The sequence below is a fragment of the Oncorhynchus kisutch genome, linkage group LG4 (genome assembly GCF_002021735.2).
Source record: "Oncorhynchus kisutch isolate 150728-3 linkage group LG4, Okis_V2, whole genome shotgun sequence".
Taxonomy (NCBI): Eukaryota; Metazoa; Chordata; class Actinopteri; order Salmoniformes; family Salmonidae; genus Oncorhynchus; species Oncorhynchus kisutch.
Genome location: NC_034177.2, coordinates 11,649,232 through 11,721,320, shown reverse-complemented (window position 1 = coordinate 11,721,320; position 72,089 = coordinate 11,649,232). Strand labels below are relative to the sequence as shown.

Below are 72,089 nucleotides of genomic sequence, written 5' to 3'. Positions count from 1 at the left end.
CTGGCATTTGAAAATACCATGCATTTTGTTTTACCCAAATTCAGAAACAGCTTCAAATCATACAGATTCTGTAGTATGGTGTTAAATGCTCTTTGGGCATTTTCAAAAGCTAAAGATAAACTACTACCACTTGAATAAAGAACATCCTCATCTGAATAAAAATGAACATCCGCTGTTTCAATATGATCCCCAATGTTGTTGATATACACAATGAACAACAGTGGGCCCAAAATAGAACCTTGTGGAACACCTGAGCACAACTCTATTGATAGGTAATCTAATTCCACAACATTTTAACCTTTGCACTAACACAGCATGGTCCACAGTGTCAAATGCCTTTGACAAATCAATAAAGACAGACAACACAATGTAACTTCTTGTCAAGAGCACAGTGGATGTCATTAAAAACCTTCAATGTTGCTGAAACAGTGCTGTGGCCAGACCTAAAACCTGATTGCATTCCATTTAATATGTTGTTTTCTTGGAGGTAGGCCTTCAGCTGCCTACTAACTAAGGACTCCAGTACCTTAGATAGTACAGACAGTGTTGATATGGGTGGATAGTTGTCAAGTAGGAAAGGATCTCCAACTTCCAGGAGAGGCTGTACAAAAGCAGATTTCCATAACTTGGGGATTTCCTTAATGTCAAGAGTGAGGTTAAAAATACATGATAAGGGGGGGCAATGATGTCAGCAGCTAGGTGTAGGAGGCGGGGAACTAGTTCATCAGGGCCAGGGGATTTTCTCCAGCAATTTGTTTCAGGGATTTACACACTTCTGAAACAGAGAAGAATGAGAAGGAGAACCTGGTGAAGGAGTGCACAGGGGTGTCAGGTAAATTCATAGGGGGCTCAATTAAACCTTTGACCTTTTCAAATAAACTGCCTGCATCTCGACAATGCTGATTTAAAGCTTTCAGAATACAGGTTCTCTAAGTTACAATCTGTGTGTCTACCAATTGCCATCCAATCATCCACCGAACCAGACCCTCTTGCTTTAGCCCACATAGCATTTCGCTCCCCTATGATTTTAGTAAGTTAATCAGTAAACCAAGGATTCTCTCTGCCCTTAATCCTGGCTTTTTTTTAAAATGGGCATGCCTATTGCATACATCCTGGAAAGTGTTGTGTAAGTAGAAATGGCTAGTTCAATATCAGGGATTAATTCAATTCTATTCCATGCAATGCCAGATAAATCATGTAAAAAAAAACTTGAATATCAAACTACTTCCAGTTTCTTTTTGTAATGACACGTGGAGATCGCTTAGGAATTTTACCATCTCTCACAAAGACAATAGCACTGTGATCACTAATATAATTTGCTAAAAATACCAGAAGCATTAAAACGATGAAGAGTATTAGTTAAGATCAAATCAATCAAATAGGATTTCAGAGGATACTTCATATTCAACCTAATGACATTGTTGACAATCTGAGTGAGATTATAGGTATTGCATAGAATTTTGAGTTGATCAGAGCTAGATGTTAACCAATCCTGATTCAGATCACCCATCAAGACAAACTCAGAGTTGACATGCTGTGATAACAATTCAAAAATACAATCTAGAGAGCCAACAGCAGCAGATGGAGGTATAGAACAACAAGATATAAACAATATTTAAAGAGGAGCTGAGGTTAATGTTCAAAGACAGATATTCAAAATGCTTATGTTTAGTAACAGAAGTCAGAACGACTGCTGAGAACTTGTCTTTTACGTAAACAGCAACACCACCACCCTTAGATTTACCATCTGCACTAAAAACATTATTAACATTTATGCCAATATTTTTGTCTGTAATAGATTTCTTGAGCCAGGTTTCAGAGAGCATAAATACACCAGGGTCGGCAGTTTTTATCCATATATTCACAAAATCTTCTTACATGAATATGCAGAAACTTCAGGACACTGACTACTTAATTTGGCAGGGGTAAACATGTAAGGACCTGGGTTAGATTGCACATTTCCAGACAGTAGACGGAGCAAGATAATGGCAGTTCTAGATCGGGGGTTATAACATTTGGATTTACAGACAGTACTTGAAGGACAATCCATAGTCACCAGAGTCTTTAACGCCACATATTACAGTAGATGTGTGAAGTCCAGATACATGGTTAAGTACCAAGAGAACAGTCCTGACAAGTAAGAGCAAGAGTCCGATTTCTCCCATGTTGTTTGGGAGAAATGTGCATAGTTCTCACGTGCATTTACGGAGCAAGCGTGTGGTTTCTCCCAATATACAGAGCAACGGGCTCTAAAAGTATTGCCAACATTGTAAAAGCCAAGGGTAGACAACAGCAAAATTAGCAACAACAGCATGTTTGTTTATTTCCCTATCAATTTCCATGAGAGAAAACACAGCACTAAGCACACAAAGTTAACAGAACAATCTAAGATATGTAGCCAACGCAACGCTAAACCCTCATGAAATGAGCTACAACTTCAAATGAAAAACATTCCTAAATAATAATACAAAACACAGCAAGAATCACTAATCAAATAGTCCAACAGCAGATCAGTAAACAAGTCTGTGATGTGGGCGTATGATGTAGTCAAGTAAAGCTCTGGGGAATAGAGAGAGCGAGAGACAGAGAGAGAGAGAGAGGCGGTACCTGTATCACACAGGGAGAGAGAGAGGGGTGGGTCACCTGTACCAGACTGGGAGAGAGAGAGGGGCGGGGCACCTGTACCACACAGGGAGAGAGAGAGGGGCGGGGCACCTGTACCACACTGGGAGAGAGAGAGAGGCGAAGGCACCTGTACCACACTGGGAGAGAGAGAGAGGAGAAGGCACCTGTACCACACTGGGAGAGAGAGAGAGGCGAAGGCACCTGTACCACACTGGGAGAGAGAGAGAGAGAGGCGAAGGCACCTGTACCACACTGGGTGAGAGAGAGAGGAGAAGGCACCTGTACCACACTGGTAGAGAGAGAGAGGCGAAGGCACCTGTACCACACTGGGAGAGAGAGAGAGGAGAAGGCACCTGTACCACACTGGGAGAGACAGACCAGGGTAGGCGGGGTCAACTGTACCAGATTGGGAGAGACAGACCAGGGCAAGTGGGGAGCAGTGCAGCAAGTAACAGGATGAGTCTGAAGAGAGGCCCTGAACTAGGCAGACATCAAGGGCTGAAGAGAGGCCCTCAACTAGGCAGACATCCAGGGCGACGATAGATGACAAAATAACCGTCCCATTGAAGGTCCCAAAGAACACATTGAGCTCCATTATTCTTAAATGGAAGAAGTTTCGCACCACCAAGACTCTTCATAGAGCTGGCCGCCCGGCCAAACTGAGCAATCTGGGGAGAAGTGCAGTGGGCAGGGAGGTGACCAAGAACAAGATAGTCACTCTCACAGAGCTCCAGAGTTCCTCTGTGGAGATGGGAGAACCTTCCAGAAGTACAACCATTTCTGCAGCACTTCACCAATCTGGCCTTTATGGTAGGCACCTAAAGGACTCTCAGACATTGAGAAACAATATTCTCTCGTCTGATGAAACCAAGACTGAACTATTTGGCCTGAATGCCAAGAATCATGTCTGTAGGAAACATCATCATGCTATGGGGATGTCTTTTGAACACAAACAGGGCTCTAACTCCTCTAGCTCCGCAATGAGATGCTATTAGCCACCCTGCCAGCTTAGTGGAGTCTGCCACTGGCATAGTCAGTATAGTCAGATGAGCTATCCCCATTGTCTGTGCCTCGATCTAGGTTGGGCAAAGCTAAACATGGCGGTGTTCGCCATAGCAATCTCACTGGAACCTCCTCCATTCCTGTCATTATTGAAAGAGATTGTGATATCTCACATCTCAAAATAGGGCTGCTTAATGTTAGATCCCTCACTTCCAAGGCAGTTATAGTCAATGAACTAATCACTGATCATAATATTGATGTGATTGGCCTGACTGAAACATGGCTTACGCCTGATGAATTTACTGTGTTAAATGAGGCCTCTCCTCCTGGTTACACTAGTAACCATATCCCCCACGCATTCTGCAAAGGCATAAGTGTTGCTAACATTTATGATAGCAAATTTCAATTTACAAAAAAAAGACTGCGTTTTCGTCTTTTGAGCTTCTAGTCATGAAATCTATGCAGCCTACTCAATGACTTTTTATAGCTACTGTTTACAGGCCTCCTGGACCATATATAGCATTCCTCACTGAGTTCCTATCCGACCTTGTAGTCATGGCAGATAATATTAACATTTTTGGTGACTTTAATATTCACATGGAAAAGTCCACAGACCCACTCCAAAAGGCTTTTGGACCCATCATCAACTCAGGGGATTTTGTCCAACATGTCTCCGGACCTATTCACTGCCACAGTCATTCTCTGGACCTAGTTTTGTCCCGTGGAATAAATATTGTGGATTTTTATGTTTTTCCTCATAATCCTGGACTATCGGACCACCATTTTATTACATTTGCAATTGCAACAAATAATCTGCTCAGACCCCAACCAAGGATCATCAAAAGCTGTGCTATAAATTCTTGGACAACCCAAAGATTCCTAGATGCCCTTCCAGACTCCCTCCACCTACCCAAGGACGTCAGAGTACAAAAATAGGTTAACAACCTAACTGATGAACTAAATTTAACCTTGTGTAATACCCTAAATGCAGTCGCACCGCTAAAAACTAAGAAACTAGCTCCCTGGTATACAGAAAATACCCAAACTCTGAAGCAAGCTTCCAGAAAATTGGAACGGAAATGGGGCTACACTGAACTGGAAGTCTTCCGATTAGCTTGGAAAGCAGTATCGAAGAGCCCTCACTGCTGCTCGATCATCCTATTTTTCCAACTTAATTGAGGAAAATAAGAACAATCCTACATTTATTTTTTATACTGTCGCAAAGCTAACTAAAAAGCAACATTCCCCAAGAGAGGATGGCTTTCACTTCAGCACTGATAAATTCATGAACTTCTTTGACGAAAAGATCATGATCATTAGAAAGCAAATTATGGAGTCCTCTTTAAATCTGCGTATTTCTCCAAAGCGCAGTTTTATTTATTTATTTATTTATTTTATTTTACCTGTATTTAACCAGGTAGGCAAGTTGAGAACAAGTTCTCATTTACAATTGCGACCTGGCCAAGATAAAGCAAAGCAGTTCGACAGATACAACGACACAGAGTTACACATGGAGTAAAACAAACATACAGTCAATAATACAGTATAAACAAGTCTATATACAATGTGAGCAAATGAGGTGAGATAAGGGAGGTAAAGGCAAAAAAGGCCATGGTGGCAAAGTAAATACAATATAGCAAGTAAAACACTGGAATGGTAGTTTTGCAATGGAAGAATGTGCAAAGTAGAAATAAAAATAATGGGGTGCAAAAGGAGCTAAATAAATAAATAAATAAAAATTAAATACAGTTGGGAAAGAGGTAGTTGTTTGGGCTAAATTATAGGTGGGCTATGTACAGGTGCAGTAATCTGTGAGCTGCTCTGACAGTTGGTGCTTAAAGCTAGTGAGGGAGATAAGTGTTTCCAGTTTCAGAGATTTTTGTAGTTCGTTCCAGTCATTGGCAGCAGAGAACTGGAAGGAGAGGCGGCCAAAGAAAGAATTGGTTCTGGGGGTGACTAGAGAGATATACCTGCTGGAGCGTGTGCTACAGGTGGGAGATGCTATGGTGACCAGCGAGCTGAGATAAGGGGGGACTTTACCTAGCAGGGTCTTGTAGATGACATGGAGCCCGTGGGTTTGGCGACGAGTATGAAGCGAGGGCCAGCCAACGAGAGCGTACAGGTCGCAATGGTGGGTAGTATATGGGGCTTTGGTGACATAGACTGCATCCAATTTGTTGAGTAGGGTATTGGAGGCTATTTTGTAAATGACATCGCCAAAGTCGAGGATTGGTAGAATGGTCAGTTTTACAAGGGTATGTTTGGCAGCATGAGTGAAGGATGCTTTGTTGCGAAATAGGAAGCCAATTCTAGATTTAACTTTGGATTGGAGATGTTTGATATGGGTCTGGAAGGAGAGTTTACAGTCTAACCAGACACCTAAGTATTTGTAGTTGTCCACGTATTCTAAGTCAGAGCCGTCCAGAGTAGTGATGTTGGACAGGCGGGTAGGTGCAGGTAGCGATCGGTTGAAGAGCATGCATTTAGTTTTACTTGTATTTAAGAGCAATTGGAGGCCACGGAAGGAGAGTTGTATGGCATTGAAGCTTGCCTGGAGGGTTGTTAACACAGTGTCCAAAGAAGGGCCGGAAGTATACAGAATGGTGTCGTCTGCGTAGAGGTGGATCAGAGACTCACCAGCAGCAAGAGCGACTTCATTGATGCATTGATGTATACAGAGAAGAGAGTCGGTCCAAGAATTGAACCCTGTGGCACCCCCATAGAGACTGCCAGAGGTCCGGACAGCAGACCCTCCGATTTGACACACTGAAATCTATCAGAGAAGTAGTTGGTGAACCAGGCGAGGCAATCATTTGAGAAACCAAGGCTGTCGAGTCTGCCGATGAGGATGTGGTGATTGACAGAGTCGAAAGCCTTGGCCAGATCAATAAATACGGCTGCACAGTAATGTTTCTTATCGATGGCGGTTAAGATATCGTTTAGGACCTTGAGCGTGGCTGAGGTGCACCCATGACCAGCTCTGAAACCAGATTGCATAGCAGAGAAGGTATGGTGAGATTCTAAATGGTCGGTAATCTGTTTGTTGACTTGGCTTTCGAAGACCTTAGAAAGGCATGGTAGGATAGATATAGCTCGGTAGCAGTTTGGGTCAAGAGTGTCCCCCCCTTTGAAGAGGGGGATGACCGCAGCTGCTTTCCAATCTTTGGGAATCTCAGACGACACGAAAGAGAGGTTGAACAGGCTAGTAATAGGGGTGGCAACAATTTCTGCAGATAATTTTAGAAAGAAAGGGTCCAGATTGTCTAGCCCGGCTGATTTGTAGGGGTCCAGATTTTGCAGCTCTTTCAGAACATCAGCTGAATGGATTTGGGAGAAGGAGAAATGGGGAAGGCTTGGGCGAGTTGCTGTTGGGGGTGCAGTGCTGTTGACCGGGGTAGGAGTAGCCAGGTGGAAAGCATGGCCAGCCGTAGAAAAATGCTTATTGAAATTCTCAATTATGGTGGATTTATCAGTGGTGACAGTGTTTCCTATCTTCAGTTGATCATTTGTGTGAGATTGTGTGAGATTGAGGGCATCAAGTTTAGATTGTAGGATGGCTGGGGTGTTAAGCATGTTCCAGTTTAGGTCGCCTAGCATCACGAGCTCTGAAGATAGATGGGGGGCAATCAGTTCACATATGGTGTCCAGAGCACAGCTGGGGGCAGAGGGTGGTCTATAGCAGGTGGCAACGGTGAGAGACTTGTTTTTAGAGAGGTGGATTTTTAAAAGTAGAAGTTCAAATTGTTTGGGTACAGACCTGGATAGTAGGACAGAACTCTGCAGGCTATCTTTGCAGTAGATTGCAACACCGCCCCCTTTGGCAGTTCTATCTTGTCTGAAAATGTTGTAGTTTGGAATTCAAATTTCTGCATTTTTGGTGGTCGTCCTAAGCCAGGATTCAGACACAGCCAGAACATCCGGGTTGGCAGAGTGTGCTAAAGCAGTGAATAGAACAAACTTAGGGAGGAGGCTTCTAATGTTAACATGCATGAAACCAAGGCTATTACGGTTACAGAAGACGTCAAAAGAGAGCGCCTGGGGAATAGGAGTGGAGCTAGGCACTGCAGGGCCTGGATTCACCTCTACATCGCCAGAGGAACATAGGAGGAGTAGAATAAGGGTACGGCTAAAAGCTATGAGAATTGGTCGTCTAGAACGTCTGGAACAGAGAGTAAAAGGAGGTTTCTGGGGGCGATAAAATAGCATCAAGGTATAATGTACAGACAAAGGTATAGTAGGATGTGAATACAGTGGAGGTAAACCTAGGTATTGAGTGATGAAGAGAGAGATATTGTCTCTAGAAACATCATTGAAACCAGGAGATGTCATTGCATGTGTGGGTGGTGGAACTAATAGGTTGGATAAGGTATAGTGAGCAGGACTAGAGGCTCTACAGTGAAATAAGCCAATAAACACTAACCAGAACAGCAATGGACAAAACATATTGACATTAAGGAGAGGCATGCTTAGTCGAGTGATCAAAAGGGTCCAGTGAGTGGAGAGGTTGGTTGGGGGTCACGGCGATTTAGACAGCTAGCCAGGCCATCGGTAGCAAGCTAGCATAGGATGGAGGTCTGTTGTTAGCCACCTCTTGCGTTCCGTCAGTAGATTAGCAGTTGTCCTGAATCTGTACAACACTGCCAGTACCTAGGATCAAGGATCAAAGCCTCTCTTGAAAAAGCCTAACCTTGACCCAGATTTTTTTTTTTTTACTATCGGCATATATCGAAACTCCCATTCCTCTCGTAACAAAATTCAAAAGCTGTTGCGCAACAACTCACTGCCTTCCTGAAGACAAACAATGTATACGAAACGCTTCTGGTTTTAGACCCCATCATAGCACTGAGACTACACTCGTGAAGGTGGTAAATAACCTTTTAATGGCGTCAGAACAAGGCTCTGCATCTGTCCTCATGCTCCTAGACCTTAGGACTGCTTTTGATACCATCGATCACCACATTCTTTTGGAGAAATTGGAAACCCAAATTGGTCTACACGGACAAGTTCTGGCCTGGTTTAGATCATATCTGTCGGAAGTATATCAGTTTGTCTCTGTGGATGGTTTGTCCTCTGACAAATCATCTGTAAATTTCGGTGTTCCTCAAGGTTCTGTTTTAGGACCACTATTGTTTTCACTATATATTTTACCTCTTGGGGATGTCATTCGAAAACATAATGTTAACTTTCACTGTTATGCGGACGATGCACAGCTGTACATTTCGATGAAACATGGTAAAGCCCCAAAATTGCCCACCCTGGAAGCCTGTGTTTCAGACATAAGGAAGTGGATGGTGGCAAATGTTTTCATTTTACTTAACCCTGATTTCAAGGTTTTACTGCTAATCTAAAAAGCATTACATGGGCTTGCTCCTACCTATCTTTCTGATTTGGTCCATCCGTACATACCTATACGTACGCTACAGTTACAACACGCAGGCCTCCTTACTGTCCCTAGAATTTCTAAGCAAACAGCTGAAGGCAGGGCTTTCTCCTATCGAGCTCCATTTTTATGGAATGGTCTGCCTATCCATTTGAAAGACGCAGACTCGGTCTCAATCTTTAAGTCTTTATTAAAAACTCATCTATTCAGTAGGTCCTATGATTGAGTGTAGTCTGGCCCATGGGTGTGAAGGTGAACGGAAAGGCACTGGAGCGACGAACCGCCCTTGCTGTCTCTGCCTGGCCGATTCCCTTCTCCACTGGGATTCACTGCATCTAACCCTATTACGGGGGCTGAGTCACTGGCTTACTGGTGCTCTTCCATGCCGTCCCTAGGAGAGATGAGTCACTTGAGTGGGTTGAGTCACTGACGTGATCTTCCTGTCCGGGTTGGTGCCCTCCTCGGGTTCGTGCCGTGGGGAAGGTCTTCATGGGCTATACTCAGTCTTGTCTCGGGGTAGTAGGTTGGTGTTTGAAGATATCCTTCTAGTAGTGTGGGGGCTGTGCCATGGCAAAGTGGGTGGGGTTATATTCTGCCTGTTTGGCCCTTTCCGGCAGTATCGTCGGACAGGTCCACAGTGTCTCCCAACCCCTCCCGTCTCAGCCTCCAGTATTTATGCTGCAACAGTTTATGTGTCGGGGGGCTAGGGTCAGTCTGTTATATCTGGAGTATTTCTCATGTCTTATCCAATGTCCTGTGTGAATTTAAGTATGTTCCCTCTAATTCTCTCTCTCTCCTTTTTGCTCTTTCTTTTTCTCTCTCTCTTCTCCCGGAGGACCTGAGCCCTTGGACCATGCTTCAGGACTACCTGGCCGGATGACTCCTTGCTGTCTCCAGTCCACCTGGTCATGCTGCTGCTCCAGTTTCAACTGTTCTGCCTGTGGCTATGGAACCCTGAACTGTTCACCGGACGTGCTACCTTGTCCCGGACCTGCTGTTTTCGACTCTCTCTCTACCGCACCTGCTGTCTCTAACTCTGAATGATCGGCTATGAAAAGCCAACTGACATTTACTCCTGAGGTGCTGACCTGTTGCACCTTCTACAACCACTGTAATTAGTATTATCTGACCCTGCTGGTCATCTATGAACGTTTGAACATCTTGGCCATGCTCTGTTATAATCTCCACCCGGCAAAGCCAGAAGAGGACTGGCCACCCCTCAGAGCCTGGCTCCTCTCTAGGTTTCTTCCTAGGGTCTGGCCTTTCTAGGGAGTTTTTCCTAGCCACCGTGCTTCTACATCTGCATTGCTTCCTGTTTGGGGTTTTAGGCTGGGTTTCTGTACAGCATTTTGTTAAATCGGCTGATGTAAAAAGGGCTTTATAATACATTTGATTGATTGATTTCAACGGCTGGGACTGGGAGACTAGTCAGGATCGAGGAAAAGATGAAAGGAGCAAATACAGAGAGATCCTGGATGACAACCTTCTCCAGAGCGCTCAGGACCTCAGACTGGGGCGAAGGTTCACCTTCCAACAAGACAACAACCCAAAGCACACCGCCAAGACAATGCAGGAGTGGCTTCGGTTCAAGTCGATGAATGTCCTTGAGTGACCCAGCCAGAGCCCGGACTTGAACCCGATCGAACCTCTCTGGAGAGACCTGAAAATAGCTGTGCAGCAACGCTCCCCATCCAACCTGAGAGAGCTTGAGAGGATGTGCTGAGAAGAATGGGAGAAACTCCCCAAATACAGGTGTGCCAAGCCTGTAGCGTCATACCCAAAAATACTTGAGTCCGTAATCGCTGCCAAATGTGCTTCAACAAAGTACTGAGTAAAGGGTCTGAATACTTATGGAAATGTGATATTTCACTTTTTTTTATTTGATACATTTGCAAAAAAAATCTAAAAACCTGTTTTTACTTTGTCATTATGGGGTAATGTGTGTAGATGGATGATGGGGAAAAAACGATGTAATCCATTTTAGAATAAGGCTGTAACGTAACTAAACGTGGAAAAAGTCAAAAGGACTGAAAACATTCCAAATGCACTCAATAAGAAAGGAATACAAATCCTTAAACAATTCAAATCCACTAGAGAACAACTGTCCGGTCCGACCAGCTGTTGTGTGTAGTCTACATCTCCATGTTTTATGATCAAATAATATTCGCCAAGTTGACAACTATAGCAGAACATTCACATTACAGCTCTTCCTCAAGTCCTTTGTAACAGTTGTTTCACAACAGTTTTTGTGAATAAAATGTTCAATATATTTCCTTTAATAACATTCTGTGTTGTGTGTGTATTCTTTAACCATGCATATGTTATAGGGGCCATTTTGAGACCTTTAGGTTTATAAGATTAAATAAAATCTAATTTTATTTGTCACATTCTCCAAGTGTGACAGGTGACCTTACTGTGAAATGCTTACTCACAAGTCCTTAACCAACAATTCAGTTTTAAGAAAATGCCTAAAAATGCAAATAGTCTGGGTAGCCATTTGATTAGCTGTCCTGGAGTCTTATGGCTTGGAGGTAGAAGCTGTTAAGAAGCCTCTTGGACCTAGACTTGGTGCTCTGGGACCGCTCGCCATGCGGTAGCAGAAAGAACAGTCTATGACTAGGGTGGCTGGAGTCGTCAACAATTGTTAGAGCCTTCCTATGACACCGCCTGGTATAGAGGTCCTGGATGGCTGGAAGTTTGGCCCCGGTGATGTACTGCACCGTATGCACTACCCTCTGTAGTGCCTTGCGGTCGGAGGCCGAGCAGTTGCCATACCAGGCAGTGATGCAACCTGTCAGGATGCTCTCAATGCTGCAGCTTTAGAACCTTTTGAGGATCTGAGGATCCATGACAAGTATCTTTTCAGCCTCCTGAGGGGGAATAGGTTTTGTCATGCTCTCTTCACAACTGTCTTGGTGTGCTTGGACCATGTAAGTTTGTTGGTGATGTGGACGCCAAGGAGCTTGAAGCTCTCAACCTTCTATAATCCCGTCGATGAGAATGGGGGCGTGCTTGGTCCTCCTTTTCCTGTAGTCCACAATCATCTCCTTTGTCTTGATCATGTTGAGGGAGAGGTTGTTGTCCTTGCACCACACAGTAAGGTCTCTGACCTCCTCCCTATAGGCTGTCTCATCGTTGAACCTATATTAGTAATGATTAATACATTATGAATAAACTATTTACTAATCCCATTATAAATGCTTTATTACGGCGAGTTATAATAAAGTGCTACCCAAATGTTAATTTACTGTGTGAAAATGCATTTAAAGGGATTTGGGAAAAGCAACCATGTAGGCTAAGGTGAAAGTATTGTTTACAAAAATGCCCAAAATACCAAGTCATCACTCTCACATTGGCAATTCAATAACACTATGACTATGACCCTAAGTTAAGGATAAATCGAATCTAGCCAAAACAATGAAATAAAATGTTTGGCCTCGGCTAGAGGCTCATGCTCAAATAGTATGTAACGTTATCATGAGTGGGTGGAGATGTTTCTGCAATCACTCAAGCTTCAAATACATAGCAACAGATGGCCAGTGGTAAACTGATTGGGGAAGCTGCGATTTACTTCCATTCAATCAGATTGGAATAAAACTGGGCTCAACCTTTGTGCATTGTTCTTGCGAAATGGAGAAAGAAATACAACATACATAAATATTGTTGTATTTGGTTGTGGTGCCACTATTTGCTCCTTTTCTTGACAAACTACATACAGTGCATTCGGAAAGTATTCAGACCCCTTTACTTTTTCTACATTTTGTTACATTAGAGTCTTATTCTAAAATGTATTAAATAGTTTATTTCCCCTCATCAATCTACACACATGACAAATGACAAAGCAAAAACAGGTAAAGATTTTTTGCAAATGTCTTTTAAAAATGTAACTGAAATATTACATTTACATGACAGCCCGATGTATTCATATATTCAGTACTTGTTGAAGCACCTTTGGCAGCGATTACAGCCTTGAGTCTTCTTCTGTAAGACGCTACAAGCTTGGGGGAGTTTCTCCCATTCTTCTCTGCAGATCCTCTCAAGCTCTGTTCATCATTCCCTCAATCCTGACTCCAAGTCCCTGCTGCTGAAAAACTTCCCAACAGCATGATGCCACCATGCTTCACAATAGGGATGGTGCCAGGTTTCCTCCAGATGTGACAGTTGGCATTCAGGCCAAGGAGTTCAATCTTGGTTTCATCAGACCAGAGAATCTTGTTTTTCATGGTCTGTGTCTTTCAGTTGCCTTGTGGCCAACTCCAACCGGGCTGTCATGTGCCTTTTACTGAGGAGTGGCTTCGGCCTGACCACTCTACCATAAAGGCCTGATTGGTGGAGTGTGCAGAGATGGTTGAAGGTTCTCCCATCTCCACAGAGGAACTCTGGAGCTCTGTCAGAGTCACCATCAGGTTATTGGTCACCTCCCTGACCAAGGCCCTTCTCCCCTGATTGCTCAGTTTGGCTGGCTGGAAAGCTCTAGGAAGAGTCTTTTCCATTTGTATTGTGTGTAGATTGATGAGCAACATTCTTTATTTAATCCATTTTAGAATAAGGTTGTAACGTAACAAATGTGTAAAAAAGGAAGGGGTCTGAATACTTTCCTGAAGGCAGTGTCGATGCACTACAGGTGTTACACAATCTCCTGACTTGACATTTACTTCATGTAAAAAAACACTGGAATGAATATGCTGGTGGGAAAAAAAACTTCATAAAAAACACTTGAATGAATATGCTGGTGGGAAAAAAAACTTCATAAAAAACACTGGAATGAATATGCTGGTGGGAAAAAAAACTTCATAAAAAACACTGGAATGAATATGCTGGTGGGAAAAAAAACTTCATAAAAAACATTCATGTCTATACATCCCACGCGCACACACACACTCCAAAATTGCTCATCCTAATATTTCTTAATTCCATTATTTTATTTTTAGATTTGTGTGTATATTGTTAGATTATTACTGCATTGTTGGAGCTAGGAACACGAGCATTTTTCTCTACCCGCAATAACATCTGCTAAATTTGTGCATGCGACCAATACAATTTTATTTGATTTTGATTTGGCAAACTTTAACATTTCATATATCTTCTCTTCTGTCATGGAAACCAAGAGTGAGCAATGTTGACAACATTCAGGATCCATATACAACTCAACAGTGGCAGCAAGAGGACAATCAAGGCATTGCATGTGTCCAAGTGCAGTCATTCACAGAAGACAAAAGGCAAGATACAGGTGATCCACAACTTTTAAATTAATAAAACTAATTATTTTACAACTCTGACCATTCAAATAAAACATCTACAGTCAAAAATGTTTTATAGTAAAAAAATACACATCAAATGGTTAGATATGTAGTATATACGGCATGTAATAGAATAATGTTTGAAATATAATAATACCTTATGGATATTGTCATACATTAAAAGGTAGAGTGAGCTAAATGACATTGCCACAAGCCGCACAGATGATATTGTGATGAGCGAGATGCAAGATGCTCTTAGCTGTTGAAGAAATAACCGCTGACTATACCTTTAAGACTGATGGTCATGAAAGCTGCATGTCATAGGCTACAACAAATCCAAGGCACTCCTCTTTATATTGGGCATGTCCATGTAAAAAATGATGAGGTAAAGACTTGTTTTAAGACGTATGAATCAACATTTCCTGCACCACTTATAAGAACATCTTCAGGCATTCAAAATTAAATTATGCTCCCTAGGGGCAGCGACTAGCCTAGTGGTTAAGTGCCAGTAACCGAAAAGTCGCTGGTTCAAATCCCCGAGCGGACTAGGTAAAAAACCTGTCAATGTGACCTTGAGCAAGGCACTTAATCCTACTTGATCCTGTAAGCCACTCTGGATAAGAGCATCTGCTAAATTATTCAAATGTAAATTACATGTACAAAATGGCCGCCATGATCGTGTCAACACATGTGGTTGTTGATGAAATACAATAATATTTATACAAATAATATATTTTATACCATGGGTCTCCAACCCTGTTCCTGGAGAGCGACCCCATTTCGCTCTAACCTGATTCAGGTGTGCTAGATTAGGGTTGGAGAGAAAAATCGACAGGATTGAAGCTCTCCAGGAACAGGGTTGGAGAACCCTGTTTTATACAATACAAATACACTGACTGTCCAAAACAGTAAAGTGCCAATATGTAACTTACTTTAAAAGTGGCAAAATGTAACTTTTTGTGCGACCTGACCAAATTCACATGAAATGTGGGTTATAAATCTATCATTCAACTTGAAAACAAGTCTATGCTTCTATGCTTTCCATTCTTAACTTTTATTTTTGCATTGTTTACTTCTGGTTTTGTACACCAGCTTCAAAACACCTGAAAATAAAATATTTGGGGTTCTGGAAAATATATTTCACAGTTTAGACGGTACAATGATTCTCTACACTGTACCATCTTATTTTGTCACATAGATTAATATTAGAGTAACTATTAGAATTTCATCAAACAGGAAATGGCGGAGCGATTTCTGCATAGTGCAACTTTCACTATACCTTCCTAATATTGAATTGCCAGAAAAAAAACAGAATTGTTGCATCTCGTTATGTTGTTGTCTTCCGGTGGCTAGCTAGCTAGTTGGCTAATTTAGGAAAGGGACCAATTTAGCTATGGATGGAGATAGGGATTTGGATTTGTGGTTTTATTTAAAGATGCACTATGCAGAAATCGCTCTGCCATTTCTTGGTTGTTTCAAGTCTAATAGTTCACCTAATTTCAGTTTATGTGACAAAACAAGCAAGAATAGTGTAGAGAATCATTGTACGATCTAAACCGCAGTGAAATATATTTTCCATAACCAAAAATATTTGAAGCTATTTGAAGCTGGTGTACAAAACCGAAAGTAAGAGACACAAAAACCAAACTTAAGACCGGGAAGCATGAAAAATGTGCGCATAGAACAGATCTACCACTTCTTAAGACTTGATTTCAATGAGAATGATAGATCTATAACACAATGCACAATGCAGCTTTAATTCTCCGTACGGGCCAATGATTATAATGGTGATAATGATCCAAACATTAATTCATACATTGTGCCCCTGGCCTGAGAGGATGGAAGTTCAATATGTAGCTAGACATAGTAGTCTAATGTTAACTAGCTGGCCTGGAGCATTGTTGCCCATGAAAGTAAGTTAAGCTAGCTAGCAAGCATTTTAGCCAGGTAGCCTAGGACAGCAAAAACTAAAAGCGTGTACTGAATGACAGAGTCATAGACCATTTCATCGACATGAAAGGAGATGATGGCATTGGCGTTTCTCTACAAGTAGGGTGAGTCAACATGTTAATTCTACTTGCACGAATGCACGCACGCACACACAGAGAGACAAAGCAGAACCATGGACAGCCACATCACATTTAGCTTACGTTGATTGGACCAAATCGTTTTTGGTATCTTTTAGTTGTCACTGTATTAGACCAAACATAGGGGATTTGACTTGATGATGTTGAAATGTTGAAGTAGAAATGGTGCCTGGAATAGTGGAGGCAGCTCCTTATGTTAACTCTCTGTGGTTCTAAATCAATAGTTGTTTAGTAAAAAGCCAGAAACATTAACTTGCTTGATTATGCTGTAGGTCATATAACTGTTTGCTACATGCAATATGATTTGTGGACTCCACCGGACAGAGGTTTCTCTCCGGTTTTATGACTAAACAAAGGTGTGGTTGAATTTATTCTGCCACTATGTCTTCTTACTGTCTCGGCCTTAGGCCTATATATCACAGTGGCAAGGCATATGAACTAACAGGTTCTAGAGCAAACAACGCAATTATCACAACACACACAGTAAGTTGTAATATGGCTTTTGGGGGGGGGGGCTTGGCTTCCCCAGTGATTTTACCCATGCACAGCTACTGTAAGTAAATCTATTTAATCTGTAATACATGCATGACTATAAGTCGCTTTGGATAAAAGTGTTTGCTAAATGGCATATTTTGCAATAAGAAAGCAGTATATTTTGTGTCTTCAGCCATGGGGTAGGCCCAGTCTCATCTACAGTCATCACCTACTATCCACTAGCCAGTCAAAGTATGGGCTCGGTGTCATTCCAATTGACAATGGCATCTTTCCATCTAGGAAAACAAAACACAATAAACAGTCAAAGAGTGGACTATGGTAAATGCATGCAAATGTTGATATAATTTTAAGTCGCTCTGGATAAGACTGTCTGCTAAATGACTAAAATGTACATACGGTACCATAAAAACATTGTACTACAAATGTTGTTCAAAGTATCACTTGCAATATAAATAGGCAGCATTATACACTGAGTGCACAAAACATTATGAACACCTGCTCTTTCCATGAAATGAATCCAAGTGAAAGCTATGATCCATTACTGATGTCACTTGTTAAATCCACTTCAATACGTGTAGATGAAGGGGAGGAGACAGGTTAAAGAAGGATTTTTAAGCCTTGAGACAATTGAGACATGGATTGTGTATGTGTGCCATTCAGAAGGTGAATGGGCCGGACAAAAGACTTAAAGTGCCTTTGAAAGGGGTATGGTAGTAGGTGTCCGGCGCACCGGTTTGTGTCAAGAACTGCAGCGCTGCTGGGTTTTCCACGCTCAACAGTTTCCCGTGTGTATCAAGAACAGTCCACCACCCAAAGGACATCTAGCCAACGTGACAACTGTGGGAAGCATTGGAGTCAACATGGGGTGCAACTCAATATTAGGAAGGTGTTCCTAATGTTTGGTATACTCAGTATAGATCCTACAATGATAACAGTTTTATTTGTCAGGGGCATTTCAAGATACCCAAGGACACTTTACATAAAAGTACATACAAATGTAATCCTAGTGCAATTACAATCAATCAAGCGAAGTGGTTCAAGCTAACATGTGGAAAGGTTTTAAGATGGTCATATCATGGATGATTTAGCTATTTTGGTATATAAAAAAAAAAGATAAATAAAAACATTTGAAAACATATTGAATTTGGTCTTTACTACTATAGCCCACAGAAACGCATTGAATAACACATTCATAAACTGCAAAAATGACAGTCCAGAGTAGGCACAAAACTAAGCTCCATACTTCCATTCATCTCTTTAATCCAGTACTGGTTACCTTCAGACAAGTCACTAGCATAAACTGATGGATTTTGATGGGAATGATTTGATTTATATTTAAGCACCGGTGCATCAATAGACTCTAGGGGGTTTTAATGCATGTTTGAACAAGAAAAATGAACTGACTCACTTGGTCCGTATACAGTGTTCAAGAGGAGGAATGAGATCGGTGTCCACACCTTGGCAGCCAGCAGATATTCCTGAGGTACCTACAACTGGACATAAATACAAGAATACAAACTCTTCATGAGGAACATTAACTTGATATTAACTTATGATTAGCGTTGTAAGTCATTAATTTTTCAAGTGAAATACATACGAGTGATACGTGAGATGAATGAATAGAGACTTATCATTTCACATCAATAACAGTTACCCAAATAGCTACAGTACATTGGAAAGGGATGTATCTGTGTTGAGTTCTCTATCAGATCAAACCAACCCAGATTATCATCATCGGTGATCCATACGTACAGACAGTTAGGCAGATTTCCTCCTGCTGATTGGCTAGGCCGTCGTAGTAGTACAGGTCAAACTCCCCGATCACACACTGGTCACTCAGCAGCTCCTGCACACCAAAGAGCACGCTGAAATGGCTCTCACTGCACACCACCCAGATAGGGAACTTAGGAGTCTTCAGGTTGGAGCCAACCTTCAAAATGTATCAAACCATACATGATCATTAGAATCAAAAGGTATCTGGAAATAGAGCGTTTTGGTTGAGTGTAGACATCGATTGAGTCAAAAAGAGTTGACTAAAATATGCATTGTTGGTTAGTGTTTCTCTATGCTGCACATGTTACTAGCTAACTAGTTACTTCCGGTTCTAAAATTGTGCCTTTTTAATCAATCTTTCTGCACTATCTGTAATATTTTTGGGCTATTTTAACAGATGTCTGCATCCCAAAAAGAACCCTCCCTATTCCCTTTATAGTGCTCTACCTTTAACCATGATCCATAGGGTTACAATCAAAAGTAGTGCACTATATAGGGAATAGGGTTCCATTTGGGACACATGTGATGTGTCATGTAACCATGTGTTTTTACCTTGCATATATTATAATGTTCAAATAAGGACAGCAGTCCAATGTCACTGCGACATCTTATTCCCTTGAGAAGGGTCAGGTTTCCATTGCCTGAATCCAGCTCCATATTGTTGTTGAAGACATTGGACACAGCCTGTCCACACAGCAATAAATTGACAAGCTCCTAAGGAATAATAATAAACCAAAATAAATGTCAGGGTGGATTATGTTTAAATTCATACAGTAAACATACAGTATAACGTAATACACTATCTAGTCACCCCCAAAAACAATTATTTCTTTGGCCGCCTCTCCTTCCAGTTCTCTGCTGCCAATGACTGGAACGAACTACAAAAATCTCTGAAACTGGAAACACTTATCTCCCTCACTAGCTTTAAGCACAAACTGTCAGAGCAGCTCACAGATTACTGCACCTGTACATAGCCCACCTATAATTTAGCCCAAACAACTACCTCTTTCCCTACTGTATTTAATTTATTTATTTATTTTGCTCCTTTGCACCCCATTATTTTTATTTCTACTTTGCACATTCTTCCATTGCAAATCTACCATTCCAGTGTTTTACTTGCTATATTGTATTTACTTTGCCACCATGGCCTTTTTTTGCCTTTACCTCCCTTATCTCACCTCATTTGCTCACATCGTATATAGACTTGTTTATACTGTATTATTGACTGTATGTTTGTTTTACTCCATGTGTAACTCTGTGTCTTTGTATGTGTCGAACTGCTTTGCTTTATCTTGGCCAGGTCGCAATTGTAAATGAGAACTTGTTCTCAACTTGCCTACCTGGTTAAATAAAGGTGAAATAAAAAAATAAAAAAATTAATATACCCAACAGTATGTGAACACCCCTTCAAATTAGTGGATTCGGCTAGTTCAGCCACACGCATTACTGACAGGTGTATAAAATACATTACACCGCCATGCAATCTCCATACACAAACAATGGCAGTAGAATGGCCTTACTAAAGAGCTCAGTGATTTTCAACGTGGCACCGTCATAGGATGCTACCTTTCCAACAAGTCAGTTCGTAAAATTAGAGCTGCCCCGGTCAACTGTAAGTGCTGTTATTGTAAAATGTGAATGTCTAGGAGCAACAACGTCTGAAACCGAAAAGTGGTCGTCCACACCTTGGTTCCAGTGAAGGGAAATCTTATTTCTACAGCATACAATGACATTCTAGACGATTCTGTGCTTCCAACTTTGTGGCAACAGTTTGGGGAAGGCCCTTTCCTGTTTCAGCATGAGAATGCCACCGTGTACAAAGCGAGATCCATACAGAAATGGTTTGTTGAGATTGGTCTGGAAAAACGTGACTGGCCTGCACAGATCCCTGACCTCAGCCCCAATCGAACACCTTTGGGATGAATTGGAATGCCGACTGCAAGACATGCCTAATCGCCCAACATCAGTGCCAGACCTCATTAATGCTCGTGGCTGAATGGAAGCAAGTCTCCGCAGCAATGTTCCAACATCTAGTGGAAAGCCTTCCCAGGAGAGTGGAGGCTGTTACAGCAGCAAAGGGGGGACCAACTCCATATTAATGCCCAGGATTCTGGAATGACATGTTGGACGATTGGGTGCCCACATACTTTTGGTCATTTAGTTTACAGTGCATTCGGAAAGCCTTCAGATCCCACATTTTCTTAGGTTACAGCCTTATTCTAAAATTGATTAAATTAAACATTTTCCTCATCAATCTACACACAATACCCCATGATGACAAAGAGAAAACAGGTTTTTAGAAATGTGTGTTCATTTATAAAAATAAAAAACAGAAATAAGTATTGAGACCCTTTTGCTATGAGATTCGAAATTGAGCTCAGGTGCATCCTGTTTCCATGTCACAGCAAAGACCAAGCCATGAGGTCGAAGGAATTGTCTAGAGAGCTCCGAGACAGGTGTGTTTTGAGGCACAGATCTGGGGAAGGTTACTAAAACATTTCTGAAGCATTGAAGGTCCCCAAGAACACAGTCGGCTCCATCATTCTTAAATGGAAGAAGTTTGAAACCACCAAGACTCTTCCTAGAGCTGGCCACCTGGCCAAAGTGAGCAATCCGGGGAGAAGGGCCTTGGTCAGGGAGGTGATCAAGAACCCGATGGCCACACTTACAGAGCTCCAGAGTTCCTCTGATGAGATGAGAGAACCTTCCAGAAGGATAACCATCTCTGCAGCACTCCACCAATCAGGCCTTTATGGTAGAGTGGCCAGATGGAAGCCACTCCTCAGTAAAAGGCACATGACAGCCCGCTTGGAGTCTGCCAAAAGGCAACGAAAAAACTCAGACCATGAGAAACAAGATTCTCTGGTCTGATGAAACCAAGATTGAACTCTTTGGCCTGAATGCCAAGTGTCACATCTGGAGGAAACCTGGCACATTCCCTAAGATGATTCATGTTGGTGGCTGTAATCGCTGCCAAAGGTGCTTTAACAAAGTACTGAGTAAAGGGTCTGAATACTTATGTACATGTAATATATTCTAAAAACCTGTTTATGCTTTGTCATTATGGGGTATTGTGTGTAGATTGATGAGAAGAAGAAAAAAAAACATTTAATCAATTTTAGAATAAGGCTGTAACGTAACAAAATGTAGAAAAAGTCAAGGGGTCTGAATACTTTCCGAATGCACTGTACATTATTTAGGGCTGGGGATTGTCAGTGGCCTCACGATACAATAATATCACAATATTTACAGTTGAAGTCGAAGTTTACATACACATAGGTTGGAGTCATTAAAAGTAGTTTTTCAAACACTCCACAAATTTCTTGTTAACAAATTATAGTTTTGGCAAATCGGTTAGGACATCTACTTTGTGCATGTCAAGTCATTTTTCCAACAATTGTTTACAGACAGATTATTTCACTTAATTCACTGTATCACAATAACAGTGGGTCAGAAGTTTACATACACTAAGTTGACTGTGCCTTTAAACAGCTTGTACAAATCCAGAAAATTATGTCATGGATTTAGAAGCTTCTGATAGGCTAACTAACATAATTTGAGTCAACTGGAGGTGTACCTGTGAATGTATTTCAAGGCCTACCTTCAAACTCAGTGCCTCTTTGCTGAACATCATCGGAAAATCAAAAGAAATCAGCCAAGACCTCAGAAAAAAAATTGTAGACCTCCACAAGTCTGGTTCATCCTTGGGAGCAATTTCCAAACACCTGAAGGTACCATGTTCATCTGTACAAACAATTGTACGCAAGTATAAACACCATGGAACCACGCAGCCGTCATACCGCTCAGGAAGGAGACGCGCTCAGTCTCCTAGAGATAATGTACTTTGGTGCAATAAATGCAAATCAATCCCAGAACAACAGCAAACAACCTTGTGAAGATGCTGGAGGTACAAACAGGTACAAAAATAAAACGAGTCCAATATCGACATAACCTGAAAGGCCGCCCAGCAAGGAAGAAGCCACTGCTCCAAAACCGCCATAAAAAAGCCAGACTACGGTTTGCAACTGCACATGGGGACAAAGATTGTACTTTTTGGAGAAATGTCCTCTGGTTTGATGAAACAAAAATAGAACTGTTTGGCCATAATGACCATCATTATGTTTATAGGAAAAAGGGGGATGCTTGCATGCTGAAGAACACCATCCCAACCGTGAAGCACAGGGGTGGCAGCATCATGTTGTGGGGGTGCTTTGCTGCAGGAGGGACTGGTGCACTTCACAAAATAGATGGCATCGTGAGGTACATGAGGTAGGACAATTATGTGGATATATTGAAGCAACATCTCAAGACAATAGTCGGGAAGTTAAAGCTTGGTCGCAAATGGGTCTTCCAAATGGACAATGGCTTAAGGACAACAAAGTCAAGGTATTGGAGTGGCCATCACAAGCCCTGACCTCAATCCTATAGAACATTTGTGGGCAGAACTGAAAAAGCTTGTGCGAGCAAGGAAGCCTACAAACCTGACTCGGTTACACCAGCTCTGTCAGGAGGAATGGGACAAAATTCACCCAACTTATTGTGGGAAGCTTGTGGAAGGCTACCCGAAACGTTTGACCAAAGTTAAACAATTTAAAGGCAATGCTACCAAATACTAATTGAGTGTATGTAAACCTCTGTACCACTGGGAATGTGATGAAAGAAATAAAAGCTGAAATAAATCATTCTCTCTACTATTATTCTGACATTTCACATTCTTAAAATAAAGTGGTGATCCTAACTGACCTAAGACAGGGTATTTTTTACTTGGATTAAATGTTAGTAATTGTGAAAAACTGAGTTAAAATGTATTTGGCTAAGGTGTATGTAAACTTCCAAATTCAACTGTAGGTGCCAATACAATATCTACTGCCATTCTATATGTATCATGATTCTATATGTATTGGGATTTGATGTTCCCAAACATATTGCTCACTATATAAATGTCCGCTCACTGTCAACTGCTTTTATTTGCAGCAAACATAACATCTGTAAATATTTGTCATTATACCCTGATGAAGACAGCTTGGCTGTCGAAACGTTGGATATTATATATTTTTATAAGTTTTATACTCCGCTAGCCAGCACCTCGCCTAAATAGGTGCGTTTCTTTTTCTTCTAAATATTTGTATGAACATAACAAGATTCAACAACTGAGACATAAACCGAACAAGTTCCACAGACATGTGACTAACAGAAGTGGAATAACGTGTCCCTGAACTAAGGGGGGGTCAAAATCAAAAGTAACAGTCAGTATCTGGTGTGGCCACTGGCTGCATTAAGTTCTGCAGTGCATTTCCTCCTCATGGACTGCACCAGATTTGCTGTGAGATGTTACCCCACTCTTCCAACAAGGCACCTGCAAGTTCCCGGATATTTCTGGGGGCAATGTCCCTAGCCCTCACCCTCCGATCCAACAGGTCCCAGACGTGCTCAATGGGATTGAGATCCAGGCTCTTCACTGGAAATCACACACAGAACGAGCAGCATGGCTGGGGGCATTGTCATGCTGGAGGGTCATGTCAGGATGAGCCTGCCTGTCTTGCAGGAAATCACGCACAGAACGAGCAGTATGGCTGGTGGCATTGTCATGCTGGAGGGTCATGTCAGGATGAACACCATTAGGGAGGAGGATGTCTTCCCTGTAACGCACAGCGTTGAGATTACCTGCAATGACAACAAGCTCAGTCCGATGATGTCCATGACGGACCCTCCACCTCCAAATCGATCCCGCTCCAGAGTACAGGCCTCGGTGTAACGCTCATTCCTTCGATGATAAACGTGTATCCGACCATCACCCCAGGTGAGACAAAACCGCGACTCGTCCTATCTGGTCCAGCAACGTTGGGTTTGTGTCCATAGGCGACGTTGTTGCCGGTGATGTCTAGTGAGGACTTACCTTACAACAGGCCTACAAGCCTTCAGTCCAACCTCTCTCAGCCTACTGCAGACAGTCTGAGCACTGATGGAGGGATTGTGCGTTCCTGGTGTAACTCGGGCAGTTGTTGTTGCCATCCTGTACCTGTCTCGCAGGATTGATGTTCGGATGTACCGATCCTGTGCAGGTGTTGTTACACATGGTCTGCCACTGCGAGGACGATCAGTTGTCCGTTCTGTCTCCCTGTAGTGTTGTCTTAGGCGTCTCACAATTGCAATTTATTGCCCTGGCCAGATCTGCAGTCCTCATGCCTCCTTGCAGCATGCATAAGGCACATTCACGCAGATGAGCAGGGACCCTGGGAATCTTTCTTTTGGTGTTTTTCAGAGTCAGTAGAAAGGCCTCTTTAGTGTCCTAAGTTTTCATAACTGTGACCTTAATTGCCTACCGTCTGTAAGCTGTTAGTGTCCTAACGACCATTCCACAGGTGCATGTTCATTAATTGTTCATGGTTCATTGAACAAGCATGGGAAACAGTGTTAAAACTGTGTTATTTTGATTTTTATGAATTATCTTTGAAAGACAGTGTCCTGAAAAAGGGACGTTTCTTTTTTTGCTGAGTTTATATGTCTGCTGAGAGCCATGAGAAAACACATTTGAGATAAAAGTGTTGATGTTGGTATTGATATTAACAGTATTGATATTAAATCAAGAAAAAAATTTATCATTTTTTTTCTCCATTACTAATATTATTCCCCATGAGCAAAACCACAATGTCCAAGATTAATCCAAAAGAGCTATTGGTGAATTTGAAGAGTGTCTTTCAACAGAATTGGAGAAAACATATTGATTTCTACTTGGCACAGTGCTATGTTTTTGGTGGCCTACCTAGTGCATCCCATTTGTGTTTTTTTAAACATAACATTTATTTAACTAGGCAAGTCAATTAAGAACAAATTCTTATTTACAATGACAGCCTACACTGGCATAACCCGGACGACACTGGGCCAATTGTGCACCACCCTGTGGGATTCCCAATCACGGCCGGTTGTGATACAGCCTGGATTTGAACCAGGGTGTCCGTATTGACGCCTCTAGCACTGAGATGCAGTGCCTTAGACCGCTGTGCCACTCAGGAGCCCAAATAATACCCTATTCCCTACATAGTGCACTATACAGGAGATAAGGTGCCATTTGACACATACACCCACCTGTGTGCAGTAGCCATGGGCTCCGATGAGTGTGGTGTTGGGGACATCCATATCCTCTCTAACCCTGAGGAAAAGGGGGAACAGGATCACAACAGCTACTTTGTATGGCATGCATGCATTTTCTGTCTGTTCATATGTGTTGAATGTACACTACCATCGTACCGGTCAATAGATCTGGAGAGAATAGCAGAGATGGTGAGCAATATACACCCTAAGGCTCCCGACTCAAACTACAAAGAAAGAAATCACTAGTTTAGTCAAGTGTGAGAAAAAGAATCAAACAGAAATATCTAACCGAAACCCTCAAAGTAGACAAGAGTGCATGCTTTGGCATTTGACATGGGCACATAAGGATATTGACCACATAATACATATAGAGTAATCTCACCTGTTGAATATGCTGTTCCACAAGCAACTGAAGGTCCTTTAGATTGTCAACATCAATACATGTCATCTACAACAAAAGAGTTTTAGGAAAGACGTTTGTCCAAATTGCATCAAAGATATCAAGAACCTCATCCTCAAACCTAGTTCATAACTGATGGTCACATTATATGGATATCTGGGAACAATAATAATGTAATTGGATTAGAGTAAATGTTTTAAAATGTTATAATTTCTCCTAGAAAAACACACTGTCTACATACTGTACAGGAGATGGCTGAAGCTAAACAGGGTTGGTCCTGGTCGGTCCCTGGATGGGAGACCAGATGCTGTCTGACACCCCCCTTCCTCTGGTCTAAAATAAAATATCCCAATGCCGCAGGGCAGTGATTGGGGACATTGACCTGTGTAGGGTGTCGTCTTTCGGATGGGACGTTAAACTAGTGTCCTGACTTTCTGTGGTCACTAAAGATCCCATTGCAGAGTAGGGGTTTTAATCCTGGTGTCCTGGCTAAATTCCCAATCTGGCCCTCATACCATGATGGCCACCTAATCATCCCCAGATTCCAATTGGCTCATTCATCCCCCCTCCTCTCCCCTGTAACTATTCCCCAGGTCGTTGCTAAAATAAGGGCAAAAAATAGATGACGAGGGTAGAGACTATCCCTAACATTACTGTACCTTTTCTAGTACTCCTTCAGATCTATGGTGTCCTGTAGGGGTGAAATGATTTCTTCCTGATGTTCTGCAAGACAACATTGGTAACAGAAAGGTTTATAAAAGGATAACCTTGGCTTACATCTTTTAAAACAAGGGTAGTATTAATTTGTGCACACCGTACCAAAACATTTTGCAACGGAAAACAAAGGTTTCTTATTGGACAAGTTTGGGTAGTCCCTCCTTGTTTCAGTCCGTTTTCTGCCTAGTGAATACGACCCTGTATTTTCATGTTGACATTCTCTACAAAGTGGTTTTGATTCTGCTGGCTAGATCCCAACAAGGAACAGAGAGAATTTATAACTTACATGGCGATGGTGGCTTTTTTCCCCTCCCCAGCCCTCCACAGGATCTCAGCAGTGGCTAAAGTGAGGCACTTTGTTCTCACAGCACCAGAGGGTCTTAATCTCCTGGTGACAAAATGCCATGTGAAGTCAATGGAAGTCATCTCAAGTCAAGGCGGAATTAAATACTGGAACTTACAGAATGTTCCATTACTTAATACTCACTGATGTAAATCAAGAAAGCACTCATTGATGTGAATTAATGGTTTGTGAAGAACATTTAATTTCTTATAATAAAGACTGCGTCACAAATGGCACCCTATTCCTGATATAGTGCACATCAGTTGACCAGAGCCATGTGGGCCCTGGTCCAAACTAGTGCACTAAATATGGAATAGGGGGATTAGGGGGAATAGGGGGAATAGGATGCAATTTGGGACAAAACCTAGTACATGTGGGCAATCTGACAGAGAAACATGAATGAATGCTGTGCTTACTGGTGCCCTGCGTCGCTGCCGGTCCCCTCAAATAGAAGTTTCTGCAGAATACAAGCCTGGACTGAAGCCAGAACTCCACAAGGACCACCCTGGGAAGTCAATACAGTGACATTGCTAAATTACATGACCATACACCTGAACATAACAACCAAGATAACCAATATTATCATGATTATAATGATTTGTTCCAAGGGATGGAGCTCTAGAGCCTAAATGCATCCCAAATCGGCACCCTATTCCCTACATAGTGCACTACTTTTGACCAGGGCCCTGTGGGCCATTTAGGACTAAACTCCTGTGTGATTGATGTTTTAGTCTCTGCAGACTGGTACAACAACAGCATTTCAACGGTGATCCAATCCTTCCTTCTTCTGAAAAAGTCAATATCTCAGATCAGGTGTATTGGTCCTACCTTGTTCTGAACAAGCCCATATCTCAGATCAGGTGTATTGGTCCTACCTTGTTCTGAACAAGCCCATATCTCAGATCAGGTGTATTGGTCCTACCTTGTTCTGAACAAGCCCATATCTCAGATCAGGTGTATTGGTCATACCTTCTTCTGAACAAGCCCATATCTCAGATCAGGTGTATTGGTCCTACCTTCTTCTGAACAAGCCCATATCTCAGATCAGGTGTATTGGTCCTACCTTCTTCTGAACAAGCCCATATCTCAGATCAGGTGTATTGGTCCTACCTTCTTCTGAACAAGCCCATATCTCAGATCAGGTGTATTGGTCCTACCTTCTTCTGAACAAGCCCATATCTCAGATCAGGTGTATTGGTCCTACCTTGTTCTGAACAAGCCCATATCTCAGATCAGGTGTATTGGTCCTACCTTCTTCTGAACAAGCCCATATCTCAGATCAGGTGTATTGGTCCTACCTTCTTCTGAACAAGTCCATATCTCAGATCAGGTGCATCGGAGAAAGTGAAACTCTGACTCCTCCACTCGGCACTGAAACAACTGGTGCTGGAGCCAAGGATGAGCTCTTTCAGGGCCTGGTAAAAACACACAGACATCACAGGACATCACAGCATTTTAACTCAAACCAGGCAAAATATCTGAGCTTCAGTAATCATGGCGGAGTCACCTATTCCCTATATAGTGCACTATTTTTCATTCACAGAGTGCCCCATTTCAACTCAATCCAAGGAGGGCCGAGTGTCGGCCCTCCTTGGAAAGAGTTTGACACATCTAAAAACGTACAATGGCAGTATGCTGGTCCATGGGTTGACTATCAGAAGTGGTTGGAGGCAAACTGGAGGAGTGGCAGGACACTCTGGAGAGCTCACGCAACTCCTCATCATCATCAATGTCATCTGCAACAAAGTACATGGTCCATGTCATCCAATACTGCAAAAGAGGTGTCATAATGATAACAATTATAGACATTGAGTGAATGTTGCATTTTGCAGCTTGATAAAATGTAATAATTACCCAAAATCATCTCCGACATGTGCAGATCAACATTTTGATTGGTCATTGATTTTGTTCTAAAAAAATATACATCAATAAAATAAATATATATTAAATAGGTTACAGTAAGAAATCAGAAATTCCCTAGTCAGTAAAATGGTTGAAGGAAACTCAAATCTACTTACCTGCTGGTCTTGTGCTTGTCTTTTCCTACTCTCTCAAACCCATAGCCATCTTCATCAAATCCTTTTCCCAGTGTGCTGCGCCGTGGCTGTTGGCTTTCTCTCATGGGGTCAGCAGTGGAGAGCTCTGTCAACCCTTTAACCATTCTCTGTGACTGGACAGTAGTCAACAGAGGCCCATCGCTGATGTTTTTGTGGTTTTCATTATTTGCCAGAAGAAGATTAGGGCCTCCCAACCGTCGAGTCTGACGTTTTCTATTCGATTCCTTAGAGAGAACACAATTCACATCACCAAATAAGGGAACAAAAGCAAGCTGTTCATTTGTATGTACCACAAGAGTCAGCTTAGTGAAGATCTTGTATCCATGACTATGAATATAACATCTCTCATAACAATACAGTCGTATTCATTCCGCACCAAACAGGGATCTGAGCTTGTCCAAAAAAACAAAACAAAAATGACATTGAGAAATGTTTTACCACAGTGTGTACGAATGAATACGACACAAGTTTCATTGAGTCAAACTGTACCTGGGGGGAACTAGCTATGGGACCTGCCATCATGCCTCGTCTGAGGCGACTTGTTTTGTTCTTATGAGTACTCTCTGTGGTGACGACCGTGTTTTTGTCTGAAAAGGACTCCCTTTTAGTGGCGCTGTCATTGTCTAGGAAGGAGGGTGCAGGCTGTCGGTCCTGCTGGCCCTCAGAGGAAAGGCTATGGCTCCAGAAACTTCTCTGGGGAGTATCTGACACTTCAAATGATGATAATGTACCATGAGGTGGACAGAGAACCTCTGAAAGTGACCTGGAACAGAAATCATTCACAATACACATCAAAACAAGCCTTTTGAAAATAACCTGACATTAATCATATTTAGATGATTATGATGAAAACCTTGACATGTCAGTTTTGTTGAAAATAACCTGACATGAATCATATTTAGATGATTATGATGAAAACCTTGACATGTCAGTTTTGTTGAAAATAAATCCAGTCATGTTCTCTTCTGCCCTGCTGTGGTCATACACTGTTGGTGTCAATATTGGAGACTTTGTCACCAACTTCTGTGTAGTTGATACAGTCTGGATGACATCACTGTTGAAGCCTGGCCTGTCCTCTTTATGTCCTTCAATGTGATGTCTTACAATGATTTCCAACATTGATTTCAGGGGACAGTCTTGGGCCTATCACGAAAACATAACAAGCATCTGTGTGTTAATAAATGAAAGCTGGGGCACTTTACTTTCAATGCATTCAAACTCATCTGCCTCTTCTTTGATTAGGCTACCTTGTTGTTTTTATATAGACCTTCCAAATGAAGAATTTGTCGCAGATCGGATCTATTGTTGATGCTGGCATCTGTACGGGGATGCTCTTCATCCATGCAGGCAATCGTTCTCTTGAGTCCCTGTAGTGTGTGCAGGTAAACAAACATTGACTTAGCCTGTAACACAATCAGACTAGCTAGCGAAATGTAACGTTTGCTAACTGTAAGGTATAGCTAACGTAAAGTTAAAACATCCAAGATTATATCAATACGCTGAACTGACTTCAAGTTGTTACTAATAATGCTAAGTTAATGTCAAAGATCTGTGTTAATGTTCTCTGTCTGAAAGAACATCTTCACCATCACAGCTTTCTACTGTAGCTTTACGTTAGTAACGTTACTCAGCCAGTCTAGCCAGCTGAAAGATAGCATTTTCATTTTATTCCAATTACAAATGTGAACAGCTCTCCACCTACCTTCCGACTGAGAAATTCCCGCACAAGCGATGCAGCAACTTCTTCTACTCGTACAACCATAACTTGTGGCATCAACGACAAATTCCCCCACAAAATGTCTAACCAGCTAGCGACAGGCTACATACAGCACAGTATAGAACAACGATAATAATTAACAGTATGGTCTGTTTCTATGGTTACAGTGCATGCGTGTTGCTGGGCCAAGAGAGGCTTCGTCATGCGTCATGCCTCCTGCTTCCGCTTCTTCTTCTCCTTCTTCTTCAATGTTTTATGGCAGACTATACCTATTGGTGTATTGCCGCCACCTACTGTAACGGGAGGCGGTTCATTCATCGACAGTATTCCTTGTAATGCCTCTGCAGAAGTCCCTGAGTCCCAAAGAACGCTCAGCCACACTCACAATGCCACCTATTTTCTAAAATGTCCTCTCTGTTTGCGCTGTGCAGTTGATAACCAAAGTAATACGTCCACCTTCGTGCAACATGTCAGGATCCCTCTGTTGACAAGGAACCATCTTGTGTCTTACTTCAACTTCAACCCTTTCTTACACTCTTCTCAATGCCTCCGGATAGGAGACATGCTGGACAGCCCTTATCCTTGCCACCTCTGTCTCCTTCACCTTAACAGGACACTTCAGAAATTCGGGTGCATGTTCACCACCACAATTGCAGCATTTAGGCTCAGCTGGCATATAATACTTCTACTGTCTACACTTGACACATGATCATTTACATTTATCACACTGCATAGGTTTGGGCATGAAGGCTCTCACAGGGAATCTCATATAACCCAAATACATGTGAGATGGGAGAGATGCTTCATCAAAAAACAATAGAATGGATGGAGTGGCTTCAGCACTCATTTTACCATGCAGGTCAGTCATTGTGCACCAACCGCTTGATCCAATTCTTCAGGTAAAGTACTAGTCAAAAGTTGACACACCTACTCATTCAATTTTTCCCCATTTAAAAAAAAACGATTTTCTAAATTGTTGAATAATAATGAAGACATCAAAACTATTAAACAACACATATGGAATTATGTAGTAACCAAACAAAAGTGTTAAAATATATTTTACATTTGAGATTCTTCAAAGTAGCCACCCTTTGCCTTGATGACAGCTTTGCACACTCTTGGCATTCTCTCAACCAACTTCATAAGGTAGTCACCTGGAATGCATTTCAATTAACAGGTGTGCCTTGTTAAAAGTGAGTTTGTGGAATTTCTTTCCTTCTTAATGAGCCAATCAGTTGTTTTGTGACAAGGTAGGGTTGGCATACAAAAGATAGCACTATTTGGTAAAAGACCAAGTCCATATTATGGCAATAATAGCTCAAATAAACCAAGACAAATTAGTCCATCATTACTTTAAGACATGAAGGTCAGTGAATACGGAAAATTAAGAACTTTGAAAGTATCTTCAACTGCAGTTGCAAAATCAAATTGCAGCCCAAATAAATGCTTCACAGTGTTCAAGTAACAGACACATCTCAACAGCCAATGTTCAGAGGAGACTGCGTGAATCAGGCCTTCATTGTCGAATTGCTGCAAAGAAACCACTACTAAAGGACACCAATAAGAAGAAGAGACATGCTTGCGCCAAGAAACACAAGCAATGGACATTAGACTGGTGGAAATCTGTCCTTTGGTCTGATGAGTCCAAATTGGAGATTTTTGGTTCCAACCGCCATGTCTTTGTGAGATGCCAAAGCAGCAGCTACTCTTCCTGGGGTCCAGCAAAATAAAGGCAATAAATATCATTTTAAAACATTACAATATATTCACAGGTTTCACAACACACTGTGTGCCACCAAGCCCCTAATCCATCACTATTACTTCACACCGTTGTAACGGCTGTTGGAAGGAGAGGACCAAGGTGCAGCGTGGTACATGTTCATGCTTTTTATTAGAACTGAACACTGAAATAACAAAAATAATTTACGAAAACCAAAACAGTCCTGTCAGGTGCAGAAAGACACAAAACAGAAAACAACTACCCACAAAACACAGGTGGGAAAAGGCTACCTAAGTATGGTTCTCAATCAGAGACAACGATAGACAGCTGCCTCTGATTGAGAACCACACCCGGCCAAACACACAGAAATAGAAAACATAGAACACAAAACATAGAATGCCCACCCCAACTCACGCCCTGACCAAACCAAAATAGAGACATAAAAAGGATCTCTAAGGTCAGGGCGTGACAACCGTGTAGCATGGAGGAGGAGGTGTGATGGTGTGGGGGTGCGTTGCTGGTGACACAGTCAGTGATTTACTTAGAATTTAAGGCATACTTAACCAGCATGGCTACCACAGCATTCTGCAGCGATACACCATCCCATTTGGTTTGTGCTTAGTGGGACTATCATTTGTTTTTCAACAGGACAATGACCCAAAACACACCTCCAGGCTGTGTAAGGGCTATTTGACCAAGAGGGAGAGTGATGGTGCTGCATCAGGTGACTTGGCCTCTACAATCACCCGACCTCAACCCAATTGAGATGGTTTGGGATGAGTTTGACCTCAGAGTGAAGGAAAAGCATCCAACATGTGCTCAGCATTTGTGGGAACTCCTTCAAGACTGTTGGAAAAGCATTCCTCATGAAGCTGGTTGAGAGAATGCCAAGAGTGTGCAAAGCTGTCATCAAGGCAAAGAGTGGCTACTTTGAAGAATCTCAAATATGGAATGTATTTGGATTTCTTTAACACTTTTTTGGTTACTACATGAATCCATGTGTTATTTCATAGTTTTGATGTCTTCTCTATTATTCTACAATGTAGAAAATAGTTTTAAAATAAATATTTAAATAATAAAAACGCATGAATGAGTAGGTGTTCAAACTTTTGACTGGTACTGTATATCCTTTGAATTGACTTACTAGTGTCAACCCAGAGATAACACCCTTGATAGGCACCCTGCTTCGAAGATCCACACATGACACATTCCAATCCAACATCTTCTTGAGGCACAAACCATACTCCTTCTGTTCCATAGAAGAAAAAAAAGAAGAAAAAAGCCTACTTTTCGTTATTCTCATCGATGCCACCTCATCCAACGCATCCACAATTTTAATAGACACTTCAAATGGATCTCCCAGTTAAAAACATCGATCCAAAACCGTTATTCCAACAAAAAAAGACTCAGAACTAAGTTTGGATTTACTAGTTACAACTACCATATTACATCTATTTTTTCATTTGCCATTGTATTCCAATTCTTCTCACTCTCCTTTCCACTCGACATGCCATATGATTGAAACAGAACATCCGCTTACGCCATTTTCCCCATCAATGACAATCATAGCTACCTTTCGGTTGCCTGCTTGCCGTCTCTGTTCAGCTATTACATTCCACCCCTTGCCACTCCAGTCATTTAAATCTTTGGCGTGGCAAGACGACTGTTTCCTAGACTATAGAGAGGCTGGCTCTGGCTTTGTACATGATACCATGGTGAAATACAGCAAAAACCCTGTATGTTCTGTGTCAAAAGCAGCTTGTTTATGATTTTTTTTACTACTGAAATTAAAGATCCCAGAAAAGTTTAAATTTGCACAAAAAGCTTATTTCTCTCAAATTTTGGGCACAAATTAGTTTACATTCCTGTTAGTGAGCATTTTTCCTTTGCCAAGATAATCCATCCACCTGACAGGTGTGGCATATCAATAAGCTGATTAAACAGCATTATCATTACACAGGTGCACCTTGTGCTGGGGACAAAAAAAGGCCACTCTAAAATGTGCAGTTTTGCCACACAAAACAATGCCACAGATGTCTCAAATTTTGAAGGAGCATGCAATTGATATGGTGACCGCAGGGATGTCCAGCAGAGCTGTTGACAGAGAATTGAATGTCCCTACCATAAGCCGCCCCAACGTTATCTTAGAGAATTTGGCAGAACGTCCAATCGGACTCACAATCGCAGACCACATGTATGGCGTCATTTGGGCTAGCGGTTTGCTGATGTCAATGTTGTGAATAGAGTGCCCCATGGTTGCGGTGGGGTATGGTTGGATCTATTGCAAACAATCGTGGTATGGTTAGGCATAAGCTATGGACAACAAGCAATGCAATTTATCAATCGCAATTTGAATGCACAGAGATACCGTGACAAGATCCTGAGGTCCATTGTCGTGCCATTCATCTGCCGCCATCACCTTATGTTTCAGCGTGATAATACATGGCCCCATGTACTCCCGGTCATGTGAAATCCATAGATAAGGGCATATGAATGTATTTAAATTGACTGATTTCCTTATATGAACTGTAATTCAGTAAAATCTTTGAAATTGTTGCATGTGTACAGTCATCTGGGAGAGAGGAGAGGAAGAGCTGGGTTCCTATGAGAGGTTCATAGCTCTGTTCAGGGTGGTCTTCAGAGAGGGGGGTGAGAGACTATTCCAACTCCAGCAGGGTGCCCAGATCCATTCGGAGTACGCCCTCATCTTCCGGACTTTGGCAGCCTCCAGCAGACGAAAGGAGCTGGTGCTCCACACCCTACTCTGGAGAGGAAGGCTCGAGGAGGTCCAGATGGAGTTGGCGTGCAGGGACGACAACCTTTCCTTGGACGCGCTCGTCGCGATGGCCATCCATCTGGACAACCTTCTTTGGGAGCGCTGGCGCACCACTCGCCTTCCGCCCTCCTCCGTTGGGTGTCCTAAGGCAGAGTCTGAACCCATGGAGGTAGGGGCCACACACCTCTCTGCGGCAGAGCGGTGTCGTCGGAGACAGCTGGGGCTTTGTTCCTATTGCGGCCAGGAGGGGCACCAGCTTCAGCCGTGTCTGGTGCTTCCAAACCCGGGGTCCACAGGAACAGAGGGGCTGCCCCATGATCATATGTCTCCTGGGGTAGGCGTGATTATTCCACCATCGCTTTCCGCCAAACCATTCCTGGTTTCCATTTCACTGGCTGGCTGTCCCTCATGTGTTGTCTCTACAGCCGCAGGGAATTTCATCGACCAGGCCACCTCCCTGAACATTGTCGTGTCTTTGGCATCATTCAATTGAAGACTGTTATTTTATCAAATCAATTCTGTAATTATTATTAAGTGATTAAACTAATAATGTAAATGTAATTAACTAGGAAGTCGGGGCACCAAGGAAAATCTTCAGATTACAAAGTTATAATTTTCCTAATATAACTTTTCAGATATTTTCATATCTGATCAATTAGTCTTCTAATTAATAAATTATTCTTTACCTAACATTAGTCTCATTCCAAACATCGTAAATTGTTGGTTATCTGCATGAACCCAGCCTTCAATATGCATCATCCATACATCAATTGTCTTAATCATTTATTTACTAACTAACTAAATAGTCACAGAAATGCATAACAAACAAACAAATAGTAGATATGGTTACAAGGAAATGATAATTGATGTTCGCTAGTGGGCTAAGCCGATATGACGACTTGGTAGACAAAGGGAAGTGGGTGTGGACTGAGAAGGGCGCGAAAGACAAAAGTCACTACACAGTTGATAATTATATTGATTTAAATGCTAATCCTTTGCACATGAACGCTCACTCATTCTGGAATAGTTGCAATCAATATATATCGATCCACTATCCACAGCATTATTGAAGTAACAGATTCAAAAGTTGTATTTTTTGAACTATATTTCAATATATTACAATGTAAAGTGCTTTGAGCATCTGATAAAGTGCTATAGAGTACATACAATCAATTCTAAATAGTATTACTAGTGTCTGCATTGTGTCTCCAATTATGTGAGAGGGGAAAACATGTTGGTGACTTTCAGTCCTTTCTCTGTTCCCCTCTCCACTTGTGTTCACTGTTATAACCGTTGCCTGGATCGTCAAGGGTTAGGTACAGGCTAGAACCCATTTCTGTTTAGACATGCATTTCCTGTGGACCCCCCCCCCCCCCCCCCCCCCATTTCAATCCTGTTACCTCCATCATATTGTTCATTACCACTTAAAGTGCTTATTTCCATACATAGGTGTCGTGTACAAATATGATTGCACCCAGCAACCGTACATCCCCAACTACCTGCTATGGATGGCCATCTTCAACCTGATTATGACAACATGGATGTCGTACCCCTGGGACCCAGAGGGGAGGGGGCAGCAGACCCCAGAGAGCTGTATCTGTGTCTCACTGCAGTCCTTGTTGGCTTTGTCAGGGTTCTGTTGGATCATTGCTGGTGAGAGAAAGTATTGCTGTAAAAACATGAACACAAGGTAGATGGCTGTAATTGTTTGTTTCATTATCAACACACTTCAAGTTTTTTTTTAATACATTACTTTTATGTAATACACAAAACATCAAATATATTTTCAGGTCTGTACATTGTTAATATAAATGTAATTGAAACATTGTATTGTTTTCTGGTTTGCTTAATATATGGAATTTAAAAGTATAAATACTTTTGATACTTAATTATATTTAAAACCAAATACTTTTAGACTTTTACTCAAGTAGTATTTTACTGGCTGACTTTCACTTTTACTTGAGTCATATTCTATGAATGTTTCTTTACTTTTACTCAAGTGTGACAACTGGGTACTTTTTCCACCACGGTGTGTGTCACAGATCAGGTGAGCAATCTGATTGCTTACAATGAAGGGGGAAATATGCACTATACAAACAAAACAAACAATGACAAAGTATAATACTACACAGAAGGTGTGGCCTAGTCACGTTCTACAGGTCTGTATATTGTCAATATAAATGTAATTGAAACATGGTATTGTTTTCTTTATGACCTATTTGTCAAAACTGTCTGCAGGAAATGTGTGGATCTTCTCTATATACCAACCCAACTACGACCCAACTCGTTCAGACGGCCAGTACTGCAACAAGACCCTGTACACGTTTGCCTTCTGGAACGCAATGCTTGAAACCTTGGTGTTGGGAGCGATGCTAGTTACATAACTGCTGCAAAGGTCTGTTCTGCGGCATTATGCTAAATGGACAACCACAGCTAGCAGAGACTTCCACAGGAACGTCTGAAGGAGTGATGGAACGTCTGAAGGAGGGATAGAACGTCTGAAGGAGGGATGGAACGTCTGAAGGAGGGATGGAACATCTGAAGGAGGGATGGAACGTTTGAAGGAGGGATGGAACATCTGAAGGAGGGATGGAACGTTTCAAGGAGTGATGGAACGTCTGAAGGAGGGATGGAACGTCTGAAGGAGGGATGGAAAGTTTGAAGGAGGGATGGAACGGCTGAAGGAGGGATGAAACGTTTGAAGGAGGGATGGAACATCTGAAGGAGGGATGGAACATCTGAAGGAGGGATGGAATGTCTGTAGGAGGGATGGAACGTCTGAAGGAGGGATGGAACGAGGGATGTCTATCGTGCTCTTGTATTCTTAGCTTCACCATCATTTTGTAAAAGCAGTACATTTTATTCATCTACGGTATGATTATGGTTTAAAAAAGCAGTTTTTGTGATACTTTTCTCTTAGCTATGTGTATTTTGCATCCACACACAACACCCTGCAATAGGTACTGTTCATATAACACTGTTTTCCTGTTTTACCATTTTTTTGTGATAAAGAAAATAATTTAAAAGTTGTTGCTGATGAACATATAGGTTTTAATATACACTGAGTGTACAAAATGTTAGGAACACCTTCATTAGTTGCAATCCCTTTTGCCCTCAGAACAGCATCAATTTGTCGGGGCATGGTCTCTACAAGGTGTTGAAAGCATACCACAGGGATGCTGGCCCATGTTGACTCCAATGCTTCCCACAGTTATGTTAAGTTGGCTGAATGTCCTTTGAGTGGTGGCCCATTCTTGATACACACAGGAAACTGTTGAGCATCAAAGACCCAGCAGCATTGCAGTTCTTGACACAACCAAACAGGTTCGCCTGGCACCTACTATCATACCCCATTCAAAGGCACATAAATATTTTGTCTTGCCCTAACATTCCATTTTCAACCTGACTCCTCCCCTTTATCTACACTGATTGAAGTGGATTTAAATTGTGACCTCAATAATGGATCATTGCGTTCACCTGGATTCACCTGGTCAATTTCATGAAAAGAGCAGGTGTTCCTAATGTTTTGTACACTCAGCGTATTTTGACATTAGTTAAATTGTATTATATCAAGGAATATATACAGGTAACTGCCAAGATAATGGCATCACTTGAGTAAATGAGGGATACAAGGTATATTGAAAGCATGTGCTTCCACACAGGTGTGGTTCCTGACTTAATTGAGCAGCAATTAACAGCCCGTCATGCTTACGGTCATGTATAAAAATGCTACCATGGCTATGCCCTCAAAGGATGACAATGCCCATCCACAGGACATGAGTGGTCACAGAATGGCTTGATGAGCATGAAAACAATGTAAACCATACGCCATGGCTGTCTCAGTCACCAGACATCAACACATATGAACACTTATGGGAGATTCTGGAGCAGCGCCTGAGACAGAGTTTTCCATCACCATCAACAAAACACCAAATGATGGAATTTCTCATGGAAGAATGGTGTCGTATCCCTCCAACAGAGTTCCAAACACTGGAACTCTGTTGGAATCCATGCCAAGGTGCATGGACACTGTTCTGGGGCCTCGTGGTGGCCCAATGCCTTATTAAGACACTTTAAATGGGTGTTTCCTTTTTTTTTGCAGTTACCTGTATATTACATACACCTACTGTTGATCCATGTTAATTAAAGATACAGTGTGTACCATGAAAAAGGTGCAGCTGAAAATAGAGTCTATTGTCAACTGTCTGTCGAACTGTCTTACATTGTAATAAAATACACCCCTCCATACATTTAAGTTACAGTAGCTAATGTTTTATAAAGATGATAGAACAGTTACAAAGAGACTAGTATTTAGCACTTTTTATTAAAACTTTAAATAAACACATCACAAACATGTCACTATACTGTATTTCAAGCCATACAACAGTGTCCAAGACAATTATATAATCAATTTCCTGTAGAGTTGTACTTTAACTCAATGTGAAAAATACTTTTGGGATATGAAAAATCTAAGTGTACATTACAACCAAACCTTTCAGATAACTATTCAAATATTAAAAATGAAAAGAAACAAAAAATCCTAATTAGATCATTATTTTATTAGTAACCAATTCTGCAAATTAACTGTGCAATGCATACTGCTGTGTCTATTTTACAGGTATTTCATTAGGCTTTAAATTGGGTTGCACCATATTCTCAAATGGAACTTTCTGAAATGTTACCTTTGAAGGGAGACTTTCCCTGATGCAAAGATGTTATGCTTTATGACAGTGTTATTCAATTCCAGTCCTGGAATGCCAAAACATTTCAGTTTTTTGCTTCTACCTAGTAGTTAATTGCACTCACCTGGTGTCCCAAGTCTGAATTAGTCCCTGATTAGAAGGAGAGGATGAAAACCAGAAGCGTTTCAGCCCTCCAGGATCAGAGTTGAACAGCCTTGATATATGATGTTATGATCACAAAATCAATCTGAACATCATTCGTGACAGCAATCACTCAGGGGATCAATATGTGATTTGGCACAGATTTCATCCTAAACGTAATACTGAAAGGGAGTGCAGCTTTATTGATGAATGATGAGCAATACGTAAACAACACGATATTGCACTTTTCATGTTGTGTGTATCCCGAGACGGAATGGAGAGCATAATGCTGTTTCCTCCTCTTTTTGGCCCTACCACGAGGGATGAAGTTTTACAAAAGGAGTGAGAGAGACAAGGGAAAGTTCCAGAAAAAAGTAGAGCATCAGTAGTCATCAGCTGTAAGAGAGAAACAGAAGATGGGATTACACACGGCTGAAACTGAACCAAGCCGATGAGGAAGAGGAGCATGCGATCCCTTCCGATCGTAGGAAGATCAGGAAGAGGAGCATGCAATCCCACCCAATCATAGGAAGATCAGAAAGTGGAGCATGCGATCCCATCCAATCATAGGAAGATCAGGAAGAGGAGCATGCGATCCCATCCAATCTTAGGAAGATCAGGAGGAGGAGCATGCGATCCCATCCAATCATAGGAAGATCAGGAAGAGGAGCGTGCAATCCTATCCAATCATAGGAAGATCAGGAAGAGGAGCATGCGATCCCATCCAATCTTAGGAAGATCAGGAAGAGGAGCGTGCAATCCCATCCAATCTTAGGAAGATCAGGAGGAGGAGCATACGATCCCATCCAATCAGAAAAAGATCAGAAAACCAAATCAGGAAGTGGCATCATGCAGACATGTAGTGACAGTCAGATGGAAGATTGCTTACTTTCTATCGTTAGGATGCAGGTGCTGGCAGCGGTGCCTCTGCTGTTGACAGCTTTGCACATGTACTCTCCCTCGTCCTCTGGGAAGGTCTCTGGCAGGTAGAGGCAGAATGTCTCTCCTCTCTCTATGTACTGATAGTCTTCACAGTCCTGGAGCATCTCCCCCTCAAACCACCAGGTCACCTCCGGCTTGGGCTCCCCGGTGATCTTCACCGTGAACCGCACTGGCTCGGCATCCACCACCGATTGGTTCTTCAGGGGCTTCTTAAACCACGGAGCCCCCGACCTGGCGTGGTCCTCCTCATCCTCATAGGCTGCCGAGCTATTGATGATGCTTCCCTCTTCCTCCTCCTCATCTTCCCTTTTCTGACAAAGATATGACACATGATATCACATTTTTTATTTTTGGAAACCCTCCCTCCACTGAACTGTCATGCGTTTTTAGAATGTCATGCGAGTCAGGGACGTTTTCAACTGTTTAACAACGAGAAACCCGATGATTGAACCCGATGAAAGAGGGATTTACTTTTTGGAGAGCGGCGTCAATCTCTTGCTGTTCGAACTGCATCCTCTGAAGCTTCTGTTCGTCCACCCTCTTCTTCTCCTCCTCCTCTCTGGCTCTGGCCATTTGTTCAAACCGTGCGCGCATGTCCACCTTCTGTCTGAACGGAGCCTCGTCAGCCCCTTTCTCTGTGTCCTTTTTGCCTTCATCATCATCCTGAAAAAACAGCATAACATGATACAGACCGACGCGTTTGGAGTTCCAACGCGATTCTGAAGGATCATGCTAAAATATATACCTCCTGGATCCTCTCTTCTTCCCTCTCTTTGATTTCCTCATCTACAGCCTTTCTCTTTGCTCTCACATCCTCAATCTTCTTCTGGACCTCCTCGTCTTTCAACTGCTTGATCTTCTCAAACTTGGACTTGAGGTTCTTGGCCTGGATGGAGCCGGTCCTCTTGAGTTTCTTCAGCTCCTCATACTCCTTACTTACTGTATCAGAGCTCTCATTCACCACATCCTTAGGAGAGAAACACATATAGTGATAAGATTAGTTTTGAGGATACAGACAAAACAGAAGCATAGGCCTAATAATTTCAACACATAGGAAATTAGGCTGTATGCCTCAAGTGTTTCAGAGTAAGAGTGCTGATCTAGGATCAGGTCAATGTTATCTTGTGATTATGGTATAAAAGGCTAAACTGTTCCTAAATCAGCACTCCTACCCAGACATACTTTATAAATACAGTGGGGCAAAAAATTATTTAGTCAGCCGCCAATTGTGCAAGTTCTCCCACTTAAAAAGATGAGAGAGGCCTGTAATGTTCATCATAGGTACACTTCAACTATGACAGACAAAAGTAGAAAAAAAATCCAGTTAAATTACATTGTAGGATTTTTTATGAATTTATTTGCAAATTATGGTGGAAAATAAATATTTGGTCAATAACAAAAGTTTATCTCAATACTTTGTTATATACCCTTTGTTGGCAATGACAGAGGTCAAATGTTTTCTGTAAGTCTTCACAAGGTTTTCACAAGGTTTTCTCCTCTAGAGCAGTGATGTTTTGGGGCTGTTGCTGGGCAACACGGACTTTCAACTCCATCCAAAGATTATCTATGGGGTTGAGATCTGGAGACTGGCTAGGCGACTCCAGGACCTTGAAATGCTTCTTACGAAGCCACTCCTTCGTTGCCCGGGCGGTGTGTTTGGGATCATTGTCATGCTGAAAGACCCAGCCATGTTTCATCTTCAATGCCCTTGCTGATGGAAGGAGGTTTTCACTCAAAATTGCACGATACATGGCCCCATTCATTCTTTCCTTTACACGGATCAGTCGTCCTGGTCCCTTTACAGGTCTACAATTTTGTTTCTGGTGTCCTTTGACAGCTCTTTGGTCTTGGCCACAGTGGAGTTTGGAGTGTGAGACTGCTTGAGGCTGTGGACAGGTCTTTTATACTGATAACAAGTTCAAACAGGTGCCATTAATACAGGTAACGAGTAGAGGACAGAGGTGCCTCTTAAAGAAGAAGTTACAGGTCTGTGAGAGCCAGAAATCTTGCTTGTTTGTAGGTGACCAAATACTTATTTTCCACCATAATTTGCAAATAAATTCATTAAAAATCCCTCAATGTGATTTTCTGGATTTTTTTTCTCATTTTGTCTGACATAGTTGAAGTGTACCTATGATGAAAATTACAGGCCTCTCTCATCTTTTTAAGTGGGAGAACTTGCACAATTGGTGGCTGACTAAATACTTTTTTTGCCCCACTGTATGGCCCCTGGTTCTCCTCAACTTGTTATCAATCTCTACAGTTGGTAGTTCCATGCCAATATCCATAAGACTTCCCACGTGGGTCTTTAACAGCATTGTGAGACTGATACCATGTTGATGACTGACCTCTCCCATCTCTTGTCTGAGCTGTTCAAACTCCTGTTTCTCCTGCTCCATTTTCTTCTTGCGCGCCGCCACTTTGCACCTCCTATCGGCTTCCTCCTTCTGCTTTAGCAGCTCTTCAAAGTTCATCTCCAGTTTTCCAGGTTGCAATGCTTCCTGGGAGTCGCTCTTGACCATTCCATCCTCGTCCTCATCTAGCACCTACCAGCACACAAACACAGAGCATGGTGTCATTGACAATCTCACAATAAACCAATTAGAATCCAATCAAAGTTTGTTTGTCACATGCGCCAAATACAACAACCTTACAGTGAAATGCTTACTTACAAGCCCTTAACAAACAAAAATAAGAGTTAAGAAAATATTTACTAAATAAACTAAAGTAAAAATAATAAAAAATGTACACAATAAAATAACAATAACGAGGCTATATACAGGCGATATCAGTACCTGATCAATGTGAAGGGGTACAAGTTAGTGGAGGTAATGGAGGTAATATGTCCACGTGCTGTAGGTAGGGGTAAAGTGACTATGCATAGATAATAAATAACAGTGAGTAGCAGCAGTGTAAAAAAAAGGGGGGGGGGGGGGGTCAACGCAAATAGTCCTGGTAGCCATTTGATTAACTTTTCAGCAGTGTTCTGGTTTGGGGGTAGAAGCTTTTGGACCTAGACTTGTCGCTCCGGTACCGCTTGCCGTGCGGTAGCAGAGAGAACAGTCAATGACTAGGGTGGCTGGAGTCGTTGACAATTTTTTGTCCTCAATGCCATCGGATGAATCCCGGAACATACTGTATTCCAGTCTGTGCTAGCAAAACAGTCCTGTAGCTTAGCATTTGCGTCATCTGACAACTTCCATATTGAGCGAGTCACTGGTACTTCCTGCTTTAGTTTTTGCTTGTAAGCAGGAATCAGAGGATACGGAGCATGATGGAGAGCTTTGTATGCGTCTCTGTGTGTGGAGTAAAGGTGGTCTAGAGTTTTTTTCCCCTCTGGTTGTTTATGTGACATTCTGGTAGAAATGAGGTAAAACTGGTTTAAGTTTTTCTGTATTAAAGTCCCCAGCCACTGGGAGCTCCGCCTCTGGATGAGCATTTTCTTGTTTGATTATGATCTTATACAGCTCATTAGGTGTGGTGTTAGTGCCAGCAACAGTTTATGATGGTAAATAGACAGCTACAAAAATATAGATGAAAACTCTCTTGGTAAATAGTGTGGTCTACAGCTTATCATGAGGTACTCTACCTCAGGCAAGCAAAACCTAGAGACATCATTAATATTAGATTTCTTGCACCAGCTGTTATTGACAAATAGACACACACCCCAGCCCTCGTCTTACCGAACATAGCTGTTCTGTCCTGCCGATGCTTAGAAACCCCAGCCAACTGTATATTTTACATATTTCCGCCATGTCTCAGTGAAACATAAGATATTACAGTTTTTAATGTCCCGTTGGTAGGAAAGTCTCGAACGGAGCTCATCCAGTTTATTGTCCAATGATTGCACTTTGGCCAATAGGACAGATGGTAGAGGCGGGTTACCCACTTGCCGACGAATTCTCACAAGGCACCCGGATCAGTGTCCCCTGTATCGGCGTCTCCTCTTCTTGCGAATGACGGGGATTTGGGCCTGTTCTGGAAACCTTTGAATCTGACTCGTTAAATAAAACATCTTCATCCAGTTTGAGGTGAGTAATCACTATTCTGATATCCAGATGCTCTTTTTGGTCATAAGAGACGGTGGCAGACACATTATGTACAAAATAACTTACAAAAACTAGAAAAAGCTTCTAGCTTCTCACAATCTTTAATCTCAAATCGATCATTGCATCATATCAGCTTCCAAAAACAAATTAACACACCACCTAAACCCTCCCACAATGAAACACAAACAATGAACTACCGGATGAAAAGCAAAGATAAAGCAACATAATCACATTGAACAGAAAAGCTACTGCAACCAAATTACATTGAATTTCTCATTAGATGATCCTGTAAAAAGCTTTTGAATGACATGAAGATCTTTAACTCATTCTATAATAATAAGGTAGATGTAACGGTCATTGGTGGAAGAAGGTGAGGACCAAAGCACAGCGTGGTAAGTGTTCATATCTTTTAACTAAGTAATAGAACACTGAACAAAACAATAAACGACCAACGAACAGTCCCGTAAGGTGAATGACAAAAAACACTAAACAGGAAAATAATCACCCACAACTCAAATGTGAAACCAGGCTACCTAAATATGGTTCTCAATCAGGGACAACAATAAACAGCTGCCTCTGATTGAGAACCGTACCAGGCCAAACACAGAAATCCCAAAACATAGAAAAAGGAACATAGACAACCCACCCAACTCACACCCTGACCATACCAAAACAAATAGATAATAAAAGAACTAAGGTCAGAACGTGACAGTAGAAGCCTTTCATTGTCCTTGTAGAATCAGGTAGAATCAGAGTCAGAATAAGCAGGACACACATGATAAAGAGCCATCCATTCACAACCTTGTATTTACAGTAAGAACTTACAGTATTAGCATTTCATGGCAATCACTATTATTTCTTCTTAGTCAGTGGACAAATACAATTGTCATTTGAAAGTGAAAATATCTTACTTCTCCATCTCGATATGAAGTCTTAGATTTTTCTAGATCCAGGGAGCTCTTTAAGGAGATCATTTTGAAGGTAGGAACAACAATTGCAAGTGTACCATTTGAGTTTGAACAGTAACATTACATCATCATGTATGATTAATCCATGTCCAATTAGAGTCCAATTATAGATTGAGTTCCTATACTAAATAAATATAGCCTACCTCAAATGTTAATATTGCCGTTAGTTTTCCGTAGATTGAAGAAACATTGGTCACACTTTAAATCAACCATAACAGTAACACTTCAAGTGTTGTTCAATATATAGGTATATAACTCTGTCATTCTAGTTGACATTAGAGTTTATTTAAAAAAAGGTCAAGTTTTGTATTGACACTTTAAGATGCGCTTAAGACACTGTTATATGTGCTTCGTGAAATAAACTTCATTCATATAAAAAATAAATAATAATGGGCTCCCGAGTGGGGCAGCGGTCTAAGGCACTACAGACCTTGGTTCGATCCCGAGCTGTATCACAAATGGCCGTGATCGTGAGTCCTATAGGACGGTGCACAATTGACCCAGCATCGTCCGTGTTAGGGGAGGGTTTGGCCGGGGTGGCTTTACTTGGCTCATCGCACTCTAGCGACTCCTTGTGGAGAACCGGGTGCCTGCAGGCTGACCTTGGTCATCAAGTGAACAGTGTTTCCTCCGACACATTTGTGTGGCTGGCTTCCGGGTTAAGAAGGGCAGGTGTTAAGAAGCACGGTTTGGCGGGTCATGTTTCGGGGGACGCATAACTAGACCTTCACCTTCCGAGCACGTTGGGGAGTGCTAACGATGAGACACGATTGGAATTAGGGATAGAAAGGGGGTAAAATCCCCTTAAATGATAAATTATAGTAATAAAAAAAATAAAAACTCTTCAAGTGTTAACACTATAACTTCTTAACTTATGAAAGGACAATGAAGTATTCAAAAGCACTTCATAAAGCCTACATATAGACATCATGAAACATTAGTCACTATGGCTCTATTCATGATGAGTCATCAAAATAATTTCAATCTTTTCACATGCTTCTTCTGAACATAGCCTACTTCAGTCGACGTGTTAGCGCAGGGCTTCATTTGCTACATGCTGGTGCTGCCTGCAGAGGTATGTTCATAGAGATCATATAATTCACAAATGTATTGTTTTATACGATAGTTATACCATATTTGATCCACTTCTAAAATTAACGTTTTCCTGACCAAGATGGCAGATTTTTTTGTCATGTTGCTAGGATACCAAATTCCACTAGTAAATTGTAGGATCTCTATGGTTATGTTACCCAGTCCTACCATATTCTTGCGGGCTTCTGCGAAGAGCCTCTTCTCCTCCTCCAGCCTCCTCTTGGCCTCCTCCTCCGCTTTCTTCTCCTCCACCTCTCTCCTCTGACGCTCCTTGTCCTCGAAGCTGACACACAGCTTCCCTGGCTTGCTGCCCTCCAGGTTCAGCATGGCCATCAACACCTCGTCATCGTCATCCACTATCTGGTGAAGGAGGACAACGACAAGAGAGCTCAAACTAGTGTCTGACATCTCGGGGCTCACAATATTAAGCATAAAAAAGGAGCTGTAAAGACAGTGATTATATTGATGGTCCCAGATCTGTTTGTGCTGGACGTTTGGCATAGGAGCTGGCAAGACAGCCCAAACAGATATGGGGCAAGGCGAAGTGACCATCACATCACACTCACTGACCATGCTTTTCCTGGCCTCGGCGAAAGCCTTCCTCTCCTCTTCCATTCGTCTCTTGTATTCAACCTCTGCTGCTTTGCGTTCATTCTCTACCCTCTGTTTCTCAAGCTCCCCGAAGCTCAACCTCAGTTTACCAGGCTGGATGACGTCTCTCTCGCCTTGAGCTCCTTGTGAGTCCTCCTCATCTTCTCCCTGCAAGTACATAGAGTTCCAAAGTCACACCAGGCCCAAGGCTAGGGAAATACAGTGGCTTGCGAAAGTATTCAACCCTTTGGCATTTTTCCTATTTTGTTGCCTTCCAACCTGGAATTAAAATATATATTTTTAGGTTTGTATCATTTGATTTACACAACATTCCTACCACTTTGAAGATGCAAAATATTTTTTATTGTGAAACAAACAAGAAATAAGACAAAAAAACTGAAAACTTGAGCGTGCATAACTATTCACACCCCCAGTCAATACTTTGTAGAGCCACCTTTTGCAGCAATTACAGCTGCAAGTCTCTTGGGGTATGTCTCTATAAGCTTGGCAAATCTAGCCACTGGGATTTTTGCCCATTCTTCAAGGCAAAACTGCTCGAGCTCCTTCAAGTTGGATGGGTTCTGCTGGAGTACAGCAATCTTTAAGTCATACCACAGATTCTCAATTGGATTGAGGTCTGGGCTTTGACTAGGCCATTCCAAGACATTTAAATGTTTCCCCTTAAACCACTCAAGTGTTGCTTTAGCAGTATGCTTAGGGTCATTGTCCTGCTGGAAGGTGAACCTCCGTCCCAGCTTAAATCTCTGGAAAACAAGCAGGTTTCCCTAAAGAATTTCCCTGTATTTAGCACCATCCATCATTCCTTCAAATCTGACCAGTTTCCCAGTCACTGCCGATGAAAAACATCCCCACAGCATGATGTTGCCACCACCATGCTTCACTGCAGGGATGGTGTTCTCAGGGTGATGAGAGGTGTTGGGTTTGTGCCAGACATAGCATTTTCCTTGATGGTCAAAAAGCTCAATTTTAGTCTCATCTGACCAGAGTACCTTCTTCCATATGTTTGGGGAGTCTCCACTGTGGAGCTTTGCAGCTCCTTCCGGGTTATCTTTGATCTCTTTTTGCCTCTCTGATTAATGCCCTCCTTGCCTGGTCCGTGAGTTTTGGTGAGCGGCCCTCTCTTGGCAGATTTGTTGTGTTGCCATATTCTTTCAATTGTTTTACAATGGATTTAATGGTGCTCCTGATCTGTACTTCTCCACAACTTTGTCCCTGACCTGTTTGGAGAACTCCTTGGTCTTCATGGTGCCGCTTGCATGGTGGTGCCCCTTACTTAGTGGTGTTGCCTTTCAGAACAGGTGTATATATACTGAGATCATGTGACAAATCATGTGACACTGAGATTGCACACAGGTGGACTTTATTTAACTAATTATGTGACTTCCAAAGGTAATTGGTTGGACCAGATCTTATTTAGGGGTTTCAAAGCAAAAGGGTGAATACATATGCACGAACCACTTTTCGTTTTAAAATTTTTAAAACATTTTTGAAACCAGTTCTTTTTTTCATTTCACTTCACCAATTTGGACTATTTTGTGTATGTCCATTACATGAAATCCAAATAAAAATCCATTTAAATTACAGGTTATAATGCAACAAAATAGGAAAAACGCCAAGGGGGAAGAATACTTTTGCAAAGCACTGGATAGCTCAGGTGGTTAGAACACAGCAATAAAAACAACTACAACCACAACCACAATTACAACACAGGTTCAATCCCCAAAGGAGATTCAGAACACCTAATGAAGGAGTTGACTAAATAACCTTTAGAACTATTGTCACGTCCTCTTTTTATTTTTTTATTTATTTTACCTTTATTTAACCAGGTAGGCAAGTTGAGAACAAGTTCTCATTTACAATTGCGACCTGGCCAAGATAAAGCAAAGCAGTTCGACAGATAAAACGACACAGAGTTACACATGGAGTAAAAACAAACATACAGTCAATAATGCAGTATAAACAAGTCTATATACAATGTGAGCAAATGAGGTGAGAAGGGAGGTAAAGGCAAAAAAGGCCATGATGGCAAAGTAAATACAATATAGCAAGTAAAATACTGGAATGGTAGTTTTGCAATGGAAGAATGTGCAAAGTAGAAATAAAAATAATGGGGTGCAAAGGAGCAAAATAAATAAATTAATTAAATACAGTTGGGAAAGAGGTAGTTGTTTGGGCTAAATTATAGGTGGTCTATGTACAGGTGCAGTAATCTGTGAGCTGCTCTGACAGTTGGTGCTTAAAGCTAGTGAGGGAGATAAGTGTTTCCAGTTTCAGAGATTTTTGTAGTTCGTTCCAGTCATTGGCAGCAGAGAACTGGAAGGAGAGGCGGCCAAAGAAAGAATTGGTTTTGGGGGTGACTAGAGAGATATACCTGCTGGAGCGTGTGCTACAGGTGGGAGATGCTATGGTGACCAGCGAGCTGAGATAAGGGGGGACTTTACCTAGCAGGGTCTTGTAGATGACATGGAGCCAGTGGGTTTGGCGACGAGTATGAAGCGAGGGCCAGCCAACGAGAGCGTACAGTTCGCAATGGTGGATAGTATATGGGGCTTTGGTGACAAAACGGATTGCACTGTGATAGACTGCATCCAATTTGTTGAGCAGGGTATTGGAGGCCATTCTGTAAATGACATCGCCAAAGTCGAGGATCGGTAGGATGGTCAGTTTTACAAGGGTATGTTTGGCAGCATGAGTGAAGGATGCTTTGTTGCGAAATAGGAAGCCAATTCTAGATTTAACTTTGGATTGGAGATGTTTGATATGGGTCTGGAAGGAGAGTTTACAGTCCAACCAGACACCTAAGTATTTGTAGTCGTCCACGTATTCCAAGTCAGAGCCGTCCAGAGTAGTGATGTTGGACAGGCGGGTAGGTGCAGGTAGCGATCGGTTGAAGAGCATGCATTTAGTTTTACTTGTATTTAAGAGCAATTGGAGGCCACGGAAGGAAAGTTGTATGGCATTGAAGCTTGCCTGGAGGGTTGTTAACACAGTGTCCAAAGAAGGGCCAGAAGTATACAGAATGGTGTCGTCTGCGTAGAGGTGGATCAGGGACTCACCAGCAGCAAGAGCGACCTCATTGATGTATACAGAGAAGAGAGTCGGTCCAAGAATTGAACCCTGTGGCACCCCCATAGAGACTGCCAGAGGTCCGGACAGCAGACCCTCCGATTTGACACACTGAACTCTATCAGAGAAGTAGTTGGTGAACCAGGCGAGGCAATCATTTGAGAAACCAAGAGTGTCGAGTCTGCCGATGAGGATATGGTGATTGACAGAGTCGAAAGCCTTGGCCAGATCAATGAATACGGCTGCACAGTAATGTTTCTTATCGATGGCGGTTAAGATATCGTTTAGGACCTTGAGCGTGGCTGAGGTGCACCCATGAGCAGCTCTGAAACCAGATTGCATAGCAGAGAAGGTATGGTGAGATTCGAAATGGTCGGTAATCTGTTTGTTGACTTGGCTTTCGAAGACCTTAGAAAGGCACGGTAGGATAGATATAGGTCTGTAGCAGTTTGGGTCAAGAGTGTCCCCCCCCTTTGAAGAGGGGGATGACTGCAGCTGCTTTCCAATCTTTGGGAATCTCAGACGACACGAAAGAGAGGTTGAACAGGCTAGTAATAGGGGTGGCAACAATTTCGGCAGATAATTTTAGAAAGAAAGGGTCCAGATTGTCTAGCCCGGCTGATTTGTAGGGGTCCAGATTTTGCAGCTCTTTCAGAACATCAGCTGAATGGATTTGGGAGAAGGAGAAATGGGGAAGGCTTGGGCGAGTTGCTGTTGGGGGTGCATTGCTGTTGTCCGGGGTAGGAGTAGCCAGGTGGAAAGCATGGCCAGCCGTAGAAAAATGCTTATTGAAATTCTCAATTATGGTGGATTTATCAGTGGTGACAGTGTTTCCTATCTTCAGTGCAGTGGGCAGCTGGGAGGAGGTGTTCTTATTCTCCATGGACTTTACAGTGTCCCAGAACTTTTTTGAGTTAGTGTTGCCTGACCATAGAGAGCCTTTATTTTCTATGGTGGAGTAGGTCAGGGCGTGACTGGTGGGTTAGTCTGGTTTATATTTTCTATGTGGGGTTCTAGGTTGTTTTTTCTATTTTGGGGTTTTGGTATGATTCCCAATTAGAGGCAGCTGGCTATCGTTGTCTCTAATTGGGGATCATACTTAAGTAGCATTTTTTCCACCTGTGGGTTATGGGATATTGTTTATGTTTTGAGTTATTGCATGTAGCATCTCGGTAGTCACGGTTTGTTGTTAGTTTTAGTTTATTTTTTTTTGTCTTTGCTAAGTTTCACTTTCTTTAATAAATATGTGGAACTCTACATACGCTGCGCCTTGGTCCGACCATTATTCCAACGAACGTGACAACTATACTATACACATTATGAAAGTTCTGACAGATGTGTATAGTTACAGTACACTTTTCAGAAAGGGGACTTGTGGTGCATAGTTTTAATTAAGGACTGTATGCAATGCTTATGATACTATTTTAACCTGAATAACTACATTCCTATAACTAAACTCATCCTCTCACTGTCATCTGGGTTTATTTTCAGCAAACTTAACATGTGTAAATATTTGTATGAACATAACAAGATTCTACAACTGAGACATGAACTGAACAAGTTCCACAGACAATTGACTAACAGAAATTGAATAATGTGTCCCTGAACAAAGTGGGTGTCAAAATCAAAAGTAAAAGTCAGTTTCTGGTGTGGCCACCAGCTGCATTAATTACTGCAGTGCATCTCCTCCTCATGGACTACACCAGATTTGCCAGTTCTTGCTGTGAGATGTTACCCCACTCTTCCACCAAGTCAGCTGCAAGTTCCCGGATATTTCTGGGGGGAATGGCCCTAGCCCTCACCCTCCGATCCAACAGATCCCAGACGTGCTCAATTGGATTGAGATACGGGCTCTTCACTGGACATGGCAGAACACTGACATTCCTGTCTTGCAGGAAATCATGCACAGAACGAGCAGTATGGCTAGTGGCGTTGTCATGCTGGAGGGTCATGTCAGGATGAGCCAGCAGAAAGGGTACCACATGAGGGAGGAGGATATCTTCCCTGTACAACACAGCATTGAGATTGCCTGCAAGTGTTGGCAGCGATCGGTTGAAAAGCATGTATTTAGTTTTACTTGCATTTATGAGCAGTTGGAGGCCATGGAAGGAGAGTTGTATTGCATTGAAGCTCGTCTGGAGGTTAGTTAACACAGTGTCCAAAGAAGGTCCAGAAGTACAGAATGGTGTTGTCTGCGTAGAGGTGGATCAGAGACTCACCAGCAGCAAGAGCGACGTCATTGATGTATACAGAGAAAAGAGTCGGTCTGAGAATTGAACCCTGTGGCACCCCCATAGAGACTGCCAGAGGTCCAGACAACAGGCCCTCTGATTTGACACACTGAACTCTGTCTGAGAAGTAGTTGGTGAACCAGGCGAGGCAGTCATTTGAGAAACCAAGGCTGTTGAGTCTGCCAATAAGAATGTGGTGATTGACAGTCGAAGCCTTGGCCAGATCGATGAATATGGCTGCACAGTACTGCTAATTTGTAGGGGTCCAGATTTTGCAACTCTTTCAGAACATCAGCTATCTGAATTTGGATGAAGGAGAAATGGGGGAGGCTTGGGAAAGTTGCTGTGGGGTGTTTTTTTTTTAATTTTTTTTTTTTTTTAACCTTTATTTTACTAGGCAAGTCAGTTAAGAACAAATTCTTATTTTCAATGACGGCCTAGGAACAGTGGGTTAACTGCCTGTTCAGGGGCAGAATGACAGATTTGTACCTTGTTAGCTCGGGGGTTTGAACTCGCAACCTTCCAGTTGCTAGTCCAACGCAAGTTGCTAGTTCCAGTTGCTAGTCCAATGCTCTAACCACTAGGACTGTGCAGGACTGTTGACTGGGGTAGGGGTAGCCAGGTGGAAAGCATGGTCAGTAGAAAAATGCTTATTGAAATGGTCAATTATAGTGAATTTATCAGTGGTGACAATGTTTCCTAGCCTCAGGAAAGATATATATAGACACGGGACACGACAACACAAAGACAAAGACGTCTGAACTGCTATGCCATCTTGGATTCGACCATGACGGACCCTCCACCTCCAAAATATACGAAGGAAAAAATATATGGGGCGGCAGCGTAGCCTAGTGGTTAGAGTGTTGGACTAGTAACCAAAAGGTTCCAAGATTGAATCCCCGAGCTGACAAGGTACAAATCTGTCATTCTGCCCCTGAGCAAGGCAGTTAACCCACTGTTCCTAGGCTGTCATTGAAATAAGAATTTGTTATTAACTGACTTGCCTAGTTAAATAAAGGTAAAATAATATATATATATACATGGGTCAAGACAAAGACATCTGAACTGCTACGACATCTTGGAAATCGACCCCGCTCCAGAGTACAGGCCTCGGTGTAACGCTCAATCCTTTGACGATAAATGCAAATCCGACCATCACCCCTGATGAGACAAAACTGCGACTCACCAGTGAAGAGCACTTTTTGCCAGTCTTGTCTGGTCCAGCGATGGTGGGTTTGTGTCCATAGGTGACGTTTGTTGACGGTGATGTCTGGTGAGGACCTGCCATACAACAGGCCTACAAGCCCTCAGTCCAGCCTCTCTCAGCCTGTTGCGGACATTCTGAGCACTGATTGAGGGATTATGCGTTCCTGGTGTCACTCGGCAGTTGTTATTGCCATCCTGTACCTGTCCCGCAGGTGTGATGTTCAGATGTACAGATCCTGTGCAGGTGTTGTTACACGTGGTCTGCCACTGTGAGGACGATCAGCTGTCCGTCCTGTCTCCCTGTAACTCTGTCTTAGGCGCCTACCGTCTGTAAGCTGTTAGTGTCTTAACGACCATTCCACTGGTGCATGTTCATTAATGGTTTAAGCATGAGAAACAGTGTTTAAACCCTTTACAATGAAGATATACGTAGTTATTTGGATATTTACGAATTATCTTTGAAACACAGGATCCAGAAAAGGTGCCGTTTCTTTTTTTGCTGAGTTTCCATTACACCACAACATTCAAGCTCTGACAGATACATTTTTTAAAAGTATTATCAAAGACAGCACAAGTCAACTTCAAAAGCACAAGAGGAAAGCACTGAATGGAAGGGTTTGCGAAGGGAATGTGCAGGGTTGACACGGAATGCCACTGCTAATTTACCTCCAAGGTTGTTCTAGCACTGAAATACTGTATCTCAGCTCTCACAAGGAAAGAACAGGACATTGAAATGTGATGTGCTAATAAGTGAATAAGATATTTTATAAGATCAGTCACCATTTCCAGCTTGGCCTCCTCAAAGGCTTTCTTCTCGTCCTGCAGACGTCGTTTAGCCTCCCTCTCTGCCTGCTTTCTCAGGCATTCCTGCCTCTCCTTCTCAGCCTCCTCAAACGTCATTTTTAGCTTCCCAGGAGTCACCTGCTCCTTCTCTGTGGGCTGTTCCTCGTCCTCATCCTGGTATTGACACAATCAGTCTACATCAGAGACCATGATATCCACATGAAGTATTGACACAGACAGAATATAATAGCTTTCATGAAATATTAGATTTTCCTAGAAACACCTATGCTCAATCTACACCTAGACTACCATGAAGTATTGACACAGATATAATGGCTTTCCTGAAATATAGAATTTCTAGAAACAGCTATGCTGCCAATCCTGCCGAAGCCTATGGGAGAGGTTCTCCTCAGCTCACCTGGACGACCGAGCTCCGCTTGGCCTCGCGGAAGGAGAGCCTGTTCTCGTTGTAGCGCTTCTTCTTCTCCTCCTCTGTCCTCTTCTTCTGCTCTTCCTCGCGGTTCTTCTCCAGGTCCTCAAAGTTCATCTTGATCCTGCCTGGAGGTCGTGACAGCTTTGCCGGCACCACACGGACCAGGATGGTGTCATCTCCCTCCTGACATAAATGGACAAAAGCCATTGTTAGAAGAGTAAATTACAATAACATAAGATACGATAAGACAAGACAGTACTTCATTTAGCACATCAAACATCAACAAAACAAACCATTTCCTGGTCTGTGAACTTTACAAATGAAGTGGTCATGTTTATTCAAGTAATGGACTAAACCTATGTTATACATTATGAAATTATTAGTTGATACCTCTCAAATAAAAAAGAAAATCCCCACAAACAAAATACACACACACACACACGCACGCACACACAGAAGATAGGCCTTGAAGGAGAACGTTCTTTTGGTAATGGCCAACATTTGCAGTAGACCTGTCAGTGAACGTCAGCCCTAAGATAGGAGAGTCTAATTCGGTCAGCTAGCTAGGAAGCAGGGGCTAATTTAGACAGTCAGTGGTGTGGGAAACATTTACCAGTCACATGCTGTCTATACCCGGCAGTGTCTGTGGCTCAAGCAGCAGCAGTAGAACTCATTAGCCCAGTTGTTTCTATCCCACTCAGTCAGTACTGGCTCCGAATGAAGCTACCTCCCAGGCTCAATAAACCAGGAAGAATTCCCCAAGTTTTCACTAACTTTTACAGTATAAGTACATGCAGTAGGTTGCAGTGAAAAGAGACAATGAAGAGATGGGTTTATCCAGCTTTCATCATGTTCAAGAGACAAATGACTCCAATTCAGTGGAGTAGAACTAATAACAACACTGTGTGAACAGTAAGCACTGAATATAAACAGACAATATCCATGCAGCCTGTCCATCCACAGCCAAACCAAACGTATTTCCACAAAAAGGAAACCCTTTCAATAGGCTTTGTCAGAGTAACTATATTGGAACATCTCTGTAATTGCACTGTGCCAAGATAGAAAGTACATTCAGTACCACTCTTCCTTTAATTTAATTACATTAGAATTAGTCTAGTAGTACTAAGTACTATGTAATTCCCTATCTAGTACAAGGTCATTAACATATTCATTAGAGTGATCCTGAAATGGCACGCAAAGGTTAGCAGGTGCCACAGGTGTATTAGCAGGTGTATTTCAATTGAATTTGAAATAATAACATTAATGTTTTCTATTGTATACTTGAAATTTGCACTATAAATTTGAACAAATTTGAAATGTCAAAAAATGTGTTATTACTTGTAACCATCCAGTACCTTGTTGTATCTAGGTCAACCTCGATTTGGTAATGAAGAACTGGCTTCAATCTAGTTTGGCATGGCTACAACTACAGCTAGCCTAGCATTAGACTCGGCTTCCAGGCTTCACTCACGTCATACCGAAGGTGAGATGAAAGCCCGTGGCAGAGACTAGCCTAGCTTTAATGCACAGCGTTGGATGCTTTAATGCTTTAAACATTTAATGTGTTAATGCACAGCGCTGAATGCTTCTTAAGCAGCCAGCCTATTTCAGTTTATGGCACATTCTAAGGCCTGTATCTGAAGAAGGCTGTGTGATGACACATCTGAAGATTTATATGATATACACTACCTATTAAAAGTTTTAGAACACCTACTCGTTCAAGGGTTTTCTTTATTTTGACCATTTCTACATTGTAGAATAATAGTGAAGACATCAAAACTATAAATGTGTTAAAGAAATCAAAATATTTGAAATTCGTCAAATAGCCCCCCGTTGCCTTGATGACAGCTTTGCACGCACTTGGCATTCTCTCAACCAGCTTCACCTGGAATGCTTTTCCAACAGTCTTGAAGGAGTTCCCACAAATGCTGAGAACTTGTTGGCTGTTTTTCCGTCAATCTGCGGTCCGACTCATCCCAAACCATCTCAATTTGGTTGAGGTCGGGGGATTGTGGAGGCCAGGTCATCTGATGCAGCACTCCATCACTCTCCTTCTTGGTCAAAAAGCCCTTACACAGCCTGGAGGTGTGTTTTGGGTCATTGACCTGTTGAAAAACAAATGATAGTCCCACTAAGCCAAACCAGATGGGAGGGCGCATCTCTGCAGAATGCTGTGGTAGCCATGCTGGTTAAATCACAGACAGTGTCACCAGCAAAGCACCCACACACCATAATACCTCCTCCTCCATGCTTCACGGTGGGAAATACACATGTGGAGATTATCCGTTCACCCACACCGTGTCTCACAAAGATACAGCGGTTGGAACCAAAAATATCAAATTTGGACTCCAGACCAAAGGACACATTTCCATTGGTCTGATGTCCATTGCTAGTGTTTCTTGGCCCAAGCATGTAATTTCGTATTGGTGTCCTTTAGTAGTGATTTCTTTGCAGCATTTCGACCATGAAGGTCTGATTCACACAGTCTCCTCTGAACAGTTGATGTTGAGATGTGTCTGTTACTTGAACTCTGTGAAGCATTTACTTGGGCTGCAATTTCTGAGGCTGGTAACTCTAATGAACTTAACCTCTGCAGCAGAGGTAACTGTGGGTCTTCCATTCCTGTGGCGGTCCACATGAGAGCCAGTTTCATCATAGCACTTGATAGTAATGATGGACTGTCATTTCTGGTTGCTTATTTGAGCTGTTCTTGCCATAATATAGACTTGCTCTTTTACCAAATAGGGCTATCTTCTGTATACCCCCCTACCTTGTCACAACACAACTGATTGGCTCAAACACATTAAGAAGGAAATAAATTATTTTAAGAAGGCACACCTGTTAATTTAAATGCATTCCAGGTGACTACCTCATGAAGCTGGTTGAGAGAATGCCAAGAGTGTGCAAAGCTGTCATCAAGGCAAAGGGTGGCTACTCTGAAGAATCTCAAATATAAAAAATACTAAAATTGTTTAACACTTTTTTGGTTACTACATGATTCCATATGTGTTATTTAATAGTTTTGATGTCTTCACTATTATTCTACAATGTAGAAAATAGTAATAGTAAAAATTAAGAAAACCCTTGAATGAGTTGGTATTCTAAAACCTTTGACCGGTACTGTATCTCTGATAGTATATACTGTATCAGACACGATATGTGCTCTCAGAGCTGCAATGGATTGCAGCACCACTCAAGTCCTTTGCAGCAACTGTTAGCCTTTCGAATGGCACTTAAAATACATCATCCAGGTGGCAGTTGAGGATTACCTGACTGATTACACAGAGGTGGAGGCCAGTCCCTCATCGGGGGCAGCGATTGAGCAATCCAGCCCTGATGTACCGCTTCCCTTATAGGCTACATTACAGTTTACCTCTGGCCCAACGAAGGATTCCCGCAAGCTTACCTCTGCGGCTTTCTTGGCCAGCTCCTTCTGCATCTTCGCTTTCTCCATGATGTCCTGGGCGGCACGCTTCTTCCTCTCCTCCTCCATCCGCTTCCTCTCCTCCTCTTGTCTCTGCTTCTCCATCTCAGCAAACTTCCCCTTCACACTGCCTGTAGAGTGTAGACCCCACATGTTGATGATGAGACCACAGTACAAACACCAGGGTCGTGTTCATTAGGCCCGCAACGTTTTACCACAGTTTGCAATGGACATGATAATGAGCGTTAATTATTGGTTAGGTCCAGGTAGTCTCACCCTGTTTCAGTCTGTTTCCTTCCATTTGTTGCCTAATGAATACAACCCAATGGGTGAGATGAGGATAAGGACAGCACCCTCCTCCTCAGCCCTCTCCCAGCCCACCTGCCCCCCATTTCCTACCTGTGATCTTGGGGACGTAGGATTTCTCTACCTTGGCCGGCTTCACCTCCTCCTCCTCATCACTGGAGGCGAGTAGTTCTTTTATCTGTGGTGGATCAGAGGGAGAGCGTTGCTGAGAGGTTACCGGTTTATCTGGGATCATCTGCTCTGCACGCTAGCCACCTCAGGAGCCATGCTGGGCCCAGAAAGTACTCAAGGCCCTAATCTGGTAAAATAGCACGAGCATGTGACCCACAGGGAGGCCTCTGATTGGATCATGCGGTTGTGACATAGGGGGAGATCAACACTTAGGCATCCAGTCTCTAAGAGTTAGCTACTACAGTATAGGGCGTTTTCTTCTCTCCTCCTGAGTATCACGGTGTTCCACCCTTGTATCAGATGTTGCTTGTTTTACTGTAATGTGTCCTGTGATACAGCTTGTAATAAAGGACAACATGCGTAAAATAGAACATGTATTTAGTATGTTCTCAATCATCCCCATGTTTTGGGTATAAGTTTGCCCAAAATTGCCATAAGCACAAACCAAGCACATCGATAACATAATTGTTAAGATATTTCAATAGAACGTTGAGATTTTTTTGTGCAAAGTGATATGATGCTGATATGAGTTTTCCAGTACACCCACACTGCTGTTGTTGAGGCTCGTGCTCCATGCCATGCAGGTCACAGTTAGTTGGGGTTAACTCTCTCTGTGTTTGACCTCCGACCTGTTGCTTCCTGCGGTTGTATTCTCTCTCCTTGACGTACTGCTCCTTCCTTTTCTGGTGCTCCTCTAGGCTCCTCCTACTGTTGCGCTCCTCCCTGGCCTTCTGCATGGCCTCAAACTTGTTCTTCACGTCAGCCTTACCGATCTGGGGCACGTAGCTCCTGGCCACCGGCTTTTTGGAGCGCAGAAGTCTCTGGAGTAAGACGAAAATACAAGAAATGAATTGCTAAGGTTCATATATAGGAGTGTGGTTCTCAGATCTAAAAGAGACGTTTTGAATAGTATTATTTAGCTGAACGTTACAGAAACGTTATGAAAGATCTACAGACCGTCAATCCCTAACACAAGGTTAGGCAACTTTGATGGGGGTGGGGGCCACAGAAAATTTGAACTCATCATGAGGGGCCGCAGTTGCTAGCAGGTCTGCGTACCCAAATTCTTACCCACACATGTAGTCAGAGCCGGCCCTAGCCTTTTGGGGGCCCTAAGCTAAATTTGATCCACAAAAGGGGGCCCACAGCCGGCCAGTTGCCCATCCCTGCCCTAGTGTGGTTGACTCAGCAATGTGCTACACTTCAGATTGACTCTTTTGAATGGTAAATCTATCCAGAAGCAAGGTACATATCACATATATCCATTTCAACTCTTGATAGCAAGATGAACACCCAGGGCCGTGCCTCACCTTTTGTTTCAGAGCCACCTCAGATACGTTCTGTGACTGGTCCTTCTCTTCTTTCTCTGACTCATCGTTCATGTCATGTGCCACTCCATTTTGTGCCACATCGTTCTTGTCCTTCCTGGATCTTGAACTTTGCCTTGCCTTGTCCTTAACTGTATAATTTTCTTTGTGCTCCACATCATTCCTGTCGTGTGCCTCATCTTCTTCCTCCTCCTCTTCCTCGGGCTCTGTGCGAACCTCATCCTCTTCGGTGTGAACTTCTTCCTCATTGTCGCTGTGCGCCTCATTCTTTTCTTGTGCCTCATCATGTTCATCATGGGACATATCGTTATTTTTGTATGCCTCATTGTCTTTGTGGGCCAAATCATGCTTGTCGTGTTCCACATGGTCCTCTTTGTGTGCCACATGGCCATGCAACTCGTTCATGTTGTCGTTGTTCTCTTTATCACTCATTTTGTGTGCTTCATCACACATATCATGTGCCACATCAGTCATGTCGTGTGCGACATCAGCAATATTTTGTGCTACCTCAGTCATGTTCACGCCACGCTGACAAATTAACAGAGCCCTCTTCAAATGTTACCTGTCAAAAAAATAAAAACACCATTATGGTATGGTACAATAACAACAAACATCTTTCTCTTCACATAATCATGTATGCACACATTTTTTTAAAGTTACAGCCATATTCTTAGATGTATTCATCTACACACAATAATACCCTATCATGACAAAGTGAAAAAAAATACATAAATACCTTATTTACATAAGTATTCAGACCCTTTGCTATGACACTCAAAATTGAGCTCAGGTGCATCCTGTTTCCATTGATCATCCTTGAGATGTTTCTACAACTTGATTGGAGTCCACCTGTGGTCAATTCAATTGATTGGACATGATTTGGAAAGGCACACACCTGTCTGTATAAGGTCCCACAGTTGACAGTACATGTCAGATCATAAACCAAGCCATCAGGTCGAAGGAATTGTCCATAGAGCTTCGAGACAGGATTGTGTCGAGACACAGATCTGGGGAAGGGTACCAAAGCATTTCTGCAGCTTTGAAGGTCCCCAAGAACACAATGGCCCCCATCATTCTTAAATGAAAGAAGTTTGGAACCACTAAGACTCTTCTTAGAGCTGGCCAACCCGGCCAAACTGAGCAACCGGAGAAGGGTCTTGGTCGGGGAGGTGACCAAGAACCCAATGGTCACTCTGACAGAGCTCTAGAGTTCCTCTGTGGAGATGGGATAACCTTCCAGAAGGACAACCATCTCTGCAGCACTTCACCAATCAGGCCTTTATGGTAGAATGGCCAGACGGAAGCCATTTCTCAGTAAAAGGCACATAACAGCCCGCTTGGAGTTTTCCAAATGCCCCCTAAAGAACTCTCAGACCATGAGAAACAAGATGATCTGGTCTGATGAAACCAAGATTGAACTCTTTGGCCTGAATTCCAAGCGTCACATCTGGAGGAAACCTGGCACCATCACTATGGTGAAGCAGGGTGGTGGCAGCATCATGCTGTGGCAATGTTTTTCAGCAGCTGGGAGACTAGTCAGGATCAAGGCATGATTGAACGGAGCAGAGTACAGAGAGATCCTTGATGAAAACCTGCTCCAGAGCGCTCAGGACCTCAGCCAAGACAACGCAGGAGTGGCTTCTGGACAAGTCTCTGAATGGCCTTGAGTGGCCCAGCCAGAGCCTGGGCTTGAACCCGATCGAACATCTCTGGAGAGACCTGAAAATAGCTGTGCAGCGACGCTCCCCATTCAACCTGGCAGAGCTTGAGAGGATCTGCAGAGAAGAATGGGAGAAACTCCCCAAATACAGATGTGCCAAGCCCAAGAAGACTCGAGGCTGTAATCGCTGCCAAAGATGATTCAACAAAGTACTGAGTAAAGGGTCTAAATATTTATGTAAATGTATTATTTTCTAAATGCTTTATATACCACTTTTCGAACGAGATGTACAACTTCTAAGGCTGCTCCCCCACTAGATAGCATCGCCACCTCATACTCTGCTTCAAAACTCAATAGGACAGACAGTGACTTCTCAGTTTCACCATGCTTGGGACCGGGTCTGTGTCACACCAAACGGCGGGCGTCACAGACACAGGGAATCTTTTTGTTACTCCACCACAACACTTAACGCCACGGTCTGAATACTTATGTGATATTTCATTTTTTTTATGTTGTATAAATTAGCAGACATTTCTAAAAACCTGTTTTTGATTTGTCGTTATGGGGTACTGTTTGTAGATTGATGAGGGGGGAAATGATTTAGTCCATTTTAGAATAAGGCTGTAACTTAACAAAATGTGGAAAAAGTCAAGAGGTCTGAATACTTTACAAATGCACTGTATATCCCTTCAAAATGTTTATGAGGCTCTCCTGCCCCATCATGAAACATACTGTAAAGAAAAACGCTAGCAAAATGTAGTCTCATTCACCTCGGTTTTCCTCAAAGACGGGCAACATAATGGTGAAACATTTCTCCCAGTGATGAACTTCAGATTGAGTTTATTGAATGCTCTATACCAAATGCAGAGCTAGGTCAACAATTTTACCAGTAAACATTATGTCGTGCCCTTTCTGAAGTCTGGTGTGGTAAATGGCTAGCCTATACATGTATGGACTTCAATAATGTGTGTAACTTTTAATATCTGTTTCACTACACTCTTTAAAAAAGGGTTCCAAAAAGTTTCTACCAAGAACCATTTTGATCTGACGATCCCTTTTTGGAAGACAATAGTTTTTTTGTAAGGCAAAGGGTTCTACCTTGAATCTTTAACATCCTAAGAACTGTTTTTGGAATACAGGGTTCTTTGATGATTATTTGGAAGGCAAGAAGGATTCTTTGGAAGGCAAGAAGGGTTCTATATAAAACTATAATATTTCCCAGGAGGCTCTATTGCATGGAGATTTTCAGAATTGTTTGTTTTATGGTAATCTCTGTGCTTTTGCATGTACATTGATTGGTTGATTAGTTTTATGCTACAGGAAGATTAAAAAATATACAGTTTGTAAAAAATAATCCAATCTATTAGTAATTTGATTTATTGGACCTGTTACTGAGATGGTTTTTCCAGTTTAGATGATTGAGGTATTCTCAGTATTCAATCTTCCCTATCCTGATAGTCATGCAGAATGCAAGTTACAGGTGATTAACATTTCCACTTGTTGGATATCCTAACTCTGGCTGGATTCCAGTGGGAATTACACGTCACTTTGCAAGCCAGCATAATGTGATTTGCAGGCCTAATGTGACCTGTCAACCAGGATCTTCTCTAACACCACTGTGTTAGGGTATAACTAGGCCCTCAAAGAAAGTCCTTATGACATATATAATCTATTGTCATAAATAATAACATTTTAAAGGCTAATAAAGCTGGGGGAACCATTCATAGCAGTTCTAGGAATAATCTTTAGATGATAAAATGGTTATTGGTAGGACCCTTCGTAGACGGTTATAAGCAGAACCTTTCATATCGGGTTCTAGGCAGAATTACACTGAATAAAAATACAAATGGAGCATGTAAAGTGTTGGCCCATGTTTCATGAGCTGAAAAAAAAATCCCAGAAATGTTCCACTTTGTCACGTCCTGACCATAGAAAGACTTTATTTTCTATGGTGGAGTAGGTCAGGGTGTGACTGGGGGGGTGTTCTAGATTATTATTTCTCTGTGTAGTCTAGTTTTTAGAAATCTATGTTGGCCTGGTATGGTTCCCAATCAGAGGCAGCTATCTATCGTTGTCTCTGATTGGGGATCATATTTAGGTAGCCTTTTCCCACCTGTGGTTTGTGGGATCTTGTTTTTGTATTGTTGCTTTTGAGCCCTACAAGGCTGTATGTTAGTTTGTTTGTTTCTCTTTATTGTTTTTGTTGCTGGTTCACATTCTATAAATTATGATGAACCCAAATCGCGCTGCGCCTTGGTCTACCCATTTCGACGAGCGTTACACACTTGCACAAATTTTCACACTTATTTCTCTCAAATTTTGTGCACAAATATGTTTACATCCCTGTTAGTGAGCATTTGTCCTTAGCTAAAATAATTAATCCACCTGACAGGTGTGGTGAATCAAGAAGCTAATTAAACAGCATGTTTACACAGGTGTACCTTGTGCTGGGGACAATAAAAGGTCACTATAAAATGTAAATTTTTCCCACACAACACAAGTATTTATGTCTGCAACAAAGCCATTTTGTTGGTGAAAATTCATTCTGATTCGCTGGGCCTGACTACCCAGTGGGTGGGCCTGGCTTTCAAGTGGGTGGGCCTATGCCCTCCAAGGACCACCCATGGCTGCAACCCTGCCAAGTCATGTAAAATCCATAGACTAGGGCCTAATGAATTTATTTCATTTGACTGATTTCCTTCAATGAACTATAACTCTGTAAATTCTTTGAAATTGTTGCATATTGAGTTTATATTTTTATTCATTATATATCAGGGGGATCTTTGAAGAACCATCCATAGAGGGTTCTAGAAAGGGTTCTACCCAGCACCAAAAAGGGTTCCGCTATGGGGACAAATTTAAGAGTGTACCCTACAAATACAGTGCCTTGCGAAAGTATTCGGCCCCCTTGAACTTTGCGACCTTTTGCCACATTTCAGGCTTCAAACATAAAGATATAAAACTGTATTTTTTTGTGAAGAATCAACAACAAGTGGGACACAATCATGAAGTGGAACGACATTTATTGGATATTTCAAACTTTTTTAACAAATCCAAAACTGAAAAATTGGGTGTGCAAAATTATTCAGCCCCCTTAAGTTAATACTTTGTAGCGCCACCTTTTGCTGCGATTACAGCTGTAAGTCGCTTGGGGTATGTCTCTATCAGTTTTGCACATCGAGAGACTGAAATTTTTTCCCATTCCTCCTTGCAAAACAGCTCGAGCTCAGTGAGGTTGGATGGAGAGCATTTGTGAACAGCAGTTTTCAGTTCTTTCCACAGATTCTCGATTGGATTCAGGTCTGGACTTTGACTTGGCCATTCTAACACCTGGATATGTTTTGAACCATTCCATTGTAGATGTTGCTTTATGTTTTGGATCATTGTCTTGTTGGAAGACAAATCTCCGTCCCAGTCTCAGGTCTTTTGCAGACTCCATCAGGTTTTCTTCCAGAATGGTCCTGTATTTGGCTCCATCCATCTTCCCATCAATTTTAAACCATCTTCCCTGTCCCTGCTGAAGAAAAGCAGGCCCAAACCATGATGCTGCCACCACCATGTTTGACAGTGGGGATGGTGTGTTCAGGGTGATGAGCTGTGTTGCTTTTACGCCAAACATAACGTGTTGCATTGTTGCCAAAAAGTTCAATTTTGGTTTCATCTGACCAGAGCACCTTCTTCCACATGTTTGGTGTGTCTCCCAGGTGGCTTGTGGCAAACTTTAAACGACACTTTTTATGGATATCTTTAAGAAATGGCTTTCTTCTTGCCACTCTTCCATAAAGGCCAGATTTGTGCAATATACGACTGATTGTTGTCCTATGGACAGAGTCTCCCACCTCAGCTGTAGATCTCTGCAGTTCATCCAGAGTGATCATGGGCCTCTTGGCTGCATCTCTGATCTTCTCCTTGTATGAGCTGAAAGTTTAGAGGGGCGGCCAGGTGTTGGTAGATTTGCAGTGGTCTGATACTCCTTCCATTTCAATAGTATCGCTTGCACAGTGCTCCTTGGGATGTTTAAAGCTTGGGAAATCTTTTTGTATCCAAATCCGGCTTTAAACTTCTTCACAACAGTATCTCGGACCTGCCTGGTGTGTTCCTTGTTCTTCATGATGCTCTCTGCGCTTTTAACGGACCTCTGAGACTATCACAGTGCAGGTGCATACTTGATTACACACAGGTGGATTGTATTTATCATCATTAGTCATTTAGGTCAAAATTGGATCATTCAGAGATCCTCACTGAACTTCTGGAGAGAGTTTGCTGCACTGAAAGTAAAGGGGCTGAATAATTTTGCACGCCCAATTTTTCAGTTTTTGATTTGTTAAAAAAGCTTGAAATATCCAATAAATGTCGTTCCACTTCATGATTGTGTCCCACTTGTTGTTGATTCTTCACAAAAAAATACAGTTTTATATCTTTATGTTTGAAGCCTGAAATGTGGCAAAAGGTCGCAAAGTTCAAGGGGGCCGAATACTTTTGCAAGACACTGTATACTGTACAGCAAACAAAGTGTACTTTGTGATAACTGCTGCAAAATTGCTCTATAAAATACATGCGATTGATCGATACCCTACAGAATATCACATGATAAATACATATTTTTTTGCAGAGCAGCTGGAGTTTTGCGGGTGTCTGTTTGGGGAGGCAGGCACCTCATGGCTGCTGCAGTTTGGGGAAGGAAAGGGGTGCTCTTCCTCCACCTCCTCCCCTCAGTATACTGAGCCACAGCACATTATGCAGGGCCAGGACACTAAGTATAGCCCGCTTGTGTGTCCAGACCATGTGTTCATGGCTATTTCTGATGAGTGGTATGCGGTTGGACAGAGCGAGGGTCGGTAGCCACATGTCACCCAACAGACCCTTGACAAAACATAAGACTAAGTACCAGCCTTAGTAACAGACTTAGTAACACACTTATTACCAGCCTTAGTACCAGCCTTAGTATCAGCCTTAGTACCACACTTAGTACCAGCCTTAGTACCAGCCTTAGTACCAGCCTTAGTACCACACTTAGTACCAGATTTATTACCAGCCTTTGTACCAGCCTTAGTACCACACTTATTACCAGCCTTCGTACCAGCCTTAGTACCACACTTAGTACCACACTTAGTACCACACTTATTACCAGCCTTAGTACCAGCCTTAGTACCAGCCCTAGTACCAGACTTAGTACCAGCCCTAGTACCAGCCTTAGTACCACACTTATTACCAGCCTTCGTACCAGCCTTAGTACCAGACTTATTACCAGCCTTAGTACCAGACTTAGTAACAGACTCAGTAACAGACTTAGTACCAGACTTAGTACCAGACAATCGGACAAGCAAGAGATAATTTGGCCATAGACTCATCAGACACTAGAAAGGTTACTGTTTATCAGTGTGTTAGAAATGTAAGCTAAATGTAGAATGTATTATCATCAATTCACTTGGTAATGATACTGAAGTAAACAGTCAGGGAGGTTTGGGGTTAACACGTGCTTAATAAAAAGAGACAGGCCATCAAATAACATTTGATTGATTTCATTGATTCATGGATTGAAAACTTGAAGGGTAGACCTAAATGTACCAAATGTTGATTTGTTGATCAACAGGCCTACTTAATTAACAGTGTATAGTTAGACTTTGAGTTAAATCAATCTCACATTACACACCAGATGAACAGCTGCGTTGGCACATATCACAGCAATTACTTTGATTGCGACAACTACTATGATGTTGATGGTGTGGATTACCAGTCTGAAGGTTGAGAACAGAGAGAGTAACAGGTAATTAACTTGATTTTACCAAAATATGAATAACTCAAGACTACTTTCTAAGAGGTTATCTCGACTGGCTATGTTTCCCGCTGTCCATTTAATCATTAGACTGGGTTCAGAACGTCTGTCACAGCTGTGGAGCTGGTTAACAGACTGCACTGCCCTCTTCAATCCAGCTGTGATAACCAGGCATGATAATAAAGTCTATAATTCATATCAATTAAATGAATATACCCTTTTTATCACAACATTGTGTCTGTGCAAATCACAAATAGACAAAATGGTACAATTTGGGGAAACAGTAAGCAAACACAATGTCCAAGTCACCATCTCTCTATAAAGAAGTTGTAGACCTTTGCCAAAATACAATATAATTTCATGCATTTTTATAATACACTGTTTAAAAAAATTTTTTAGGGCAACTGAGCTGCCACCAACTTGAAGGAGACAAAACTTGAAAAACATCATCCTGAGACGTTTTGAAACGTTACATGGTGCAACACCTTGCCAGGGACTAGGAACACTAACAGAAAAGGTTGAAAACACTATTTTGGTGTTTCGAGTCCAATTTAGTGCAGAATTGGTGAATTTTCCTCTCTCTTAAAGTTCCAAACAGCATTCTGATGATTTGAATCCTGTCACGTGCAGAATTAAATCCTTTTGCTTGGTGTCTTAAAGTTTAGTATTGTTTTGTGCTTTGGCTATTATATACTGCTTCAGCAGGCATTGTCAAGCACAGTGTTTGAACCACCAGCAGTAACTACAGGTTAAACTGAAAGAAGTAAAGACTCAGCACTAGTGTTTTCCATTGCCAAGCATGAATGTGGAAATGGATATTGTCCTCATTGAACTTCATTTGTCTGATGGTTTTGATATGCGTTCATCATGATCTATTACACCTCACGGCACAACAAGCTTAATACTAATATACAGTAGAAACATACTTTTCTTTCTTCAAACGTGCATACAACACCGTTGAAGAGATTAAAACCAGACTTCCAATGAGATCAATCACTCAATTGTCTCTCTCTTTGGTTATCCTCATGAAAGATACATTTTGAGCAACATATTAAGTTGGATTTACCTTATTTTAGGGTGTACTAAGTTAACATATGGAATTGTTTTAACAATGCATTGTTTAGCTATTTCATTTTGAATGTTAGGACCCCTTCAAGTATAGAAAAATATATATATATTATAATTTTTTTAAATGTATATTGAATTTGGCCTTTACTGCTATAGCCCATAGAAACGCATTGCACAACACATTTATAAATGGCAAAAAAGGATTCTGAAGAAGGCCATTGAAGGCCGAAATGTCAATCCTTTAAACTTATCTAATAAAACTAAGAATGTTGAATGGTGAGCGAGCGTTGTGCCTCTTCAGTCAAATAAGACAATCAAAAAATGAATCACAATGAATAAGGTTGACGTGTATTTCCTATATCTAGGAGATATAAGAAAACTCAGGAAATATTTTTGTTGTTTTGGGACACATATTTAACCCCTTATTTTTGTTGGCACAATCCATTAGTTTGTATGGGTTACCTTCAGATGAGTCTAATGTGAGGGTGGTAGAGTAAAACGGAGAACACCGTCGTGTTCGTGAGAGTCTCCTTTTTCCATAATAATTTGTAGGCCAAACCGTTCAAACGCTACAAACGTATTCGTTAGAAGACTGATTTTTGCGATGTCTCATGGTCTCATGGTCTCACGGCCACCTTCCACCGTAGATGCGGAAGGATGACATAGGATGTGGTGGATTGAGATATGATAGCTTTAGTTTAAACTGATATGTTGATGGGATTTTTTGTATTATGATAGTTATGAAATGACAGAGGGGAAACAGACAGTGGGAGAAACAGTGGGAGTGAGAGAAACAGATTGAAGGGTTGGAGTTGGGATTTTAACCCCGGTCATTGGTGAAGAGGGCTGACCTGTCTAAACTGGGTTCGTTACCGCTAGAGAAAGGGCTCTGCATGACTTGCATACATTTTTATTAAGTATATGTTGGTTATTTTTCTTGTCAATTTCAGTGCACTCACAGTTTTTTTTTACAGTGTGGCTGTGTGGTTGAGTTGGCAAACGTTTACGAAATGTACTAATTTACTGCCTCATAGGCCCTTACCATTAATCAATATTCAGGCTATAAATCAAATCAAATCAAATGTATTTATATAGCCCATCGTACATCAGCTGATATCTCAAAGTGCTGTACAGAAACCCAGCCTAAAACCCCAAACAGCAAGCAATGCAGGTGTAGAAGCACCTTATAAACCATTTGCTTTTCTAAACCATTGACTGTATAAGAAACACAAGTTTTGTGTTTTGATGCTGCCTTTTACATGCACTGAAACGTCTTAAAAACAAGAATATTCAGGTTGAAATGCATCTTCTGCATTCAACACAACCCCTCTGAACCAGAGAGATGTGGGGAGCTGCCTTAATCGCCTTAATCAACATCCACAACAGAAGTTGTGTGGGGTTAAGTGCCTTGCTCAAAAGGCAGAACAGCAGATTTTAACACCTTGCCGGCTCAGAGATTTCAACCAGAAATCTTTTGGTTACTGGCCTAACACGCTTAACCGCTGGGATACCTGCCGCCCTCAACAACCACTTTGGATGTTTCAGAGTACTACATTTCTGTTTTAAAACACATTCTGTGTACTTAAACACTTTCATTAGGTTTACCTTCAAACACCCTCCAAACATCAGATATCAGCTTAGGTGCCTTAATTTTTATGGTTTCATTACACAATTATGAATTTTGGAGACTTTCTATTTTTACAGTGTCTTGTTGAAGCACTTGAATATGGTATATTAACGTAATATCCTACTGTATCAATTATGACCTTTATAGATTGGTAAAAAATTATCAAAAGGTATTAAATACCCTAAATATGATCTACAGGCTATTGCATTACCCTGATATAGTTACAGTCATAAATAATTTTCTTGAGCGCACAATTCATGCAAGGATTTGTGTAGATTAACTTGAACTGCTATATCATCGTTAACCAATACATTTAGGCCTGGCAAGTCAAATCCTATTTTTGGTTAATAGTACACTCAGCTGCCACTAAATACCATGACAAGCTGCTAGAATAATCTGTGTATATAAAAATAAAAAATAAAAACATTTCTTTGTTTGTTTGCTCATGTTTGCCCCTTTACGCTGGAGTAAACCAAACTATCATATTTTATTTTACAGCTAAATAAAACAGCTGAATGGCAAAGCAAAGTCAACCTGACTGAAATATATCACTTTTCAATTTTGCTTAGTCTTCTGAATAGCATTATGTTCTCCTTCACGTTACAAATCTCAATTTCCAGATCAACCATTGAGGGGCAAAATGTAAACTCTCCCCAACATGTGAATTTTAACATCCACATAACACACATTATCTTAAATTAAAGTTTTGCAGGAAAAAGTTTACCTGTTTCAGTGTAATATCCTCCTTATTTTAGGACTTTTTGTCTGTGCAGATAGTGGATTAAAACAAATGTAATGTCAAGTATAGAAAACCCAATTTGTCAAAGCACGGAGATGCCTGCGCCGCGTTCACGACTCAAAGTTTAATGGGTGAGGTTACGTATCCGCAACCAGCTTTCATGAAAGTACCGCTACTTTGGCCGTCAGCCGCATTCCGCGCGCGCCAGCTTCAGCTGTCGCCTCAAAAACGCATGGTCCTTCCTGTTCGCCCAACACAGATACAGCTGCATCTCTCTGCCATTAACCCAGACCGTGTTTTATCTGTCAAATTATATTCCCTGCCTTTGGAACAATTATTTTGTGAGTAAATGTATACATTT

General features: G+C 41.9%; 2 protein-coding genes across 5 annotated transcripts; both read right to left on the bottom strand.

Moving 5' to 3' along the window:
* Window positions 1–14,232: 14,232 nt before the first annotated feature.
* mindy4 (MINDY lysine 48 deubiquitinase 4) lies at window positions 14,233–31,142 on the bottom strand. 3 transcript variants are annotated; one of them, XM_020479738.2, is made up of 18 exons: window positions 30,914–31,142; window positions 30,459–30,578; window positions 30,131–30,354; window positions 29,701–29,974; window positions 29,173–29,435; window positions 29,009–29,064; window positions 28,778–28,890; window positions 28,453–28,569; window positions 27,571–27,659; window positions 27,098–27,199; window positions 26,754–26,817; window positions 26,077–26,142; window positions 25,851–25,918; window positions 25,689–25,752; window positions 19,155–19,316; window positions 18,582–18,759; window positions 18,238–18,322; window positions 14,233–17,104 (listed from the first exon to the last, which is right to left on the bottom strand). In XM_020479738.2, the coding sequence occupies exons 1-18, from the start codon at window positions 30,983–30,985 to the stop codon at window positions 17,056–17,058; spliced, it is 2,166 nt and encodes a 721-aa protein (XP_020335327.2). In that variant the 5' UTR covers window positions 30,986–31,142; the 3' UTR covers window positions 14,233–17,055. The 3 variants fall into 3 exon arrangements, with proteins under 3 accessions (XP_020335327.2, XP_020335328.2, XP_020335330.2); XM_020479739.2 differs by having other exon boundaries at window positions 30,233–30,354; XM_020479741.2 differs by lacking the exons at window positions 30,459–30,578; window positions 30,914–31,142 and having other exon boundaries at window positions 30,065–30,248.
* Window positions 31,143–39,729: 8,587 nt separating this feature from the next.
* LOC109889042 (nexilin-like) lies at window positions 39,730–71,845 on the bottom strand. 2 transcript variants are annotated; one of them, XM_020480191.2, is made up of 14 exons: window positions 71,714–71,845; window positions 60,841–61,420; window positions 60,160–60,351; window positions 59,453–59,537; window positions 59,036–59,184; window positions 55,615–55,812; window positions 55,194–55,370; window positions 47,869–48,057; window positions 47,467–47,658; window positions 43,538–43,735; window positions 41,935–42,156; window positions 41,661–41,852; window positions 41,137–41,500; window positions 39,730–40,643 (listed from the first exon to the last, which is right to left on the bottom strand). In XM_020480191.2, the coding sequence occupies exons 2-14, from the start codon at window positions 61,372–61,374 to the stop codon at window positions 40,630–40,632; spliced, it is 2,706 nt and encodes a 901-aa protein (XP_020335780.1). In that variant the 5' UTR covers window positions 61,375–61,420; window positions 71,714–71,845; the 3' UTR covers window positions 39,730–40,629. The 2 variants fall into 2 exon arrangements, with proteins under 2 accessions (XP_020335780.1, XP_031678286.1); XM_031822426.1 differs by lacking the exon at window positions 39,730–40,643 and having other exon boundaries at window positions 41,102–41,500.
* Between the last annotated feature and the right edge of the window lie 244 nt (window positions 71,846–72,089).

What these genes read in the sequence shown, in the direction of transcription:
- mindy4 (XM_020479738.2), bottom strand. Translation starts at nt 30,985, where the DNA reads ATGCCACAAGTTATGGTTGTACGAGTAGAAGAAGTTGCTGCATCGCTT. An exon ending in AAAAAAGCCACCATCGCCAT is followed by an intron (nt 26,818 to 27,097) that starts GTAAGTTATAAA and finishes GTTGTCTTGCAG; the next exon opens with AACATCAGGAAGAAATCATT. An exon ending in CTCTCCAGATCTATTGACCG is followed by an intron (nt 25,753 to 25,850) that starts GTACGATGGTAG and finishes CCTTTTCCTCAG; the next exon opens with GGTTAGAGAGGATATGGATG.
- LOC109889042 (XM_031822426.1), bottom strand. Translation starts at nt 61,374, where the DNA reads ATGACTGAGGTAGCACAAAATATTGCTGATGTCGCACACGACATGACT. An exon ending in CTACGTCCCCAAGATCACAG is followed by an intron (nt 59,185 to 59,452) that starts GTAGGAAATGGG and finishes TACACTCTACAG; the next exon opens with GCAGTGTGAAGGGGAAGTTT. An exon ending in TGGCCAAGAAAGCCGCAGAG is followed by an intron (nt 55,813 to 59,035) that starts GTAAGCTTGCGG and finishes CATTTATGTCAG; the next exon opens with GAGGGAGATGACACCATCCT.